At 30.2% G+C, this 72,089-nt stretch overlaps 1 protein-coding gene and 1 pseudogene across 11 annotated transcripts; both read right to left on the reverse strand.

Annotated features, from left to right (window-relative positions):
* Positions 1-25,313: 25,313 nt before the first annotated feature.
* Positions 25,314-31,643, reverse strand: LOC129313418 (nuclear intron maturase 1, mitochondrial). Of its 11 annotated transcripts, XM_054956492.1 has the most exons (5): positions 31,351-31,643; positions 30,842-30,873; positions 29,783-29,878; positions 29,522-29,615; positions 25,314-28,424 (listed from the first exon to the last, which is right to left on the reverse strand). In XM_054956492.1, exon 5 carries the CDS (start codon positions 28,309-28,311, stop codon positions 26,200-26,202), a length of 2,112 nt encoding a protein of 703 aa, XP_054812467.1. In that variant the 5' UTR covers positions 28,312-28,424; positions 29,522-29,615; positions 29,783-29,878; positions 30,842-30,873; positions 31,351-31,643; the 3' UTR covers positions 25,314-26,199. The 11 variants fall into 11 exon arrangements, with proteins under 11 accessions (XP_054812467.1, XP_054812463.1, XP_054812464.1 ...); XM_054956488.1 differs by lacking the exon at positions 30,842-30,873; XM_054956489.1 differs by having other exon boundaries at positions 29,522-29,878; positions 30,045-30,873.
* A 22,861-nt stretch (positions 31,644-54,504) lies between these two features.
* On the reverse strand, positions 54,505-55,991 carry LOC129312778 (organic cation/carnitine transporter 2-like; annotated as a pseudogene).
* Positions 55,992-72,089: the final 16,098 nt, after the last annotated feature.

Raw genomic sequence — 72,089 nt, forward strand, 5'->3', positions numbered from 1 at the left:
TTTTTGATAGTTAAATTAGAGTTTTGTGACTGGTTTGGAGATGAATGGTATAGCTGTGAACCCATAGGCTCAATTTGGCCTTAATTCATTGAGATTTTAAGGTGGAAATAATGTTTGAGCAAAATAAGAGCTGTTTAGATGATGTAAAGTAGTAATTGAGTAGTGATGGATTTAGAACAGATAAATGAAAAAGAATAAACAGTTAAATGTAGCAATAAGTAGTAATTATGTGCTTTTGGTCAAATTGGACCAATTGACTAAATAGTGCCAATTGTGCTTGGATTGGCATATCAAATGTGTAAGTTAAGAAAGGAAGCTTGTAAAGAGCCAACCTTTTTAGTGATAAAAGAGTTGAGGTAACTGAATAACTTCCTTTGCTTGACTATTTGTTGTAACTGTGTGTGAGTATGCTATGTAATGCATGAAATTATTTTGAATCGAGCATGTTTTGTAGCATTGAATGGTTATTGCATAAAAAAAGCCTTTGGTGTAACGAGTAATGAAATTTGTGTAATTTGGTATAAATATATATATATATATATATATGTACATATAGGAGTAAAGTGGTGAATGAAAACCTAAGAATGGTTCAGAAAGCATGATCATAGGGGTGAGAGTTCACCCAAGTATAGAAGTGGTGATAAGAACATATGGCATATTTTCCTTAGTGCTCAACGGGGTGCAGTATTGGAGAACTATACCTCCTTAGTACTTTTTGAGGTACGATATTGGAGATGATCTTCTTAGTACCTATTGAGGTGTAGTATTGGATATTTAAACTCGTTAGTAACTGTGTGATATGGTGTTGGAGTCCATGACACCCCATTATGTGTATTGGGAGAAACCATAGTCCAAAAGTGAGATAAAACACCTTTGGTCGAGTGATTCTACCATTAAAGGTGAGCTTAAGTTAATGAAATTGTATATTAGTTTAAGGCGAGCCTATGGCTTTAGATTGGGGTGATTTGGAAGTTTGAACGAGAGAAATCATGCTTGTGTTAGAAAAGTGGAGAAAAGTGGTGAAACAAGTGTAAAAGTAATGAAATGATTGATATAAGGGATATTTGGAATGAAACATTTGATTATGTTATGATTTAGGATATATTATATTTTACTTTCATATAATTGCATGTGATAGTCATATATGAGTAAGTTATTCTATTACTGAAATTTTTATCTTACCCTTGTGGTTACATTTTTACTAGATAAAGAAGTGATTAGGGCAAGAAAAGAGAGTCTGGATCGGTATAGTGGTGCTATAGTCGTGTGAAAGCTCTGAGTTTGTGTAATGAACTAATGGAGGGTGAATTTTGTGTATATGAGTTGCCACAGGGTTGCATGCATAATTTAAATAGTTATAAGTTGTTGAATGAAGAAATTGTAATGAATGCTGTGAGTTTTGGTGAATCTTAGCCCACATGTGAAAATAATGATAAAATGAGTAATTTTAGGCTAAGATTAAGATGTGAATATGTGGTGAAGTTAGGCCAAATTGTAACAAATTGTGAAAAGTTGAGAGATGTGAAAATTAGCCGTTGAGAGATCAAATTTTGGTATAGGTGTATATATGTGATGTACTATGGTTAACCAGGTGTAATAGGTCCTTTTAGATTTAGTTCAAGGCCTTGTGTGATCTAATAAAAGAAAAGGATCAACTTGAGCACTTGGGTGTGTGAAATTTTTGTAAAAAGTGACTTTTTGCACCTAGGTGTCTAAATTTTGATCAGACCGTTAGATCATATCCAAACTTATCTCATTAGCTAGCTTATAAGATAAGTTTCATGTGGATGCTTGAATCACTTCGGATGATAATAGAAAATTCACCCTAAAAGTTCATCATTTTTACGCTTAGATCATATCCAAAATGGCGCACGCTAGAAGTTCATCATTTTTACTATCAAATGACAATAGAAAATTCAAACTAGCGTACCATGGCGCATGGTGTCTCACGCCGCAATACATGACACAAAGACTCAGGCGTGTGGCTCTATGCCATATGCTGCGGTGTACATATTGTACATCGTAACACATAGCCCATATTTCAACCTGATTTTGTAATTTGAGATGCATGCAATTGGTGCTATGAATGCATGTGATTTGCTTTTGCTATGTATTACTCAAATGTGTTGTGATTTCAATAATTTTGCAATACAAGTCTTAGGCCCAAGCTTTTCAAATGAAATTTTTGTTTACTAAATGTTGTGATTAATGTGATGATTTAGTTAATCTTCTCCTGTATCGAGTGGATATAGGGAAGGATTACAATATGCCTCATATATGACTATTGTATACACAATCATCCTATATAAGGAGGTAGAGGAATGGGCAAGAATAACATTAGAACACATATAGGATGGTTATATAAGGAACCATCTTATATGTTAATTATATAAGACAGTTTCTTGCACAACAGACCTATGTGTGTTTTAGGAATTTAAAAATTAGATTTGTTTTAAAATATAAAACTATACAAGATGATTGTATAAGTGAACTATCTTATATGTGTTTAACTTATAGGACGGTTCTATTTGAGAATGGTCCTATATACTCTTTAAAAATTAGAATCGCCAATCCCTTTTAACTTGTAAATAGACCAGAGCCTTCTCCCCTCACATTCCCCTTGTAACATCTCCCTCCTCTATCTCCTACTATTGTCTTCAACAAAACACCAAAATCTAAACCAGGTGGCATCACTTATGGTAGCAGTAACTAGCAATCAAAACTCAAACCCATTTCATCTTCGACTTTACTCTTCAACTTTGATAGCACCTTTGACACTTTAGCTTCAATTCATCATAAGCTCTTTCTTTCTCTTTCTCATATTTAAATATGTTGAGGCTTCTTATGTTTTGCTTATGAATTACTTGATTTGAATTTTATTTTTCTTTACCTTAAATGGTTTATGATGAATGAATGAGACATCAGTAGTTTAATAAATGGAGATATTGATATTATAAAATGTTGGGATGAGATTTGAGGAGAAAAGAGGTTAGATTTATAGTTTGAACATGGATGCACATAAGATGTTTGATAAGATGTCTGAAAGGGGAAATTTTAGGTTTACGGCTATGTACCAACTTTAACTATATATTCTTAAACTCTACCAACTTAGATGAAGTTTATTTATAACCTTAACTATATATGCTCAAAGTTACATGAAATTTCAAATAATTATAACTTAAAAGATATATTTTTGGGGTTACAAGCATTCACTTTATTCCCTTATTATTGTGGTGTTTCCAATTTTAGATCAAGATTTGATTAGAATTGGGAATAGGTTTTGCCACATCTTACCTTTTATACTCTAATTATGTCATTAAATAGTATGATGTTACTAAAAGAGCATGTGCAAAGCATATGCAGTGAAACTTTTTAAAAAAATCTCCTTGTTTAACTCATTAAAACCATAGCCTTTTGTTTCTAGATTAATTAAAACTCTTCTTTATGTCTTTTGAAGTATGAAATAATTAGACAATAAAGACAAGGAGAATCAATCACTATCTGGCTCAGGATAATTAGAAAAAAATTATTATTTTACTCTTCATCATGCACTTTAAGCCTTAGTTATATTTCTTTCCTTAACTTTCTTTACTCATTATTATTTTGATTTCTTACTTTCTTTGTCTCTCCACATATTTTCATCCATTTAAAACATTATGGTGTATTTATATACATAGATACAGTCATCGATAAACATCATAAACATCTTTATGCCATAACCTATGTAGAAATCCTAGTGTCCAAAGAATAAGTGGACTAACTGTCTCCCTATTAAATACAAACTTCTATATGCATGCTTACAAGTCACCTAACTTATACATCAACATTTCCTTCATTAGTCCAACTGGTATTTGGAAGGTTAGTCAAAGGGGGTGAGATTTGGGGGAATCTCATCAGCAAACGATATAATTCAAGTACTTAGCAATATACATTCATAACATTCATAAGCTATATAGATAAAACATCTTAAACTATAGCATAGAAAGTCACATTGGCTAAGGAATCCAGCATAATCATCATCATCATAAACATATTATGAATTTAGCATTCATAATCATACATGGCAGGTATATCATCTTATAACATACTCATGAAATAAATACAAGAGTTTTGTAATAGTTCGCTACTTGTCTTAGCTACTTTCTCTTATGCTTCTAACCTCATGGCACATTCACAAATATGAAATCCTACCATAGGAATTTAATACTAGGCTTAACATTAACATAAAACATCTTTGATAATTAAAGAATATACCCTAGTCTACCCAGCTTAATTTAACTAAGGGACTAAATTAGGTAACCTACACTAGCATATGGACACTTGGCTATACCATGAGATTATACACAACATTATTACTTTAACTCTAACTAGTAATTGACTTGGCATTATATGGCTTTAAGGGAGACTTGTAGCATCCTAAGTTTTAATCTAAGGTTTAATTTCTAATTAAGGGTGTAATTAGTAAATAATTGGATTAATTTGATAATTCATGTTTCTAGATTACTAATAGATGTTTTAGATCATTGGGAAGCTCTAGGGTCAGGCTAGGAATGAGTTCAAAGCGGATCAAGGTCAAGTTGGAAGAGAACTTATGATTGCATATTATATGCCATGCGTCACGGCATGTGCATGCTACGTTGAAGCACACGACACATTAAATTAGATATTAAGTGCATGAATCACCATTTAGGGCAAAGAGTAAACTTGAGATTTGAGGAGCATAGGAGGAAAGAAAAGAAGGGTTGCGCAAGGGTTTGGCAAGTTGAAATACTAGAATACATTTCAAACTATCATGCATTCCAATTAGTCTTTCCTCTCTCCTCTCTACTTCTACACCATTAATTTCAAGGGTTTTAGAGGCAGGAAGTTATGTTAGATTGAGAAAAAGATAGGAATTCATGCTTTATGGGTAGATTGTGGTTCTTATAGCTTAATCCAAGTTTCTTAAGAGTAGGTGGTTTTTAGGGAAAAGAGTTAAAGGATAATGAGTTAGGGTCAAGCCCTAGGTTGGATTAGAGTTTGAGGACTTGACATGTTGTGATATGTTAAAATATGTCATGATATATTGTGATTGGGCTTTGTAAGGACTTGAGGTGATGGGGGGACCTATATATGATCTTGACTAGCTCTTCTAGTATGATGAAGGTTGATAAGTGTGCAAAATTGTAATGATTCATGTTGTGAAAAATACTTGTGCTAATGAAAAATTAACATATAGTACTTATTATCATAGATTGAGGTGTGCGGAACTTTGTTATGATTCAAGAGGTAATTATAGTGATTACAAACCATGGGTATAAAAGGGTTAAGGTAATCAGATAATCTATGTTATTTATTAGCTTGTTAAGCTATTTCAAGTAATGGCATATTCATATTACATTATATTATATCTATTATATGTTTTTAGAATTGATTAAGATAGTTAAGAAAATCATGTCTATTATATTATATCCATGTGTAACCTTTTTGAGCTTGATGGGCATAATATCATGCCATTCAGGATACTTTAAGTTTGTGGCAACAAAATTGGAGCCTTTAGAATCCCACCAATAATAGTGCCAAGAGATTTCAGTAAAGGCCAATGAAAATTGCCATCACGAAATTGCTTTGGTTTAAGAGATTGAGTTTAGGCTCTTGTGACCATAGGATGGGGTTGAGCATGAGGTACAGGAGGAGAGAGATAGAGAGATAGAGAGAGAGAGAGGATGTAGTGAGAGATATGAAGATGATGAGGAGGAAAGAGGTGAGGTACTGTTAGATGGAAAGGTAGAAGATGATAAAGTAATTGAGGAGGCGAGTTGAGTAGCGAGTAGGGTAGGAAGAGTATTAGTGGGCTGAGAAGGTATTGGCTTAGGCTTGGTCATATTGAAAGTGGTAAAGAAACAAAGGAGTAGTGCTGTGAAATATGCTTAGAGAAAATAATTTGATAGCAGGAAAGGAATTTTTAAGGAAAAAAATCACATCCTATGAAACAAAAGTCCTACTTGTTTTGGGTTCAAAGCATAAACAACCATGATAGTCATCAGCATAACCAAGAAAAATGCCAAAAAAAAAAAGATCAAGGCTCTAGCTTATTTTGAACATAAGGCCTAAGATTGGGCTAGTGTGCACATCTAAATATTTTAAGAAAGATTAATCAGGATTATAGTTAAATAAAAGCTAAAAAGGATATTTATAATGAGGAGAAGTAGAAGGAAGACAATTAATTAAATAGACAGCATAGGCAAAAGCATAAGTCCATATTTTAGGAGTTAAAGAAGCATGATGAAGTAAAGCTAAACCAGATTCAACAATACACCTATGTTTGTGTTTAACAGAATCATTTTAAGCATATGGGCAAGTGATTTGGTGAATAATGCCAAAAGATTGAAGAATATGATGGAGAACTTCAAATTCACTACATCCATTTGTTTGAAGAAATTTTATTTTTGTGTTAAAGAGATTCTGGACTTGTTTTTGGAATTTAATGAAAGCTTGGGAAATATCATATTTGAGATGCAAGCAATAAAACCAAGTGAATTTAGTGAAATCATCAACAAAAGAAACATAATATCTATAACCAAAAATAGACAAAACTAGAGCTAAGCCCTATACATCATTAAAAGACTAAGAATAAAGGAGCAAGGGAATGATGATGATTTGGGGGAGGGACATATGGCTTTTAGATTGATTACAAGCTGGACAGGAAGTGGAAGACAAAAGAGAAAACTTAGTAAGATCATATTTGGATAGCACATGGCAAACGGTTCGATAAGTTAGATGTCCCAATCAAGCATGCCATTAACCAATTGTAGCTTTAACTCCAAAATAAGTAGTTGGACTGGAAATATGAGAAGGATAAAGTTGATATCTAACAAGTCCTTGAAGAATAATTTTCTTTGTGTGTAGATCTTTCATGACAAAATGAATACAGTAAAGTTAAAAGAAAATAGAGTTATCAAAGCAAAAATGCTAGATTGAAAGTAAATTTTTAGAAATGAAAAGAATATGAAATAAATAAGAAAGAAGATAATTGCCATTAAGAGTGTAAAAAGTGCCTGAGCCATAATTAGCAATGGAGAGGAAAATGGTAATGACCTAAAAATTTAATTAAAATTGATGATAAAATATTTTAAATATTTACCTAAAAAATATTAAAATTAAAATTTATAATAAGATAGTATATATATATATATATAGGAAAATATTAATAGAATGTAGGGAAAATAACAATCAAGTCCGAAAAGGAGTAATTAAATCCAATTGGGTCCCAAGTAATTCTAAAAGGCCAATAAAGTCCCATGCTTTTATTCACAAATCAAAGTTATAGTAGAAATTGAAACGTTCTCACTCCACTAAATAAAATTATCCAATAAAATACCTAGTAATCAGAGACTTAGCTCAACCAGTTAATTATCAAGGTTTAATTTAAAAATAAGGAATCCCAAGTTTTCTAAATAGAAACAAGTGAAAATCAATTAAAATCTTTTATATCAGAGTAAAAATAAGTTTCGTACCTCAGAGGAGTGAAAGAAATCAAGAATGGTTAAAGAACAAAACATGTGCTGTGATTCAGAGCCATGCACTGTGGCTCGTTCATGCTGCACTATGACGTGTTGCTCTCTATGCCACGTGTCGTGGCTCAAGTGCCATGCACTGTGGCATGTTGCATGAAATTTCATTGGTTCTACTATCATTTGACAATAGCATTGGGAAAACTTCTGACTCACCTCGATTCTTCGTTCAACATCCGAATGACGTGATCTAGGTGTCTATAGAAAGCTCTTTACATGAATTAGCTAATGGCATGGGTTTTACTTCTAAAACAAGTCATACTAGGAAGTTGGATATCCAAATACATTTTAACCACTTTTCAACACTTTTACACAAAATGGGTGTTCAAAACCCTCAATAAATGCCAAAAACTTTTCCTATTACCTGGACCATGTCCAATGGCCTGGGACTACCAATACAACACGTCACAAGCACCGAAACATCATTATAACTAAAATTCATTCCTCAACCCCAATTTACTAAAAATAAAAAGGGAGGTAAATTAGCATTGCATTTCGCTCAAATCATTCAAAACATGCTTAAATCTTCATTTCTACACTTGCACTAGTATTTTAGCCCTATAAACATATTTATATATATATATCACCATGCACAAAGGTTAAGGGCTCAAAATACAATTCTAACATTTTGAACAACCAAAATAGTGCAAGTGAAGTGATATGCAACATAGAATTGGCAAGCCATATACTATTACAAAATTAAAGCTAAACTAGAGGCATACAGTAGGAATATGCTAATTCCCTACCTCTTTAGTCTTCTCCCTCTCAACATCAAAGCTAGAGCCTAAAAAGTATTAAATAAGAGAGGTGAGTCTAGCTGCCCTATGTAGTTATATATCAATTATAAAACAAATACATGCATAAGGAGATCAAATATGAAAATCAAACTCACATGTATCATAATTTACCATTTATCACTATATAGCTTCTTTAACTCACGTAACTAGGTGCATTGTCACCATATTCTCAGATATGTGACATGACCCATACTCTTGTGACCTGCCACTACTTAGCATGTGTGACATATCATATATTTACTTAGACAATGATCAACTAAGCTTATATCCTCCTTATTTTCTCAGACTGAAACTGTGGGCTATAACACTGATTAGGGCTCTATTCGTGTGACTAGACTACCCAAACTCACTAATCGTGAGGTATGACCCATCCAAAGATCACAAGACTCACTCTCAGACCACGGCTTTCCTCATTCTTGAGTCCCTAAGGTGTCTCATACCCTAGGCTATTCTCCTCATTGAACTGGTGGAGATAGCTAAGTTCTAGTCCGACAATAAAATATGAGATAGTCCCTTGACAAACAGTGGGATAAGGTTATAACCCCCATGTACCGAAGGGTAGCCTAATTACCATATGGATTTTATCTACTCCTAAATCCCTAGGCGAACTCGCACCACTGATCATGCCATAATCATTACTCACTTGAGTTTACTTTTTTATTTTCATTTACTTACTATTACAATAACCATGTTGGGCTCGTGACCTTGCACTACCCAAGTGTGTATCCTTATCATTTTCTCAAATTCATTTCATGACTAACACAAATATCTCTACTCATCGTTGCATTCATTTTTCAAAACATAAGCATTTTCATAGTGAAATCCTTTTTGACTTTGCATTTTGCATTTTAAGCCAAAATAACATTGTACTCAATCAAATTTTCATACACTCATTGAAAATTAATGTATAGTTTTACATAAAAATCAATCTTATGCATGTAATATTCACCATTCGCATTCAATAATCATTTAACATATAACTATCTAAAGTGGAGTTTTTCCTCAGTTACCTCAAACCTCTTAGAGGTCAAAAGTTTACCTCTCAATCAACTAGCTTCCAAGCTTCAAATTCCAATCAAATAGGTGACGAAGAGCTAAAACTACAATCAATCAAGTTAAATTCCATCAACATAACAAACCCAAACATTTGAACCCTTAATCTCTACTTCTAAATTGGCCAACATTCACTTCACAAGAGGTAAAGCCTAACCATTGGGTTTAATAATTACCTTTAGCCCTTAATAGCATTAATGAGCCATTAAATCCCTATTAATGGCATCACAAATTTCTAACCACCTAATTAAATGAGATTTTTGGGTATTAATAGTGCTCAACAATCTAAGATAAACTCAACATACCTAGGTGTAAATACTCTAATGTACCCCCATTAATTCTATTTGAGTCAATAAATTCTGACCCATAACCTATATGGACCGAAATCCCACTTCCACTATCAAACCCTAACCATAAACTCATAAATGTGGAAGAAATAGGAAGATTAATGAGTATGATACTTACCTTGGGTGTTTGTAGCCTTCAAAACACTCTCAAAGTAATCCCTAAGTAAACCTTAGCAGAGCTTTGGCGCACCTCTTCTTATCTCATTTCACATCTGATAAAGTGTAAAAAATGGCTATGCACTGTGGTGGACGATCTACATTTGGTGGATGCACAATGCACTGCATTATGGCATAGAGAGGTTCAGAGATGGCTATGCACTGTGGCGGACGATCTACGCGCTGCAGTGTATGGCACAACAACTTCAACTCCTTTTCTTCTCCTTTCGATGCCCAGGTGGCCCGCCTCAATACTAGACCTACAACTAGGGTTGAAATAGCATCAAACATAATTATTAGACCTCTCTGGTCACACACCACTTTGACTTACTTAATTATCCTAATTAAGTTTAATTAATTTATTGCAAAATGATACGTGTAAGGAAAAGGATGGAATGTTGTTTTGCAATTGAACATGAAAGGGTTTTTTTATTTCACATTTCTAAAAATTTGGCATGAAAATTTGACATTTTGCAACTGAAAATGTAAGAATTTATCATCGAGTGTCCATATTTTAAGATGCAACGTTTTCACTATCTCACTGATGCAAAAATCACTGATGTCAAAAGTAACTTATTTTTGAGTGATATATTATGACATTTTATTTTTTTTATTGTCAGTTGATGTTATTAGGTGCGATGAAAAGTAGTTGTTTAAACAAATTTTTTTATTATTTTCATTTTGATGGAGATATTATAAAAGATATGTATAGGATAATGCATTATGATTGGGGGAAGTTGTAATGAAAGAATGATCAGAGAAAAAATGTCTCTTAAAGGACTCGTTAAATTGACTTTGTCATGCTTGAATTGTAATTTAAATGGAATTAAGTTAAAGTACAAAGTAAAGTTTGATTGTAATGCATTTTAAGACATTAAAGATGATGAAGGAACAAATCAATTAATGAAGTTGAATGATAATTTTGCTCATGTGTACATTATTAGGAAGATACAGTAAAGTACAAAGGTAACAAAAGATTCAATTGATGGGTAAGTTTTTTTAATAGTTGAATGATTAATATTATGCTAATATGAATATGAATGGTAGTAATAAACATGATTTGAATGGAAATGTATAGCAAGATGTTCAGTTGGGAATTCACATGCTACACATGATTTTAAAGTTCTACTATATGTAATACAAAGCATCCCAATACCAACGCTTGAGCTAAATGAAACAAAATGGAAGGATTTGCTAGTAGGACCCGAGCAAACTTTTAGAGTGTTGATGATTGTAGACAAGCAATCTACAAGTATAGTATTGCACATAGGTTTGAATATAAATTTATGAAGAACAATATAAATAAAATAATTGCAAAATGCAAGGCAAAAGGATGTCAATGGAAGATAATAGCTTATTCATTAAGGAAGGGAATGTCCTTGCTTCGTGTAACAACTTTCAAGAACAAGCACTTACATTTTGTCTAAGAAGACCTTGAAGTTTCTTATAGTACAAGGTACACACTGACTTCGTCTATAATTGATGACATAGTAAGGTTTAATGTGGAAAAAAAAACCTAATGAAATCAAAGCTGACATATATAGAGACTATGGCATAAGTCTAACTTATCATCAAGCCTTTAAGAGAAGGCATTAGTGGAAATAAATGGGCTTCCTGACCAATCATATATGCTTGTTCCTTGGTTGTGTAATAGACTAATGGAGACTGATGCTGACACTTTAGCAAAATGGGTGGCCTTTGAGAATAATAGATTTGAATGATTATTTATTACATATAGTTGTTTTATTAAAGGATTCTTGCTTGGGGCTAGGCCTATTTTATATGTGGATGGATGTTTCCTTAGTAGTTCTTATCGAGGCACCTTACTAGCAGCTTTAACATACGATGCCAATAATAAGTTGTTTCCATTAGCTTTTGTAACAGTTAGTAGTGAAACTCACAATGATTAGACCTAGTTTCTGCAAAATATTAAAGATATCATTGGTTCACTATAGGTAACTATTGTTTCTTATAGAAATAATGGTATTATTGGTGTTGTTAGAGCCATATTTGTTGGCAATAGACATGCATTTTGCTATCGACATGTAAAGGAGAATTTTAGCTCTGAGTTTAACAAAATTTATAAGGGAATGGGAAGGAACAACAAGGAAGAGGCACTAAAGTTATTGGATCACATTGCCTATACAAGGCATGAGTATGAATTTCATATAGCTATAGGAAATTTAATGATGTTCTCTCCACAATTAGCAAGATGGGTTGAAAATCCAGGTGATGTTGATCAATGGGCGTTATTATTGTTCTCATTTCAAAGATGGGATAAGATAACAACTAACTTGGTCAAATCATTCAATGCATGGATTCTTGAAGAGAGGAGGCATAATATATGTATTCTTATAAATAAGCATAAAGACATATTGAGCAAGAAATTTTTTACAAGTAAGACAGCCATGAGTAAGTAGAAAAGCATAGTTGGTCCAAATATTAAAGCAAAGTTGATGGAAAATATTTTGAGGGTAGAAGTTATGATAGTTCAGCTGCATGGCTCACATATTGCATTAGTTCAGACACCATGTGGAGATGTATATGTGAATCTGATACTAAGGGAATTTACATAAATGTTTGAAATTCCTTGCCCACATGCTTATGCAGCCATTAAAGAAGTACATGGTAATGTGTATAACTATGTCGAGAAATGTTATTTTCATAGCTCATAGGAGAAAATATATAGAGGAACTATGCATCATGTTGAAACCCATGACATGCCAAAACCAAAGCATTGATAGTATCTGAGCTCATGAACTAAACCTTTTTACTGCATCCTAGAACATCTCGACCAACTAGCAAACCTCGTCGTATGAGGATCAAGTCTCAATATTAGTAGAAGAAGGTTTATCATTGTTCTCATTGTCATGAAGCAGGTCATACACAGAAGAGATGTAGAAATCCAAATCTAAGTTGATGTTATTGTAAATGGTTACCACATGAACTTGGATTTGGGTGACATATATGTATGGGTAGTTTTAGGGGTTTTTTTGGCATATAGCAACCCCTCTTTTGTAAATCGAAGTTGATGTTTCTATAACATGAGATTAGATCAACTTGGATTTGGTTGACATATATAAGTTTATGTACATATATATTGGTAGTATTAGGGGACTTTTTTTTGGTACATAGCAACCCCTCTTTTGTAAATCCAAGTTCATGCTTTTGTACATTTCATATCTTCTGTGATCACTAAAAGTGTGTCTTCTTAAAATTTCAAACAGAGCTTGCAAATTATTCGTCAGGCAGTTGCAAAAGTTGGTATGTCAATTGCAAATTACTAGAGTCATGTCCAAAAATAATTTAGTAGCTTTGCAAGTTCAAGAATTCAAAAGTTATTTCACCTAAAATTTCAAGGAGTTGCAAATTATTCGTAAGAAAGTTACAAAATTTGGTATGTCAGTTGCAAATTATTAGAGCCTTATCCTCAAATAATTTGGTAGTTTTGCAAGTTCAAAAATTCAAAAGTTATTCCACCCAAAATTTCAAGGAGTTGCAAAATTATTTGTAAGGCAGTTGCAAATTACTAGAGTCATGTCCTAAAATAATTTGGTAGCTTTGCAACTTTAAGAATTCAAAAGTTATTCCACGTAAAATTTCGAGAAGGAGTTGCAAAGGAAGTTGAAAAATTTGGAATGCTAGTTGCAAATTACTGGAGCTATGTCCTAAGGTAATTTGATAGTTTTGCAAGTTCAAGAATGTAAAAGTTCTTCTACCTAAAATTTTAAGAAGCAGTTGCAAATTATTTGTAAGAAAGTTGCAACATTTGGTATGTCAGTTGCAAATTACTAGAGCGTTGTCCTAAAATAATTTGGTAACTTTGCAAGTTTAAGAATTCAAAAGTTATTTCACCCAAAATTTTGAGAAGGAGCTACAAATTATTCGTAAGGAAGTTGCAAAATTTGGTATATCAATTGCAAATTACTAAAGTCATATCCTAAAATAATTTGGTCGCTTTGCAAGTTCAAGAATTTAATAGTTCTTCCACCCAAAATTTTGAGAATGAGTTGCAAATTATTTATAAGTTGCAAAATCTGATATCTCAGTTGCAAATTACTGAAGCGTTGTCCTAGAATAATAACTTTTTTAAGAATTTAATAGTTCTTCCACTCAAAATTTCTAAAAGGAGTTGCAAATTATTTGTAAGAAAGTTGCAAAATTTGGTATCTGAGTTATAAATTACTGGAGCGTTGTCCTATAACAATAATTTTCTTAAGAATTTAATAATTCTCCCATCTAAAATTTCGACAAGCAGTGGCAAATTTGTCTCGAGATAGTTGCAAAATTGGGCCTAAGTTGCTTGGCAACTTGATTGATTGGGTACTATGTATAACTTGAATATTACAAATATGTTTCAATATTAGAAGTTGGGAATAAAATTGTGAAAAAAAGTTAGAAAGTTTCAAAGTTGTAAACTTGATTGATTGGGTACAATGTATAACTTCAAACATAAAATTCATTTGAGTATGTCCTCACTTGTACAAACTACATAGTCCACTTTCAGCTAAGACACTTAGGGAAAAAATTGAAAAAGAAGTAATTTCTGCATAATTGGAATGGTGAATGTTGATGAGGATTAGACTCTTCAACGAGGCAAATGCGTCACACTCATCAAAAATTAATGACCAAAATAGATTACATATTAATGACCTAAGCAAATGATTGCTTAGGGTAGAGAAGAGACATCAGATATGACTAGAATAGAGACGACGGATAGCTTTATAGGACAGCTCAGGGAAGAGATGACGGATAACTTTATAGGACAGCTCGGGGAAGAGATGACGGAGAGCTTGACTAGCTTGCAATAAGGTAGGGAAGAGATGATGAACAGGGCAGGGAAGAGACGATAGACAAGTAATCGCAAGGCAGGGTAGAGTAGAGAATGAGTAACCTTAAAATTTCACCAGCCAAATAAAGGTATTTCAATCATTTCTCATTACATTAAAATGCCACTTAAGGACTTGGGTACTTAACTATTATTTCAAAATGTCTTAAAACTTACTTGGAATAAACTTGATCCTTTGAAACTTAATTGTCATTTTTCCTAGAATGTATTGGTGACTTTGTGGAATTGCTCTGGGTCCTCATTTTTCAGGTCCTGTGTTCAAGACCTCTTGGTGCTTAGGGGGAGATTTTTGTTTTTGCCCCATATACATAAAATTTCCATTTCTGCCCTCATTGTAAAATAATAATAATAATAATAATAATAATAATAATAATAATAATAAAATCAAAAGCTAAACCAGGGCTCTGCCTCTTTCGTTATTTTTCCATTTTTGAGAATTCTATAGAAACCTTCATCCTCCGCATTCCTCCTTCGTTCCCAATTCATCATCGACGTTAGTAATTGTAGGAGTTTCGCCTATCGTCGTTGAGTCTTCTCTTCCTTCCCCAATTTCTTCTTCTTCGTTAAGTTGTTATCGGAGTCACATAAAGAGAGTCAAAAACCTCCCCCTTTCCATTTCTTTGGGCAGAGTGATTCATTCAATCCTTCCATTCTTTGTTCATCTGCCTCTGGTCTTTAATGCAGAATCCTCTTATTTTTTCTGTCTGTCATGCCTCCTCCTCTATTCAAGCTCCCATGTTGTTGCTATTAGATCTTCTTTGAGCAGTATTGTTGCTTTGCTCTATCACCTGTCACTTTGCGTTGTTGCTATTCCAGTGGTTGTGGGGTGCATTTATTTCTTCTTCTCCTCCTCCTCTTTCCTTGCACAATCTTCTCCTTCTGCATGCTTCCATTATTGTGGGCAAAGGTGAGGATTTTTGATTTTTTTCCTCTCGTTTTGTTGGTTTGATTCAGTGGTGTGTGTATGTGTGATGTTGAAGTTGCAATTTTTATTATATTGTTGCTATTGCTATTGTGTAGGGGGAGAACTGATTCAAGCTTAAATTTAAATGTCAAGAGAAATATGATAATTGATAGATTTGATTTTTGTGAGTTTAAGATTGAGATATGTTGAAGGAATGCTATTCAGAAGCTATTAATTTAAATACTGATAATGGAGAATTATGGAAAAAGGTAAGGATGAGATTGGGAGTGAAGAGTTGGACTTAAAACTTGAAGATTAATACTCATATGATGTTTGATAAAATGCTCATTAAGAGAATTTTGCTTCATTATGTATTTAATGAAATGCTATTAATTATAGTGAGAAGCATGATTTATTGAAATACTATTTAGTTGAATTTTAACTTGAACATTGCAAAGAATTTGATTTTAAAGTTATTGTATGGTCAGTTGAATTTTGAAAGTTTTATGTTAAATAATTTATAACTATGGTAATGTTTTATTGTTTGGTTTTGAGAATGCAATTAAGGTGTTTGATAAAATGGATAAATGAAATATGATGAATTTAATTGTAAGTGATGATTATGAACTATATTATTGTTTTATGGCTTTAGGATATACCTAAGGTATTCAATAAAGTGGGTAATAGAAGAATTGTGAATTGATGGAGTATTGGTTGGTGGTGCAACACACTTAGGGGAAACTTTGTGAGATAAATGATGATGTTGGGAACTTTAAGTTGCTTGGATTAAATAATGGTTGTGTTAATATTGGGAGGAGGTTTATTGAACTTATTGAAAGTTTATTTAAACCCTATTATTTTTATAGATTGTTTAGAAGAAGATAAACTCGATTGAAGTTATAAGAAGTGAATTTCGAACATTGAGAACCCATAAGGTAAGTGAATAACGTCCCAATCAATTTATATATTAGTAAATTTTCTTTTCTCAAAATATTGTTTTGACAATTTACAGATATTTATATGTATTTCTCTTGTATTAGCTATTTTTGTTGATTAAATTATTTTATTTCTTAAAGTCATTACTTATACTTAAAAGATTGATGAAAATGCCTTTATAAATTTTAGTAATCCTTTATTTGATAAAGCCAACTATGAATAATTAGTGAAAGAGTTTATGAGATGTTAGTTATGCAGTTTTCACATTTAGAAGATTGATTATTTTAAATTGATTTATGCGAGTTTGATACTGAGAAGAGAAATTTATGTTTTGAAAAGTGATTATTTTCTCACATGTCTAAAAGTTGATTTAAAAAGAGACTTTATACAGAATACTTGTTGCTAACGATAGTTCTATTAACCCTTGGCACGCCATGGTCTATGATTAACTAGTTTGATTTTCGTAAGCTCTGTTCTCACATCTGTTATTCGTAGGTCTCATACCTGTGTCTATTCATGGCTTCAACCACGCATGATTAGTTACTCTCGTGGACTATATGTCCACATCTGTTTTTTGATTTCAACCACATCTGGTTAGTTACCCTTGTGGACTATGTGTTTAAGTCTATTTCGTGGCTTCAACTGTGTCTTAATTAACCTATGGACTGTGTGTCCATATCTGTTATATGCTCTATAAAGTCCTCATAAACAAATTAATTTTATTAGGTTTGTAAAAAATAAACTACATTTTTTAATTAGTAAATGTTTCTATTCCTATTTAATTATTTAAATTACTTGATTTCTTAAAGTTAGGTGATAAATTGTTTATTTATTTAAAATTTAACGGCTTAGCATTTGTGAAGTTGTTAAGATATTTAAATTCTCTAATTTGATGGCTCTTTTTAATTCATTTATAATTATTTAAAAATATTCATATATCTCCTTTTGACTTTATTATTGAGACGTTATTCACTGAAAATATTTTGGTCTCATAGATAACATAGTTGACGATATACCTTCTGCTTACCTCAGAGGGCTCATTGTTAAATTGATTAGAAAATAATTTGAGGACACCTTCCTTTTGATGTAAATGTTTAATTATGCATTATATTTCAAAATTATAATTAGATGCTCCATGTGAACTATAGATAGAATCCTGATTTGTGATCTATGTGTTTGTCAGTTGTAGAAGAGCAAAACTCTGTATTCTAAATTTAGACTGTCTGTTGTAAAGATTTTAGGAAGTCCTATTTATAGAGGAAGTTATGTCAAAATTTTTACATAAAGTTTAAGAATCTTTTCTTTATATGAAAATGTTATAATGGCTTTCCATTCTATTTCAAATGAATAAAAATATTAGATTAAAGTTTCCTTGATCAAGACTTAAGGGATGTATGTTTGTGCATATAATCATGTCTAATTTTTAGGGCATGACAAAAACCATCACAAACATGCAGTTGCTTGTTGCCTTTATAGGTGATGGACCACACATAGAGCATGGCCCATATAAGGAGCAAGAAGGCTTGGAGTCCATCAAGGTTCATGAAGAGGACATGCTTATGGTCCACAAGGAACTAGGAGGCGTACCAAGGCTAAAAAGAATCCATGGGGGAAAAATATAGCTTGCAAGAAAAGATACTCCTTTCTCCTTTGAAAGAAGGTGGTCTTGAAATTTGTTCAACTCATCAAATGAATTTGGCTTTTTTGGCAAAATAAATTTGGAGGATTTTGACCTCTGAAGAGCACTTCTTACTTGATAATACCTTGAAGGTCAAGTACATTGACTCTTCAAATAGGATCAAGCTCAAGAAACCTTACAACATATATTGGTTTCGGAAAGGCATTATGGATTCTAGAGATGTAATTTTCAAAAAATTATCATGGCAAGTTGGTTTAGGTTTAGGTGTTCCTATTGATCATGATCTTTGGTAGAAACCTTCAAATTTTGCTTTAGCTCAAACTCTCGATATCAGTAAGATTTATGATTTCATGGTCCATTCCATTTCAATATGATCACCTATTAAGTGGAATAGGAAGTTGTTATATCAACTTTACAATCCACATGTTGCTAGGCAGATTTTAAAAATTCCATTGCCTATTTATATCCATCCTCAAATAGATTGATTTGAAGATTCCATTGCCAATTTATATCCATCTCCAAATAGATTGATTTGGACAAGTAACATTGATGGCTCTTACACTATTAATAAGGGTTCCTTTTTTAACATCCAGGATAAGGGATTAGGTTCTAATGATTCTTTTTAGACTTTTATGTGGAAGATCAATCTACCATATAAACAACTTTTTATAAGGAAGTTGGTTCATTCTGTGCTACCTCTTGAGGATGTTCTTTGTCATCATCATCTTGATATGCATTCTTACTATGTTTTTGGTTTCTCAAAATCATAATCGTTGACTTTTCAGTGGATGTTCTTATGTCAAAACTCTCTAGTTTGGTGCTTTGTCAATTCAATCCTTGCATATTAAGGAGATAGGTATTTCTTAGGGGATCACTTCCCACTTTTCACAATTATATTTTGTGGCTTAGGTCTTTTGCTGAGAAGTATTATCACTCTTTTTAGTTTGATTTGGAGGTAAAAAAACATTATATTTCATTTCATAAAGGTAAGATTCAGTTGCCAGGTGAGGTTATTAAGGAATTTCATGGTCACTGTCATTATCTTTTGGAAGTGTGTCAATGATCAAAGACTCGTAAGGGTATTAATGATCATAGCATCATTGGAATTATGTCACCAACATTGAATATGCCATCAATTTCTTCTACTTCACCTTAATGGCTTATTTGCTTGAAGAGATTCAAATCTAGACCGAGTAAGTTCTGTCTTTGTCTCTTAACACTAAACTTGGTTCACTTAAACACCTTTCTTTGGAAAAGATCTCTAACCTCTAATCCAAATTGTTTCAAATTGCTTTGTCTTCAAGCTGCTTTAAAAGGGGTCAAGGTTTTTTCGTTTGTTGACACCCTTCAAGCATTAGGAACTTTTGTTCTTTGTTGCAAGAAAAAATTTTCCGTTGCCTTCATTCTAAACATTACTCTCAGCAGGCTATGTTTGGGATATTCAAAAAATTAGCTAGTCATTTCTCTTCTGTAACCTATAATACTTCTCAATATATAGTTCTTTCTTTAATCCCCCCTCCTTTACCCTTTTTGAACCTTATGTGCTATAACTTTTCTTTTTAATTAATTGACCTTTTAAAAAATCCTATTAAGTAAAAAACTAAAAAGACACTTTATAAAATTAATAAACTAAAACGAAACTTTATGTAAAGATAAATGATTAAAAGTATACTTTTGCAATATTTTTATATCTAATAAATTTTAATTAATTTTCTTAATTCAAGTAAAATGGTAAATATATATATATATATACACACACACACTTAAAAAAAGAGGGATGGAAAGGTAGCAACAAAATAAGGGGAAATTATGTATAGGTCTTGTAAAGCCAATTTATTTATAAATAAGTCCCACAAAATTTAAAAACCATAGCCAAGTACTTTGGGACCTAAGTATAATTTAAAATTAGGGTGCAAAGATAATAACGCTCTCATTAAAATTATATTATATCAATCAAATAATGTACAACTACTTAATCAGTAATTTACAATTATTATTTAAAATTGATCATGCATTATAAGTTTAATACTAATTGTATACAATTACCTCGTCAGTAATTTACAGTTATCACTTTAACATTTCACAACTATAACTTCATATATTTAATAGTTAAACTAATCATATGTTACAACTACCTCATCAATAATTTATGACTATCACATCAATATTTTAGAACTTTAACTTCAATATTTTTAAGGAACAATTGGTGAAAAGGACTTTGTGGAAAGGAAAATTAGTCCCAAGGACCAAATGCAATATTTTATTCATTAAAAAATATGTACAAATGACCAAAATACCCCTCTTTTTAAACCAATGAAATTGAAAAAAAAAATCTACCTATTCAACACATGCACCCCAAATTAAAATCCTTGCACCCTTAGTTAGAAGCCTTGCACTCCTAGCCAGGAGCCTTGCACCTTAGCTAGAAGCCTCATACCTAAGCTAGAATCCTCATACCCAAACTAAAACCCTTGCATCCCAAGTCAGAAGCCTTGCACCTAAGCCAAAAACCTTGCACCCCTAGCCAGAAGCCTTACACCCTACCATAAGCCTTGCACCCAAGCTAGAAGCCTTACACCCCAAGTCAGAAGTCTCGTACCCAAGCCAGAACTCTCGCATCTTAAGCCAGAATCATTGCACCTCAAGCTCTACCTTGGACCCAAGTTAGAAGCTTTGTACCCCAACCCAAAAGCCTTGCACCCCCTTCTAAAAGCCTTACATCTAAGTCAAAAGTTTTGCACCCTTAGCCAAAAGCCTTGCACCTTACCTAAAAGCCTTACACCCCAAACTAGAAGCCTTGCACCCCACCCAAAAGCCTTACACCCCATCCAGAAACCTTGCACCCCAAGTCAAAAGCCTCGCATCCTAGTTAAAACCTCACATCCAAGCTAGAGCCCTCATACCTTAAGCCAAAATCAGTGCACCCCAAACAAGAAGCCTTCCACCTAAGCTAGAAGTCTTGCATCCTAAGCCATAAGCCTCATACCCCAGCCCAAAAGTCTTGCACCCCAACCTAAAAGCCTTACAGCCCTTGCCAGAAGCTTTGCATCTAACTCAGAAGCCTTACAACCTTAGCTAGAAGCCTTGTACCTTTAGCTAGAAGCCTTACACCTAACTTAGAAGCCTTGCACCCAAGCCAGATGTCTTGCACCCCCACGTAAAAGCCTTACACCTCAAGCTAAAAGCCTTACTCCTAAGCTAGAAGCTAGAAGGTTTGTGGTGAAAGGCTTCTGGTTAGGGTGCAAGGTTTTTAGCTTGTGTGAAAGGCTTCTGCATTGGGTGCACAACTTATGGCTGGGATGCATAGCTTTTGGGTAGAGTGTATGGCTTCTAGATAGGGTGCAAGGCTTATGGGTTGTGTGCAAGGCTTATGATTTGGGTGCAAGGCTTTTGGCTTAGGGTGCAAGGCTTCTAGATTGGGGTGCAAGGCTTCTGATTAGGGTGTAAGGCTTCTGAGTTAGGTGCAAGGCTTCTGGGTTGGGTAAAAGGCTTCCGGCTTGGGGTACAAGGCTTCTAGATGGGATGCAAGGCTTCTAAGTTGGGTGCAAGAGTTCTGGCTTGAGTGTAAGGATTCTAGCTTCGGGTGCATGTGTTGAACAGGCAGCCTTTATTTTTTTTTCAATTTCATTAGTTTAAGGAGAGGGGTATTTTGGTCATTTATACATATGACACATTATGGGTTTGTAATTCTAGTTGAAATTCATCTCCATTTGTAATGAGAATTCTTGTCTTGGAATTACTCTTTTGACGAACCCATGCCACTCTTCTAATCAATGAATGAATGCATAGTTGAGTACTTGTCTCATTAATTGTCTTGGATTTTCATTACATAGTTGTGTATATTGAATATTTGGCTAGATTAGGTAGGGTTTGCATAGTTTTATAACCTTACTAAATCACCTAATTGTCACAGCTCATTCAAGGGAAAATAACAAGACACTTTGGCAAATCTAGAGTCAATTAGGGAATTGAAATAAGACCATTAGTTAATGGATTAGGGAAATGAATTAGTTGGGCTCTCTAGGTTAGTTAACTTAGATAATCTTTCGGCCATTAAGGGGAATCAATAAAAGCTCAATAGTAATTGAAGAGAATGATTCTTTCACACATCCAAACTCTAGGGTTCTACATTCATACATAAAGAAACTTATCATATTACTCGCTTTAGTTAGTACTTGTAGTTTAGCTTTTGCCACTTAGTTGAATCAATCCACTTGGTAACTTGTAACACTTTAAATAATCTCATAATCAATCCACTAGGTTGTGCCCTTTTCTACATTTAAGGTAAACTTAGTATTTCATTTTGTAAGCAAAGTGACATTGCTTGTCACGTGTACGTAATTTCTCCTAAAATAAATGTTACAATTCATCCTTCTTATTACACAATAAAAACGCAATACAAGATAACTTTTTATTTTGTAACTCGGCAGAGTAGTTCTTCTACATACTATAATTTAATTAAAGGACTTGAAAGTAAATATCTAAAACATGCTGTGTCTTGGGTTTGTTCGGTAAGAAATACTTCCCAGGTTACCATAGCAACAATATGTTATACCTTTAAGATGAGTGGTCTAACCTTCTTGAAGTCTGAGATTTCTCATGGCAAAAGTGGAGGAATCGCGTTGTGAACATAACTTGCTTTACCCATTTCCCAAGTGTATGAAGCATGCATTTAAATTGGTCTTTTGCTGACAGTGTACTAAAAACTAGACCGATTATTGAACCAATCAAGACATTAATTCCAACGTTAGTAGTCAAAATTGTAGTTGAACCTTGATCAAATTGAACATAAATAAAGCATTTTAGTAAACCAGTCAAGATATTGGTTTAATGATTTATTAGTTCAACTAGGTAGGTTGACCCAGATTTTTATACTATGTATGTTGATAAGGAAAGTGAAAACAAAAAATTAAAAAAAAACCATCCAAATGAATCAACTAGTGGAAAAGCTTTTGCATTTGTTCATCTTTTCTAAGTAAGTGAGGAAATGCTCCCACTTATACGCTCATTGTGTTTAGCTTCTAAGTTTGGGGAAACTGCTAAAATTGCAATTATCCTTGTTTGCTTTTGTTGTGTGTGGATTTATGTGAAGTATAATATGAAAATCTAGTTAAGCCAATCAGCTATTAAACTGGTATCTTAATCGATTTGATAAAGTGCTTTGTTTATGACCAGTTTGATAATGATTCGATTGCGTTTTGACTATTCATTGTTGAACTGATGCCTTGACTGCTTCAATGATTGGTTCGGCTTTCAATATCTTCTGTGAAGCTATTGATGTTAGAGAGAAAGTCACAAACTCTTGATAAAGGGTTTTGAAGACATTGTTTGATTGCTACGAAGTTGAACCAAGTTCAACCACATTTCACACAATAAATTCTGTAATGAATGATTTGCTTAAGCATCTTGATTTGAAGAAGCTACAGGTAGATTGGACATTACATTATAAATTTTCTTGTTTGAAATTTGACTTTGAAATCATAGGAAGTATCAACAGTATATCATGAATAACAATTTTCCCTTGGAAAAATAACAATTTTCCTTAGTGAGGGAGATAGGTTTTTGAATATATGAATATATGAATCCCCATAAAGCCTACAAAATTGGCATGCTTCATGTTGAATTGCTGATTTATATTGGGTTTGGGCTTTCTTCCTATGGAAAAATCTTTAAAATTGAAGCCCATTATGAGTCTCACTAAGGTGGAGAGGAGCTAGCTTATATTTGGTTATGAGATAAACGTGATATTCAGGATTGAAATGTAGTCATTTGAGAGATAAGAAAAGATAGCTATTTTCTTATATTCACAAAGCAATCTTGGTCAATATATATTTGCAAATTCATTAACTGTTGAATTACGCTAAAATTTGGCCAACTAATTCAAAACATTCAATGTGCTATTTTCAACAATGGGATCATTGACTCATTTCCTAGTGTGAGAATTATTCTATTAGCACTACAACCTCTAGTTTTATTCTTTTTCATCTTCATCCTCTTTTGTAAGCTTGTTATTTTGGTGCTTTGATTGATTGTTTGCACTTATTTGGTCTAAATGACCAATGATTTTTACTCTTGCATTGATAACTTTTCTACGTTAATAATTTATAGTATTTATTATTGATTTGTACTATTTATTCTACTGTCATAAATTTGTTTATTTGCTCTTGAGATTATTGCAAGTGATGAGCATTTAGTTCCACTGTCCATAAATTATTGGGTTATATATTTCTTATCAATTTATGCTAGAAGCTCTCATGAATATAAGGTCACATGTTCAATATCATTCGTAATCTCAAACTGTTAAATGTCTCTCCCTTTCATTCTCTAAAAGAAAAAGAAAAGAAAAAAGAGGAATCCCTCGAAGACGAGGAGATCGGCATGCTTCATGTTGAATTGCTGATTTATGAGGCATAAATCTCCCCATCCTTATTTATCTACACGATTGTTTGAACTTCCGAACAGATTTTATTTTAAAGCAAGTTCGAATTGAAAAGAATATTGAAAGAGAGTGCAGAGAAGTGAACTTTAAAATCTTGACATTTTATTCATAATAAGCTAGCTTTCCCCTCTCTTCCATTATCTTCTCTTAGTGAATTTAGTTGCAGATGAAAATCAACATCAACAATGATGAGCATCTTTATGTATAACTAATAACGAAACGAATAGAAAACTGCTTATCTACAACATGCAGGAGAAATATAAAAAAGCCCTCAAAGGCGATTGCTAGAAGCATGAAGAAATTTCAGATGCTTATCGTCCCTTGTACAACGTACATACATCTTTTCTTTAGTTCTTCTCATTTTCATTTCTTCTTACCTTTTGATCTCGGAAACCACAGCTTGAAACACTTGAAATTCTCTGTAAATAGATACATGAAAGCCAGACACTGAAAAATAAAATATCTAAAACTGAAAATCCTATTAATAATAAATGCTGATTCAAGTGATTTTTTTTAATTTTGTTTTAGGGAAACTAGGTACCGACACTGCTCCAGAATAGCATTACCTAATAACCTTCGATCTCCAACCAGGACAGTAACTTCCAATAAAATAAACACGGGAAAGGCAATATCAACATGATTGAACAGAAGCAAATATTTATCATGCGCTAGCAGAAGAAACACTGTTTAGCATTATTAAGTTCAAATCCTCACTTCAGATTTGTTACAGAGAAGCAAATGGGAAGTTCAGGACAGATTTGTGCAGACTTTATCCTCTCCATTAATTGGTTGCAAAGTCACCCCATATGCAACGGTGTTGTCCATGTTCTATAAAACAAGCAGCTATAAGCTTATGGGTCAACCCACAATTATTATTAGTTTCATTATATATGCTTCTCAGGCTATTATCATAACCTCTTGCCAAAAATGCTTTTGAAGAATCGTGAATCTTCTCCTGTAGTTAGTCAAGCAGCACAAATATCCAAAAAGAATTCCAGCAATTCATCAACTTGAACAACCAATTACCAGTAGTATATCAAGATGACTTTTTATTCCAAAGATATTATAACCTTAGACTCTCAATGTCCCAAAAATTCCTCTCAAATACTTCATGGCCATTCTTTTCAGTTACAGAAATCTGTAGGTGAAACAAATTCGTCAAATCTTGCAAGACACCAATCTGTAAGTGGTGGATGTCTGAAAACATTAACAGTCACAATGTCAACAAATCCCACACCAGTGTCCAAGCAACACTAGCGCCTAGGCATGTATTAGCCTGATGCATTCAGTGAAATACCACAACGATGACACTTCAGCCTGTTCTATAATGTCAATCCAATTACAACAACCTCATCTCATTTGCAACCATGCAGTGGATGCATCCCATCAGATATGTAGATAGTGCCCGCAAGGGCAATACTTTCTTACAAGAAATGGAGAAAAGCAGTAAATGGCCTTTAATCACTGACAAACTTGTGGTGCAAACTTTAAATAGGGAGATTTCACTAACTTAATCACTGACAAACTTACCCAGGTGCCTCTTCTAAATCTTCTTTTCTTTCTTTATCTCCATCTAATTGAAAATGACGAATCCCAAGAGTCTTATAATCCCATATCATTTGAGATATTTCATCTTGAGGAAGACTCAAACCTTCTTGTTTAATGGACCTGAGCAAGTCAAAAAAGGCCTTCGGATTATCAAGTTTTATATATTCATGTAACACCTGCTCATGCTCTGGGATCCAGTTCCTTGGGAATGGAGTGTAATCACAAGAAGGAATTAGTGACATCTGTGAAAACTGAACACCTTCAATTGCATCCACCAGCCCCATCCTCAAAAGGTCAGAATATTCAGGAGCAGAATTGTTACTACTCCCTCTCAAAGGTTGACTAAGATTCCGTGAAGCTATTCCATACACCTTGGCGCGAGACTTTAGCCTATACCTAGCAGCATACAACTTAGCCAATGAGCTACGAATTACATACGCACAAAACCCAACAACTTTCTTACGGTTGTCAGCATATCTATACCAATCGGCTATGGTCTCAAGAAATTTATTCATCTGGGAGTTCGTATGAGCTTGACTTGAATACAACATAGGAGTACATGGCAATGGTTCAGGGTCTTTATCTCCCTTTACCAACTCAAGCCTCCGAAACTGGCGAATGCATTGTTGCAAACTAGCAGTCACTGAAAGCAAAGTCCCCACGCCCTTTTCACTCACTATATTGCCTCCAGAAGATGTGTAACGTAAGGTAGGATGTATCACCCTTCGACATATTATATGGTCCAAGAATTGTATTCCCCTCGTTATATGTTCGATCTCCACCTTTGAATTATCCAACCGTATCCCAAACACATCCTCAGAAAATTTAATAACTTCCTTCCTAATTTCTATGGCATCCTCCCTAGGACCTCGGATCCCAATTAGAAAATAACCTCCATATCTTATGTAATCCATCTTCCGAGTTTTTTCTTTGCCACTAGATGGAACAAACTCCGGCCAAGCAGGATTATGACAGCTATCATCAATTGAATATTTCCATATTGAATCAGACTTGCACGGTCTGAAAAACTCAATTATTAATCCTTCCATCATATGATCCAATTCATTAAGGCAAATATTAGCAATTAAAGGACTTAAAATTCCACAATGACCAAAAGAGGGTACCTTAGCAGCCTCTTCCGGAGCAAAATTGTAGAATGTCCTTAACCAATATGGGTCTGGCTTTGGCTCATTCTCATTGAGAATCTTCTTCTTGGTACCTTTCCTTTTCTTATCCTTCTTCGACTCTTCAGTTTCATCATGTGACTCACATCTCACTGGCTCTCTAAGTGCAGATTTGATCAAACCCAATACTTTTCTATCCTTAATGGCCTTTTCAAGACAACCCATTATTACATTTCTATCCACATTTTCCAAAATCTCACTCAAATTACCCTTCAAAAACCATAAATAACCTGCAAAATTACTCCGAATTGTGCGAATAACTGTGTGCGCACTTCGGCCAGGTCGAAAAGCATGTGACTTTGGAGAAAACCGAGATTCAAAAATAGGCTCTAAAATAAAAAACAACACCTCTTGGACGACCCTGTCCTGAAAACAAGGTTCACTGGACTCTAGAATTGCTTGAAGCTTGCGCTTAGACAAGGGCCTCATTAGAGGCTTGTCATTAGGGCTGCGAATGAATTGTTGGGTCTTCCTGTTCCATGCAAACTGTCCATGAACAACGGCATTCCGAAGAGAAAGCAGGTCCCTTAGAACATGAGAATGAATAGCATTTCGGGGAGGAAAGGTACCTGTCACATGGGCACAACATCGCTGGTAGGCCAAAACCCAAAGGTCGAATTTGGAGAGGAAGCCACTGAGGTTAGGGAAGGTAGTGTCTGGCAGGGAGGAGAAGGTTTTGACCCACAATGAGCTGCATATATCAATGGGATCTTCTTTGAGCAAAGAGTAAGGGTCCTGGTCTTTGTGTTCATGGCAGTTTGGGAGTTGGATTTGGTTCAAAGTTTTCAGAGATGGCTGTTGCAGTGAACCGGTGGAAAGAGAAGAAACAAAGGGAATTGAAGAAAGAGTTTTGAGAAAAGAATAACAAGGGCACTGAAGGTGTTTGATGGCTTTCCTTGGTAACATTTCTTAGGTTTGGCATTTTGGGACTTGGCGGGTCATATTATGCCATGCCATGCGGTTGTGCCCTACTTATCTGTACAAACCCTGCTCTTCATCACATGCTATGTCACCCTACTCTGCAGACCAAAAATTGAAAATCCATGAATAATAACAATAAGTATTTTTTAGATATGATAGTCTTATGGAGAAATTATTCAGTAGAGTTTTTGATAACCTAGTCATAGATTTCTTGAACTTCCATAATAATAGAGAAATTCAAACTAATAATATAGAAATAAGCTTAAACCATTTCCATAACCATGAATAGTGTGGCTTTCAGTTCCTCGACCTCATACAATACATGATGTATAAGATTTAGTTGGAAAAGAATGATTTGGACATGATTTTGAATAATAACCATCGATCAAACTCTAACAAGTATTTAGCAAAACAGGAATAATGAGAGTGCAATGACATTGACATGAAATTCAATGTTTAATCAGCCAAGGAAGGATAATTCTAGCTTTCTAAGCGTTCATAAAATGTAAATCATACTTGAGAATGTTCTAGTTATTTACAAGTGATGGTAAAACTGTTGTTAGAATAATCACAATTAGATTTCAACTATTGTAAATCCAACTAGCAATATAGACTGTGTGAGACTGCCCAGCAGAGTCCTGAGCAACTCACAAGAATTTGACACGTGTGAATGTCGTGGTCGTGCATCTTCTTGTGACATTTATATTATATCCAAATCCCATGGATCTGTGTCTCCTATTTTATAGGAAAGTCAAAAGGCTATAGCCATCATTTCAACTCAATAACTTGTAAGGTTTAATCTTTAAAATCAAATTTGCCATGCAGAATATATTCTTTTTCCCCCCTTTTTATTCCAATAAAATATTGATTTTCTTCCGGATTTTTATTTAGTACTTAAATATTTTTGACATCCATTAATAAAATAATCATGATTTCATATGTAATTTAAATAAATTTTATGCCATTAAAAGTATAATATTTAATTTCCACTTATTTAGGGGTGGGAGTAGGCTAGTACCATGTCAGGTGGCCTATGGCCCAGCCTGATTGGGGCCTAGCCTGGATATAAAACCTCTTTAAAGGCCTATTTACCTAAACAGGAAGTTTTTAAAGCCTGGCATGTAAGCCCGCATAATAATATAGCAAACAAAGAAGAGATGAAGAATGAAAATACAAAGGGAAAAGGGGGTCTTACTGCAGGTAATGAACCACAGCAATAATGAAATACAATTAAGGGCAGAGCTGAGCTTCGCAGCTGACAGGGAAAGAAGAGTGCCCACACCTGGAAGCTGTTGCAGTTTTGTCACCAGAAGCCATAAGCATGATGAGCACAATGGAAGGAGAACAGGGATAGAGAAACCACAAGCACAACAGAAGCCAGAAGGACTGAGAGCAACAATTCTTCAAATTTCACAGAACTGAAGGACCGTAATGGTGACCAAGGATGATGACTTACAGATCTGGAATAAAAGTTTGAAGGAGAAGAAGCTTTGATCAAAGGAGGTCTATGAAATGGCGTTTGAAGAAGAGCACGTGGCCACGACGTCACTCACTGCATGAGACATTCAGACTTAAAGCCAGGCTAGACCAGGACAAAAAGAAATTATAGGACAAAATAGTAATAAAATGAAATAAATTAAATATAATAAAATATATAAATATACTTAAACAGGCTAGGCCTGATACTTTAGGCCAAGCTTTAAAAAATCAAGCCTCACCTGTTTCGAAAAATAGGCCTCCAAAGAGGCTTTAGACTTAGGGATGAGAATAAACCACGCAAGTCCAAACTTTGACCAAACAAGCTTGAGCCTGTAACAGAGGCCTCAAGCCAGAGCTTGCACATAGGTTTTTTTTTTTTTTTCAAGGCTCAAGGCTGAGCCAATGATAGGCCTAGCCTAGCTTAAAGCCTTTTTAAAAGGCCTACTTCATATGTAGGCCTTTAAAAAAGCTAATGAATTTAGGCCAAAACGGCTTTAAGTAAGCTTCGAGCCTACTTTGAGTAAGCTTCAAAGCCTACATATTTTAGATTCTGAATAGACTTTGATGCTATTTAAAGCCTACATGTAATTAAAATTAAAATGAAATTAAAACCTGTGATAAATCCAAATAAAAATTATTCTAAAGAATTTCATCTAAAAACTGAGCCTTCAAAGTCCAGACAATCAGCACACTAATAATAGAATATAGAACAATACAACACAACATAATGACATCACCAATGAATGCAACAACGCAACACAATACAACTAACAAAATAAAAATCAACAGCAAGACATTGCTAGCACTAAAGGACAGCAACACCAATCAAGACTTCAATATAATCTCCTCCTGGTCAAATGGTCTTACACAATTAAAGAATGAATTGAAAATTCTAGTTACCTTGACTGACCTCTCTCAAGCCATACAAATCTATAGTTTAGTCCATATTCTTTATAATTAATCAAGTTCCACAAGGAAAGAAACTAGAACTAGGTTCAGATTGATAAAATCCACTTGTAGACAGTAATAAATTCACCTCCTCTGCTGCTGCACATCCAAAATCCAGGCCTGTGAAAGTTTAATTGGAAAACTTTTTCTCATCACTAGAAATATATACACCAAGAATATCCTAAAACAACCAGAATAATCATAAACACAGAACTTCTAAATTATAATCTACAAGACCAGGCAATCAACTGAGTGAACTCGGCAACTAATTCTCCAAAATGAAAATTATAAAACATGTTCGCCTAAAAAGAACCAAACTAATAGCACCCAAAAAGACAAGCCTCTCATATGATACTGGTAACATGTTTAAATAACAGCAAAAATTCACGATTTTAGAAGCGCCGCTGAGCACTATAAGTAAAATTTAATAACCATGGCTGGAAAGTTTTGTTTTTTATTCAAGACTAGTTCTAGTTCTCGTCAATTATCTAAATCCATGACAGAGAGATCCCTGAGGAACTCCTCAAGCACACCTGCAAAATACTATCACTAGCAGGTTTATAATTGAGTAGAAATGGGGACTGAGAAGGACCAAACTGAGCACAAGCGATCGACGGTGAGCACTCGAGGAAAGCCTGAACGAGAGCTAAGCAACAAGCCAACAACCAAGAGCAGAGCCCGACTTCGCAAGCTGAGTTTGGGCACCGCGGAGAAGATGAAGGAGAAGGTCTGCGCTCGACTGATTGGCGACGGAGGAGAGCACGACTTCACGAGCACAGCACCAAGGGTCGACTGATCGAAGATTGAAGAAGAAGACCTGAGATGGGGATGGGGCTGCCACGGTGAGGGCCAGCGAGGCGAAGCGTGACTGGCTTGAACGGAATCAGCCAACCTGGGTAGGATCTGGGAACGAAAACAGTAGGAAAAAAAAAAACAGTAAAAAAATAAATAAATAAATAAATAAATAAATATATATATATATATATTGCTTTCATTTTAAACTATAAAATACTTTAAAAAAATTTATTTGAAAATAAAAAATATTTTAAATAAATTAAATTTTTTTAAATATATTAATTTTAATATTATTTTTTTTCTCTTTATCATTAATTTTTATTTTTTTAATATATTAAATGATGAATGATTTTAAAAATTTATATTTTAATTTTAAAAAAATAAAATTATTAAATATATTTAATAAAATTTATTAATATATAAATTTTTTAAAAAAATATTTTATAATTTAAAATAAAAAGAGTAATATATCATTACATCAAAACTGACCTACAACTTTGCCAAATCAAGGCTTAGCTAATTTAGACATATATATAAACACACACACACACACGAATGCGCACATATATGAGCCCCTGCAAGAGGCTTTCAAGCCTGTACATGCAAGGCATAAGCTGTCAGGGCTAATATAAAAATCAAATAGGATCTAGAATAATAAATTAATAATAATTAAATTTTTAATAAAATTTTTTATAAAATAAATTATGAATATTAGTTGAAACAATTATAAATAAAATTTTATGTCTGATATTTTTAATTAATTTTTTTAAAAAAATTATTAAAGACTTAACTATCATTAAAGTTTTTAATCTAACTATCATTTTTCCTAATATATTATCACCACTATTTGTTTATTTACAAGCATATTTCTTTCATATTTTGTTACTTTTTTATTTTGCCAAAGTAGGGAAAAAAACTAAAAAATATTATGTATAATTATTTTAATAAAATAGATAATTCTTCAACAATCTATTTCACCACTTTGTGTATGCTTTTCATAATAATGATTCAAGCATATTTTTTTTATCATTTTTTGTTTTCAAAACTAGTTTTAACAAACCCACAATTACTAATCAAGAAGAATTTAATTTATAACTCATAAAATAAAGATCAAATCCCACTCCTAATATGCCATCTCATTGGTGGGCAATTTTTAAGTGTTCTTTAAATTTAGAAGTAGTCATCATGACCTAACTTAAAATTTTTATTGTCCAAAAAACTAGTTTTGAAAATTACTCTACGAAATTATTTAAAAAAATAGATATCGGAATCAAAAAGCCTGGTGTCTATTTTCAAAACAGTTTTTTGTTATTTCCAACACTGTTCTTGTTTGTTTGTTTTTAAAAACAAAAAAGTATAAGAGCCTGTTTGTTTACTATTCTTAAAAATTATTTTTTTATTTTAATGATTTTTTAATTTTTGTTTTGAAAACAGCTTTAAATTTTTTTGTTTTTAAATACAAGAAAATGAAACCAAAACAATTTTTGGCTATTTCTGTTTCTTTTCTTTTCTTTTTTTTTTAACAGAGAAAAAGCAGGAAACAAGAAATGAGAATTATCCTTGTTAATGGCAAACGTTGTATTCTTGCCCCGATAAAAAAGAATCACGCATCTTATAAATTTATAAAACTATTTTTGGATTACTATTACCAAACAAGTTCTTTTTGTTCTCAAAAACAGTTTTTAAAATTGTTTTACAAAACAACTTTTGAAAACAAAAAATAAAACAACAACTAAACAAGCCTTTAATATCTCAAAGCTATTTTCATTTTATTTTTTATTTTCAAAATACATTATATTTAATTATTAAAAATTACATTTACTTTGACTAATAATTATCATAAGCCACAACCATTAACTATCCATAACCATCACTATCAATCAATTTATTAATTATAAAATTGTTTTTAAATTAATACAAACAAACAGATTTTTTTTTACTTTGTTTTGAAAATTAATTTTAAAAAATACATTGTAAAAAAGTTTTTAAAAACAAAAATTACAAATAGAAACCAAACAGGTCCAATAATCATGGGCTTGTCTTGCTTCCACCATCAGTTTCATCCGTTTGAATACAAGATAATTTGTTTCAAATCTCGGCTAGAAAAGAAAAAAAAAAGAAAAAAAAATGTTACTGCCGATTATCCTTGAAATTAAAGAGTGCAGACTTTCTTTAAAAAAAAAAAAAAGCAGTGTAGAATCTTAGCCCTAGCTGAACAAATGCTTACAGAGATACACATATAAAAGTTAATGGATATTATGAGCAAACCTGGGTATAACTCAACCCAAAGAACCTAGTCCACTTAAAAACTGTAGCTAGGAGTTTGAAAAATGTTGCCTATATGTTTAGGCAATATTTTTAAACTGTTGCCTCTACTGGCACAGCCAACTATTGCTTATAAGCTCAAATAAGCTGAAATTGTTGCCTATAACTGCTTACAATTCACAAATGTTGCTTAAAATGTTGCCTATATATTTAGGCAACATTTTTGAACTGTTGCCTATACTAACATAATCAAAAGTCTATGGCAACAGTTTACTCAATCTATGGCCACATTTCTTAAAATTCGTTGCCTATAATGTGAAAATAAGCTATGGTTATGATCAAAGTATAAATTACAATTTTAAAATGTTGCTTAAAATTGTTACAATTCACAACTGTAATTAAAGCTCAAATAAGCAATAGTTTTAAATTGTAAGTGTGATCATATATAGAGTACAATTGAGAACTTTTGCTTAAAGAAATATCAATCACAACAATTTCTAAATGTAGTCTGACTTTGTCAAATGTAAGAAGATCAATTTCCATGATAAATAAATTATATATCTAACAATTACATAATTCAAGAAGCATTATGAAATGATATTGTAATATATTCAATAATTGTAGTTACAGAGACTTTTGAGCATGAATCCATAGGTACACAAAAGCCAAGAAAGACAACTTGATTCGTTCAAATAGATATAACAAGGTTAGTATGATCACAATAAAAAAAATACGATGAAAACAAGTCTCTATATATCAAAATAAATGGAACTCTTCTTTGATATCTCTTCAACCATCTTGAAGGAGCTCCTCATTTGAATCTCTTTCATTAGAATCACCTTCCTGCATAGAAAATAAAATAAAATTTTATATCAAATAAAAATCATGCCTCATGATATAGAAAAAATTAAGCTTAGATAACAAATACCCAAATAAATTTTGTATCAATTACAGCACAATCCAATCAATATGTTCAACCTTTGACCAAAGGAAATAGCTCATATTTACCAAAAAGGATTTAATAGTTTCAATTTCAAGTAGGAAGAACAAGGGTGTTCAAATAGCTCATATCAATTACAGAATTATAGTGTTACATAGTTTCTATAATTATTATGAATAAGGAGGGATGATTACGATTACAAATACAATCACAATTAATTTGGAATAGTGGAGCATAGCATTGTAGGCACATGAAAAATATCAAAGAAAGATGAGATAAGAAGTGAGTCTAAAGATGAGTAATTGAATACCTATAAACCTTGAAGAAAGGAAATTGTAGAGATACAAAAAAACATTTAACAATGAGAGTTCAAGCTCTGTTAAGTCAATACAATATGAAGATTAAAGTGATACGCTCAAGATAATTTAAAAAAATATCAAAAATTCTCCAAAGCCACATCAATATTTACAGGAGAATTCAAATTTTGAATAGTAATCACAGTATTATGAAGACAAGACAAATGGATATTGTCGCACCCAAAAAAAAATGCGACGCGGATGGCGCGCAAGCGGAGGTCCTGGCCTTCGTGGCGGGAATCAAACGGAACGAGGAGTCGCCACCAATATTTTGAGATAAATCTCAAAAAATTGTTTAATGAAGGATAAGGGTAGTCTGCGAAATCAGAGAATAGGTTTGGGAGTCGGTTGAGTGTGGGGAAGGTGTTAGGCACTTCGCAATACCCGTTCATCAGAACAGTTACCTGAAGTTTGTTGTGCTCTATTAATATGGTTTATAATTATTTTAATTATCCCTTTTATATTCATGTGTTTGATAAAAATGATAAGAATTATGTGAGAAATGTTTATTTATTTACAAGGGAGGACGAGCTCGACTTAGAATTTGACTCTGAGACCTACGTACTCTGTGATGGGGATTAAAGTTCATGTAGTTCGGGCTTAAAAGTTTGTTAGCAAAAATATTTTTTTTGAAGAGAAATTAATTAGAAATAATTCATCATTTTGCAAATAAAATAATTTCTAAAATTTTAATATGTGTGTTTTAAATTACAAAAGGTAATATAATTTTAACTATTTTCTCCATTTTTGAATTTTTGGAATAAAGAAAGGAAATGGTTTAAAATTATTTTTCTTTATGTTTTATGATTGAAAATTTTAATCGCAGTATCTACAGAACCTTATTGATTTATAAGGTAATACAATTACTCTAAATATCTGCGGAGATTCTAAAATTTCACACCATAAAAGAGTTTGGTAATTTAATTTATTTATTTTTATGTGTTAATAATAGTTTGCTTAAGTATGTATATTATGATTTATAGGCTCTTAATTATCATACCTGCAAAGTCTTATTAACTTATACGATAATATGATTTATCCTAAATATTTGTGGAGATTCTAAAATCTCACACGATAAAGAAATTAAATTTATTTAAATACATCCTTAATTTGATTAATTTAATATATAATATATATATATATATATTAAAAATTTAATCGTTATATCTGTAGAGTCTTATTGACTCATACGACAATACGATTATCTTAAAAGTCTACAGAGATTCAAAAATCTCACGTGACTAAAAGATATAATTGGTAAATATGATTACAATTTAAATACGTTAATTTAATTAATTAATTTTTCTAAATTATGTATTATATCATTATTTATAAAAATTATTTATTTATTATAAAAATTGATAATCAATACATTTGTGAGAACTTATTATCCCCACGATGGTGTGATTAATTTAAGTCTCTATAAAAATTCTTGAAATCTCGCATGAGACTTAAATAAATTATTAATTTGGAGAAGGAGAGTTAATTTTAATATATAAGTTTTGCTCTCATATCTGTGAAATCTTATTGATTTACACGACATGAGATTATCCTGAATATCTGCATAGATTCAAAGTCTCACACGATAAAAGGATTAAATAATATTACTTTGAATATATTTTAATATGTAATTATATAACACATATCTTTTAATATAGAAATCCTAATCGTTATACCTGCGAAACCTTATTGACTCACACGGTAATACGATTATCTTAAAGGTCTACGGATTTTCAAAAATCTCACATGACCAAAAGATATAATGGGTAAATATAATTATAATTTAAATTCATTAATTTAATTAATTAAAATTATAAAAAAATTTATTTTATTTACTAAATTCATTTATTTATTTACCATAAAAATTGTGAACCACGATATTTGCGAGGATTTATTATCCTACACGATAATGTGATTAATTTAAATTCTACGAAGATTCTTGAAATCTCACATAAGACTTAAATATTTAGTATAAAGAGACTTAATTTTAATGGTGAGCCATTAGAACCCATCTTTAGTATACAAGTCGGACCTTTATACCTGTGAAATCTTATTGATTTACACGATATGAGATCATTTTAAATGCCTGCGAAAATTCTTAAAATTTCACACGACAAATAAGTAACAAACAAATATATACTCTCTTATTTTTATTGGATCTCAATTACAAAATGCAAAATTCATCCAAAAAAAAATTGGAACTCCTTTCCAATAGTAACATAATTAGCATGCAAATAAATAAGAAAATAAAAATGACTAGTAGCTTTGGCATTTAGAAGAACTAACTTATAAACATACTGATTTCTGATATTTGAAGCAAAATATACTCAAAAGTTTGCGAAGTAAATTAACAACTAACAAGTTTTATAACTAAAGAGATCTAAGATAGAAATCTTATCGTTAATTCAGACCACAACCTTCGAAGATCAGGGTAAGAATCAATGCTTTTGCTATGAGTCTAAGGGTTGACTATGCTTATCATATCCACACCATAGTCTCCTAAGTTGTCATGCTCTCAGTTTTTGCTTCTCCCTTTCCAAATCTCTTTTGCTCTGTTTGTTTCATTTTTTTTCTCGTCCAGCTTTCTTCTTCTTTTTCTACTCGTCCTTGCTCACTCCATGCTCTGCTCTCTCATTCTCCTCGGTCTCTCTCTTCTCTGAGTTTTCTCGTCTAGTTGAAGGTCCTATGACCAGCCTCCTTTGCTTTTTTCTCCTCGTGCTCTCTTATTCTTGGTCTTTCTACTCTGTTTTCTATCTCTCTTTTTTCCTCTCTTGTCCATTTTTCTCTTCTCCTTTTGTCTCAGGACTCTCTTTTTTTCTGTGCATGCGGTGTTTCCTTCATGCTCTGTTCTTCCCAGTTTCCTCCTCATCTTTCACTCTCCATCTCCTTCTCCTTCTCCATCCTCTCTCAGACTCTCTCCTTTGTCTTATTTTTTATTTTTTAGTTTCTCATCTACTCTCGGTTTCTCTCTTCTTCTTGTTTTTTATTTTTCAATTTCTCCTCTATTCTCGGTTTCTTTCTTCTTCTTGTTTTTTGTTTTTCAATTTTCCTTTCTGCATTTCATCCGTGCTTTATTTTTCTAGCATGTTTTCCGTGCATGTGTGTGCTTGCCTCAACGTGTACGCCTGGTCTTCTATTATCGTCTGTTGCTCTCTTTCTGCGTGTGTTTCGCGTGTAATCTGTGTGCGTGTCCAGTCTTTTCTTTTGCCTACTCTTTGCTCTCTAGTTTTGTGTGTGGCTTCTTTTTTTTTCTGTGTGTTTTCCTCTTTTCATTCTCTCTGTTTTTCATTTACCCTCTTTTGCTTTTTGCTTTTGCATTTGGTCCGAGTATATTCTCTCTATATCTAATTTCTTTTTCTGCTCTACTGTCTGCTTTCCTTCGTATCTTCTCTTCATGCATGCGTTCTATGCATGGCTCCATTTGCTTTCTGCTTTCTAAGGGTGCGTGCGTTCTGTGTCTTCTTTTCTCTTCTGCCTTCTTTGTACTTACATGTCTTGCATTCCTTTAACCATTTTTTTAATTAATTAGATTAAGGGAGAGAAAAAAAAATCTAATTTTTTTAAAATATATATATATATATATATATTCAAATGGTAAACAAAAAGATTTAAAGAGAGAAATTTAAAAATAGTTGAGTCTCAAAAAATTGATTTCCAATATCTTTGAATGGTTGGGATAATTTGAGAGAGATTTTTTTAAAAATTTAAGCAAGATTTTTTTAAAAAATATAATCCTAAAAAGGATTAAATTTCATTTTTGTATTTTTTTTATATTTTTTGATTATTTATTATTAAATTAAAAAAATGCGCAGACAAAATACTGTGTTCAAAGATATGTAAACACAATGGACTCATCGTACAATTATGCTTACCTTTCTAAGATTTGGAACATGTGTCAATGTAGAAGAATGTGTATGTGGTTGTCCTCTCACTTTTTGTCCACTATTGGTATCTCTAAGAGATAATTTCAACAAATGTTCCAATGATTCCATATTTACTTGAGGATCGTAATGTTGCACAAAGGCCTTAAAAGCATTTTGTAATTGATAAACTTATCTTGCATGCCTTTCATTTCATCTTTAAATGAAGTCATCTCTTCTGCATGTGCTTTCTTGATAGCAGTAATCTCTTCATTTCACTTTAAGAGTATTTGTGTGACCCTTCTCCCACAAGGCACTGCACCAAGATGGTCCTTTCCAAACACAACTTGAAAAGGTTTGACATTACTTTCATCATTGTTCTCAACCATGCCTTAAAGTTATGACAGATACAAAATTAAATTAGAAGTTATATAGCAATATGAACAATATCACTTGAATACATTAGTTGAAGAACAATTTTTAACTTACAATTACGCAATCAGTTTCCTCATCTAATTGCTTTCCTTTATTGCCTCTTCTAGTTTCAACAAATATTATTACTTGGCTAGGCTCTCTATTGTCATTGACACGCTAAAAATAATTTAATTATAAGCAATGGCATGATATAACTTTATGCTTTCAAGCATAAATTTGGAGGGTAATCATAAATTGTCAATACCACAAGCCATGTGCTATGTGAAAGGCTCATCGTTCTGAATGGATTAAACCCATCACTAGCCAAGCCAAGTCTGATATTACGAGTTTCAAGAGCAAAGTCTAGATGCTTTGCATCAAAGTCTTTCCATGCTTGGCCATTAGCAGGATGCCTTAGTTTACATCCCTCGAACACTCTTTTGCATGCCACCTCAATGAATCTATAGTTCTTGAACACATAAAGAGCCTTTTCAATCTTCAAATTAAAGGAAAGTGCCTTAATACTTTGGCAAGAACTTTGTGAACTTTAGTAGATTCTTCAAGGTCACTCTCCACCACAGGATTTTCAATCCACCTTGATACTTTACAAATATGACATATGTCATCTTTCTTATGCTCTTTCCAAAAAAAAAAACATACAATTGTTGGGACATGCATCAATCTTTTTATAATCTAAGCCCAAGTCCCTTATCATAGATTTTTATTTTATTAAAAGAGACAGGTGTTGGAAATTGTGCCTTAGGGCCAATCATTGTACAATAAACATTATTATTTAATGAATTTCTCTTTTATTATCATAGTAATTGCATGTTCACTATGATAACTGTATCCTTAGATAAACTATAGTGATTGTTCTAAATGTCCCTAGTTGGTCATCTATGAGGGATCATAGATGAAACAAGATTAGTATGCCTTTGATTAATTATAGAGATATAAATCAAAGTCATAGAACTTGAAAGAACATAAGGTACTGGACTGACCCGCTATGAGAAAGATGCATGGTACAAGTAATAAGCTTATCTCATATGTAACCATATCACTAAGCCCATTAACTTGAGACCATCATAGATTCCAACATGATGACCATTGAATTTTAACCTAGTCAAAAGTTACCTTTAACTGGGTGATCATAAAGGTTATGATTGAGTTTGAGTTTAGTGATATTCATGCAGAGGAATATGAGTGGTCAAGATGAAATTTATCCCTCACATTAAGTGAGATATTATTGGGCCTCTTAATGAGTAAAATTGAGAAAATGTATAGCCATATATAATGGAAAGAATTTTTCTTTCCATTGCTATAGTCAATCCACTCAGAGATCAAGAATGTAAAGGTTAAGTAAAGGAGAATGATAATTTCATGTCTCAAACTTGACCGAAATATTACGTGACGAAAGAAATATGATACGATTATATAATAGATTGCATCGGATCATAGATCCCCATATGAATTAGGTAGTTGCAATGTCTTGTTAGAGGCAACTTGTGACTTGTGGGCTAATAGCGTAATTAACCTATTATCAACTTCATATGGACCTACAAGACCATACACAAAAATAGCCTAACTCAAGCTTTAATGTCCAAATTCATTGAATATAGAATATGCCTAAATTCAATGAATGTAATATAGAATGAATTATATATATATATATATATATATATAATATTTATTTAATAATATTTATATATATGAAATATAAAATTCAAAATATAATTTTATATATGTATATATATATTTACAAAATATATATATTCATGTGTGTGAATTTGATATATATATATATATATATGTATATGTATATGTATATGTATTATGATATATGAAATTAAATATATATATATATATATATATATAATATAATATAATGTACATATATATTTTTGAAATATATATGTGTGTGTGTATATTCGTGTATATATATAATATAATATGTATATATGATATATATTATATTATATTATGTTAATTTTAAATTTAACTTTATATAATAGATTAAATTAATAACTAACATAATATGAGAGAATATCATATTAGTTCTATAATTTAAATTTATAAGATAAATTTAAATTAGATATGATATTATAGATTTTATTTATGAGATAAATTTAATCTAAATTATGGATGGCTATTCAAAAGAAAGGCAAAAATCCTAATCTATATATAATAGATATAAGAGGACGTATATAGAAAAAATAGAAAAAGTCTCTTGATGGCAAAAACTTTTGAGAGCCACGAAAAATCTCTAGTAAATAAAAGGACATTTAAATTGACGGACGGACGGACATTAGATACAAAGAGCAATAGCACGCTGTTCACGTTGGGAAGTTGTTCATGTAGATACTGGTAGAGGGAGCAAATCTATGTTGTCAGCTCCTGAGATCCAATTACTTGCAGACAACACATGAGGAACTTAGAATTAAAAGGTAATTCTTCCATCCACCTTGACTTAAATGAGTTTATTTGGTCCACATAAGGATAGGAATATAAATTTTTTATCTTCCACTACACTTCCCTATCTAATAATGATATCAGAGTTAGGTCTAATTGTCATTTAAGTTAGGTTTTAATTGATTACGTTCTTGATTTTTCATGCGATGGATTCTTGCAATGAACATTTCCATAATAATTTTGAAATTTATACGTGATTTTTTAAAAATTAATATATATTTTTCATGTAATGTTTTTGACACACACACACACACACACACACATATATATATAAATTCATTTTATATATTCTACTTTTATATGATATAATTAAGTTTACTATGATGCATATTTTCATTCATATGATGTGCGTTTAGTGATATTCATACAGAGGAATATGAGTAACCGAGATGAAATTTGTCCTCACATTAAATGAGAGATATTACTGGGCCCCTTAATGAGTCAGACTGAGAAAAGGTTTTATCCATTGCTATAGTCAGTCCAGTCAAAGATTAAGAAAGTAATAATTAGGTAAAAGAAAATAACAATTCCATGTCTCGAATTTGACTGAAATATTGCGTGACAAAGGATGTAATATGGTTATATGATAAGCTACATCAGATCATCAATCCTCATATGAATTAGGTAGTTGTAATGTCTTGTTAGATGTCACTTGTGAATTGTGGGCTAATGACGTAATTAGCTTACTGCTAACTTCATATGGGTTTACAATGTCACATACAAGAACAATTCAACTCAAGCTATAATATCCAAGTTCATTAAATCTGAAATATCTCTAAATTCAATAAATGTAATGCAGGATGAATAAATTTTACACACACACACATATTTGAATATTTATTTTATAAATATTATATATATATATATATATCTAAAATATAAAATATAAAATATAATTATATATATATATATATATTTTTGAACTATATATATTCATGTGTGTGTATCTTATATATATATATGTTTATGTATATGATATATGAAGTTAAATATATATAATATATATATATATATATTTTCAAAATATATGTGTGTGTGAATATATAAATATAAATATAAATATATATATATATAAAAATAAAAGATATATTAGAATTTGATAAAAAAAAAATTTCAATCAATTTCTAGGATTAGTAAATCAAGCCAAAAATTATATTTCAAACTTATCAAAATTAACAACAAAAGTAAGTAAATTAGCTAAAGAAAAGACAATATGGACATAGGATAAAGAAAAAAAAATAGTAAATCAAATAAAAATTTCATGTCAAAATCTACCCAAATTAACCATCTCAGTAAATAATGAAATATGAATAATTTATACAGATACTAGTAAAAATTATTGGGGAGTAGCTTTATATCATATCAATAATAAAGAAGAAGAAGTAATAACTAAATATGCAAGTGAAAACTTTAATCAATCACAAACTAGATATCATAAGAACTGATAATAGGTGTACAAAAGTTTAAATTATTTATTGTTAATATTAGATTTATCACAAACTAGAATTTTTAGCAATAGTAAAAGGTGTACAAAAGTTTAAATTATTTATTGTTAACATTAGATTTATTATAAGAACTGATAATACTTAACTAAAACATTGGCTGAATAAAAGAATTAAGACAACTCAATTATGTAATAAGATATTGATTAAATGGTAATAAGACATGTCTTATTATGATTATGAAATTGAATATATCAAAGGTAAAAATAATTTTGTTACAAATTATTTGTCCAAATGGAGCCAAATAGAAAGGAGACATATATGATGACAAATAGTAGTGGTGGTGGTTCACCAACGACACCAATAATGACCTTACTAGACCAAGTAACCATGAAGGTGAATATTCTAAAAATGAATATGAGCCTAATTGCTGGACAACTACATACAAGTATTCAATCATTATCTAAAACAGTAGCTTATCTCAGAAATGAGGTGAATATTTTGACAAGTAAAGTAGAGGCCGTAGAGAAATCTAAGGAACCATTATCTCAATCCCCTTAAAGACAAGTAAAACAAGTAATTAATGTCTCTACACAGACATCTGATTTTCAATTGCAGTCTTATAGTCTAACTAGATCTGGTCTAATAATTCCATTCACTGAAATAGTAAAAGAAGCTCAAAAGGCCAAAGCCCAAATAGTTACTAAAACACTTAAGAATAGTTCTTGTTCTTCTACTTCTACTTCTTCTAGGAGAAGAAGTCCAAGTCCAGTAACCTCACCATCCTTCAAAACTTTAGGCCAATATAATTATTTTAAACCCCTTATCAATAAGACCAACCATTTTTTCCTTCCAACAACCAACAATATCAAATATGTTTCCCATTATTCTTTCAATAAAGTCATTATATATCCAGGAACTAACCTAGAACTTGCAAAAGGCCTTTTTAGTTATAGCCTTATCTACACAATATATCCATATAATGACATGTTAAAAATATCCAGACTTTTAGATTCCATCAAAGATGCTGCCAAACATTATTTTGGAATAGTAACTTAATACAAAGTCTTTATCCCATGTTACTCAACAATAGCTAAAATAACTCCAGATAGATTATATTCTTCAATTAATTTGATTAAATTTAGGACAACAAGAAGACCTTTTGGGTATGACTAAGAAGAAAAAGAAGACATTATGATAAAGATCTCATATACAAGATCTCCACTATAAGAGCACAGAAAGTGAATATTATTTTTCAAGAACTCAATAGAACAATAATTGTAGATGAAGCTCAGTGAACATATTTCACTAGACCCACTACATGTATATTCTCAATAGAAAGAAATAGTAGGAACTCTAGAAACTTTAATAATTGGTGTAAGAGATTAAGAAATAATCAAACAAAAAATGATGAAGGGACTAAAAAGAAAATATGTCAAATATTATTTGAACATACAATTCACAAATGCAAGTATTGTAAAGAAAACAAGACATGCATGAAAATATAAAACAAACAAGAATAGAAACAGAAAAGTTAAGAAAAGGACAAGAAATAATGAATAATAATATATGATTTATACATGCACAAATAGAAAAATTAGAATTTGAAATATTTGATAGAGAAAATGGAACAAATTATGCAAAAAGAAAAGAAAAAGAAATAAAACAAAAACTAGAAATAGAAATAGAAAGAGAATTAAAAGGAGAAAATCAAATAAAAGAAGAAGAATTTGAAGAAGTTAATATAGCTACAGAAATAATTTTAGGAAATTATAATTATAAACCTAGAAAGAAAATACAACAAAAATCACAATAAAATGTAAATATAAATATGGCTAAAGCAATAGATGAATTAGAAGATGATGAAATAAGTTAATCAGAAGAATTAGAAATGGAATTAGAAAAATTATTGGTAAATGAAGAAAATGAAGAAAGAGAAGAATTAGAAAAAAATAAAACAGCAATATAAACTTTTGATAAATAATAATTATGATGAAGCTTTTATAAATATGTAAAATATAAATTCACAATTAGTAATTCATGAACAACCATATGGAATGTCTCAAGACTTTAGATCACCAAATTTATATGACCCATCATATAATAATAAAATATAGAGTCAAGTAGAATATCAAAAGAACCAAGAGATAAAAAATAATGAACCAGATGAAAAAGTAGACTATGAAACTGATTTTATAAAATCAAATAAAATAGAATGTAATAATATACCTTTTATAGCTACTTTTAATACACTACAAAATAATAAATTTATACCAACACCTTTAGCACAATATGAAGATAAATAAATATCAAATTTAGGAATATGGCTAGATTTAGACTATAACTTAGATAATAGTAAAATAATAGAAGAATGGGAAAAAGCAACATTAATAGCATTAATAGAGAAAAAATGTGAATATACAAACTGCAACTATGTTAATAGAAGCAATATTTTTAAGAAATGTACAAAATTGGTGGGGAAGTAAACATCAAGAATTTAGAGAAAAATTTAAGAAGCTAGATAAGATTATAGAAAAGTATAAAAAAATTATTATTAAATGAATTTGGAGGAATAGCAAGAGATATATATGAAATAAGTAAACAAAAAGATGCTATAAAAATAATGCATGAAATAGAATTATGTTCATTAAAACCAGAATATTTAAATGTTTTTATATGTGAATATAAAAAATATTTCTATAAAGCAAGATTAGAAGACTTAAAAGAAGAAAGATTTTATTTAGATCTATTTTATAAAAAATTACAAAAATTATTGTCAAATACAATATTAGAAGATTATTATAATACTTACCAAGTAACTTCATTTGGAACTGATATAATAGATGATTTAGATCAAGGACCAATAAATGTACTAAATAAAGCAGACACAATGGGAAGAAGAGAATTACTTTTAAGTATTATAACAATCTTTTCCTAAAATTATTTTACATTAGTCATTATTATCATCTATTACCCAAAATTTTACACTTATGACATCTCTATTATTTATTTTTATTGATAAAATTATTCTATTTCCTTCATTAGTTACTTTTAAGTTATTATTTGTTAAACTTAATTGTATTCCACTTTTTTTCTTTTTCTAGGTCTACTAAAGTCATTACATTTATCCAATTTGACTCTTATTTTACTTCTATTAATGTAATTATTATTTTCTCTAGATTTTTCATGTCTTACTGATTCTAAATTTGAGATTATAGGTCTTTCACTTCTTGATCTTAATAATAATCTCTCTTCTTCTAATATTCATCTACTTGTTCTGGGTCTTTATTCTAAACTTAAGCTTCTTCTTATAGGTTGATTAATATTTATGTTTAAAGTTGGTGTACTTATCCTTAATGATCTTTGTCCAATTATATCATTAGTTAATAGCCTTCTTGAATTATTTTCATTTTTATAATATTCTATAGTATTATCTAGTTCTATCTTAATTGTTCAAGTATTGTTATTTTAGTTGGATCTAATTCAATTCTTGTAATACTAGCATAAAATGTTTATCAATAGTTAATTTTTTTTATTTCTTTTATAAATTTTATGTTCATTAATAAATACTAATCCTATCATAGCAATTATACAAATGGTTCTTGATCCTGATAATAATTGTATTCCTCATAATTCATGATATATTAATAGAGTTTTATTCATATTCTCATTAGCTTTGGATATATAGAAATTAGTATTTACTATAAATTCTAATTTTTGATATATTAGATTTCTTATTAATATTCCTAGAATACTGTCTTCAACACTATTTATTATTCTTTCATTAGTTATTAACAATTCTATTGATGTATTTCTTCCTTTTTGAAAATAAGCTTTTATTAATAAATGTACTCCAGCAATATATATTTCAGTTACTTCATCTTTGAATGGTAATTTATTAATTTCTACATCTATTAATGCTTTACTTATCAAATGTATTCTTAATACTCTTTTTGTCAGAGTTGATTTTATAGGGTGTTTCTTTTCTGATACTACACAACCATATTTTTCTTTTTTTTAGATTTAATAAGTTTTTCTACTTTATTCACAAAACCTTCATTTTTTAATTCTTTAGGTTTTAAATTTAATTTAGTATCTCTTATTTTTTTTCATATTGTTTTTAATTAAAAGTCATTCTTTTTTGAATTATTCCTTGTTCAGCTTCTACAACTTTTTCATATTCATCATATTCATTCTGATTATTACTTTCAAGTTCATCTTCTAATCTATTCATCATATACATATAACTCATTTATTCTTCAAATTCACTATTTTTAGTTTCACTTACTATTTTTAATTTATAGATTTTTGTATTTGATCTGTTTAATTTATTTTTTATTTCAGATAATTCTTCATCATATCGTATTGGTTCTAAATTTTCTTCATAAGCTTTTTTCAATATTTTTATTATTTTCTTATCTTTTTTACTTGAGCAATTAGGTGATATATGTCCTAATTCTCCACAATTATAACATTTACATTTTTTAAGTTTTTTATTATAATTAATTCTTCTTTTTCCTTTTCTTTTAAAGAATTTTCTTGGTTTATTTTTTCTATATTTTTTATAATATTTATGTTTTAGATATTTCTAAATTTATCTTTAATTTTATTCTCTTTTTTTTTATATTTTTCTGGTTTACATCCCCATTTATGTCCTTTTATTAATTCTCCACATCTTAAAATTATTTTATTTGTTTTATAATATTTCATATTTCTCCAAGCATTTTTACATTTATCAACTATATATTTTCTTAAAAATAATTCTCTTCTTCCCATTGTATCTACTTTATTTAGTACATTTATTAGTGCTTGATCTAAATCATCTATTATATCAGTTCCAAATGAAGTTACTTAGTAAGTATTATAATAATCTTTTAATATTGTATTTGATAATAATTTTGGTAATTTTTTATAAAATAGATCTAAATAAAATCTTTTTTCTTTTAAGTCTCCTAATCTTGCTTCATAGTAATATTTTTTATATTCACATATAAAAATATTAAAATATTATGGTTCTAATGAATATAATTCTATTTCATGTATTATTTTTATAGCATCTTTTTGTTTACTTATTTCATATATATCTATTGCTCTTCCTCCAAATTCATTTAATAATAATTTTTTATACTTTTCTATAATCATAGCATAATATTATCTTCTATAACTATAATTCTTATCTAGCTTCTTAAATTTTTCTCTAAATTCTTGAGGTTTACTTCCCTACCAATTTTGTATATTTCTTAAAAATGTTGCTTCTATTAACATAGTTGCAGTTTGTATATCCACATTTTTTTTCTATTAATGCTATTAATGTTGCTTTTCCTCATTCTTCTATTATTTTACTATTATCTAAATTACAGTTTAAATCTAACCATATTTTGAATTTGATATTTGTTTATTTTCATATTATGCTAAATGTGTTGGTATAAATTCATTATTTTTGGTGTATTAAAAGTAGCTATAAAAGGTATATTATTACATTCTGTTTTATTTGGTTTTATAAAATTAGTTATATAGTCTACTTCTCTTTCATTTGGTTCTATCATTCTTTCATCTCTTGATTTTTCTAATATTCTACTTGACGCTACATTTTTATTATTATATGATGGGTTATCTAAATTTGGTGGCCTAAAGTCTTGAGGCATTCCATATGATTTTTCATGAATTACTAATTGTGAATTTGTATTTTACATATTTATAAAAGCTTTATCATAATTATTATTTATCAAATGTTTATATTGCTGTTTTATTTTTTCTAATTCTTCTCTTTCTTCATTTTCTTCATTTTTCAATAATTTTTCTAATTTCATTTCTAATTCTTCTGATTGACTTATTTCATCATCTTCTAATTCATCTATTGCTTTAGCCATATTTATATTTATATTTTGTTGTGATTTTTGTTGTATTTTATTTTAGATTTATAATTATAATTTTCTAACATTATTTATGCAGCTCTATTAGCTTTTTCAAATTCTTCTTCATTTATTTTATTTTTTCCTTTTAATTCTCTTTCTACTTCTATTTCTAGTTTTTATTTTATTTCTTTTTCCTTTCTTTTTGCTTAATTTGTTCCATTTTCTCTATCAAATATTTTTAATTTTAATTATTCTATTTGTGCATGTATAAACCATATATTATTATTCATTATTTCTTGTCCTTTTCTTAATTTTTTTTGTTTCTATTCTTGTTTGTTTATTCGATATACATACATACATACATATATATATATATATATATATATTTATATATGTGTGTGTATATCATATGTGTATGTACATATATATGAAATTGAATGTGTGTATATATATATGTATTGTGTGTGTATATATATATATATTATATATATATATATATATATATATATATTTTTTCAAAATATATATGTGTCAATATAAATAAATATATATATATATAATAAAAATATATGATATATATAATATATTATATGCTATATATCATATCTAATATTCATTTATCTTATAAATTCAAACTATAGAATAGATATGATATTTTTTTTATATCATGTTTGTTATTAAATTTAAAGCTAACACAATATAATGTAATGTAATGTAATATATATATATATATAATCTATTTATAATAGATACAAGGGGACGTATATGGAAATAAATAGAGAAAGTCTCTGATGGTAAAAATCTCTAAGAGTCACAAAAAATTTCTAGTGAACAAAAGGACATATAAATTGACGGATGGACATTAGATACAGATAGTGCTAGCATGTTGTTTGTGTTGAAAAGCTATTCGTGTGGATACTAGTAGAGAGAGTAGATTTACGTTGCTAGCTCTTGTGATCTAATTACATGTAGACAACACGTGAGGAACTCAAAATTTAAAAGTAATTCTTCTATCCACATTGACTTAAATAAGTTCATGTGGTCCATATAAGGATAGGGATTTAAATTTTTTATCTTCCACTGCGCTTTCAAATCTGGCTTAGCCTCTTTAAATAATGATAGAAGAGCAGTGAATGATGCATTGCTCTATCTATAAAGACATTTAATCAAATACAGCCGAACAGTGAATGATAAGGTGGAGAATGTTTCACAACTAGGGTACAATTCTTTTTTTGGCATTCTCAACTAATTTATAAAATTTCTTTGCATCTTTATTTTGGCCTTCATGTCCTTCATCTGCTTGAGCAACATCTTTAGATGTCTCAAATAATAAGCCACTGATATTATCATTTGAGATATTATCATCAATATCACCATCAAGATTCATAAGACTTATTTTTTCACCATGATAAATCCAATCATTGTAGCATTCTACAAATCTCTTACTTATCAAATGATCAAAGACTACATCTCTCTTTTCCCAACTATAATTACAACATGTAGCAAAAGGACACAAAATCTCATCTCCTTCAAACTTTCCTTCGGTAAATGCAACATCCAAAAAGTATTTAACACCATCAATATATTCTTCATCATACTGAGATAAGCCAACCCAATCCTTTTTTATCATGTTTGGTTAACTGAATAAACCAAAATTACAAAAAGGGAATAAATTAAAGAAATGAAAAAAAATTAAAAGCCTAGGCATTAAAAACAACATACCAATATTTGTTCAATGGTAATAGAAAATATAACTAGATATATTTTGAATATATAACTAGATATATATTTTTAAAAATAATTTAAAGAACATCAAACTTAACAAAATAATGATAATCAATAAAGAACATGATATTTGTTGAAAAAAAATAAGATATGTTCAAAATGCATATGAAATAATGAGTTAGAATTCTTATAGAAAGGATGAGCCATCCCATTCTCATTTGCAAATTCAATGGTTGAGGGATAAGCTTTTAAAAAAATCCAAGAAGAACTTTAGGGAAAAAAGTCCCCAATCAATGACCTACATGCAAGTGTAAGATTATTTATATATGCATCAAATCATAGGGATGAATGGCACTTTGCATGTGTTCAAGTATTGTACATTTTGGAAAAAAATAAATATTAAAAGAAAAAATTTGTACAATTAGATGAATACTATCAATGCCTTTTTTTAATCTGGCAACAACTAAGCACATCTCTAATGATTTGATGCTCCCTATTTTTCTCTCGCCTATATTACCACACTTTTGCTTCATTTGATAATCCCAGATCAGTTTAAAAGAGTTTGCCAATGAAGCTTTGATGTGGCAAAATAATTCTTAATAAGAGTATGAGTACATATTGTTAAGACTGATAAAATATAAAATATAAAATCCTAGAGAAGTCTCAAGTAAAGTATTTAATTAGTAATAAATCCGATTTCAGCCAAAATGTTACTAGATGATAAAAATGCCACAAGCTTCTCCACGCAATGCTTTATTGTTGCAAATTGATGAGAATCTCTCTAAACGAGGCATCCTCCATATTCCTCATCTCTTTTATCTATTTCTTTCTCTCTCTGTTTTTTTTTTTTGGTTTGTTGTAGACAAGTAATAGCACTGTAGCAATCACTCCAACTTCATCCAAAGCCTAATGCAAACAAACAGTACCCAAAAGAACATATATATGCCAAGGCCATATCTTGTCACTATAACCTTTTATGTCAGTTTCAAGTTGGGATTAAGCTTGACAGAGGCCCTTTCTTCAGTTTGAAACATATGGGAAATGGAAGCTGACTCGAATTCAATTCAAACTTACACTGAACTATTTGACTAAACCAGTTCCATAAGGATATAACAAAGAATCACTAAACAGGAAAGAGGAGAAGACCAAAAAAAAAAAAATAATAAATGAGGCGACCAAAAAAAATATATGTCAAGCTTTGAATGGATGCGTTGTTCCTTGTTCAGCTCATATTTCTCAGCCTTCTTCCTCGTCAAAAGTCATATTGCATTCTTTATTTAAAATTTGGTTTTTCAAAATACTAACCTCTGAACATAAGTAGAGCCATGGATTTATAGCAAAGAAACCCAATCACAAGCAGAAACCCATGAGCAAGAATGAACTCACGAAGCTTGAGATGATAGTAAACAAACCCATAAATCCCAAATCCTTGAACCTTTTAATTTAAGATGAGAAAAGTTGGAACAAGTCGGCTCCCAAATGAGATACAAATAGAAACAAAAATGAACAGGAAGAATTGCAACAGTGCAGTGGTGGAAGAGCCCATGATAGGGGTAGTAAAATAAAAAATAAAGCTCGTGACGAAATTTGAGTTTCAGCTTCTGGTATTCTTCTAGTTTAATTTTAAAATTAAAAAGTTAACTTAAAAGGAATTATCATAAAATAGCGCTAAAGCAAAATAAAAAATAAAGTTGGTGCCAAGTTGGGGGTGAGAAACTTATAGTGCAACATCATAAATATACTTGAGCTATGTGAAATAACTAACAAATATTATAAAAATAATATATTATATAAGATACAGTTATAATATATTACTTATTTTAAAAAATAAAATGCAACAAGTTAAAACTATTGCCAAATTCTAATAGGCAACAATTTTTAAAGGTTACTTACTATTTGTTGCCTAAAATAGAATTTAATGGCTATCTTTAGAAACTGTCTCCTATTCATATATTAAGCAACAATTTTGAAACTGTCCCTAAATAAAGTGTTGCCTAAAGGCAAAAATGTTGTAGTGATGGGGTGCCAATGAAGTTGCGATATACATATACATGCACAAATGACATGTATAAAAATATAGTTTCTTATTTTGTCAGTATATTAAATACATGCCCCCTCTTATTTATAATATAAGACATTTTTAGAAACCCTACTTGATTCAAAATATATTAAATTGTGTCACTATAATATTTTTTAATTGTGTCTTTACTTTATATATTTTTCCTTTTGAAAAATATAATCTATCGAAATATCAATTATCATTATTGAGATACCTACATAAGGCATTTAATGGAGGTACAATTGAAAAATGTGCTCATATTTTAAAAATGTTAACTCTTCAATTGACATTTTTTTAGCAACGAATTTAAAGTAGTTATCAATACCTTATAGACATATATTGTAAATTGGAAGAAGTATAAATAACGTTTATTTAGAAAAAAAATATTAAATAAGTTTATTTTTTATAATTTAAATTGCTGATAGTATTGATCAATGTTTGTTTAAATATATTAAAATTTAAATTAATGTTTTATAAAATTTAAATAATTATTCTAATCTTTTATTTAAATGATTAATTTACACAGAAATATAAAAATACATTATAAATAAATTTATATATTATTTATATTTTAGAAGAAAATATGTTAATTATATGATTTTACTTTAAATATTTTTATATTTGTAAATTTTTTACAATTATATATATTATCTTCTAATTTTTTTTAGATGATAAGATTATTTTTAAAAAATATAAATCAACAAACAATTTTTTTTGTATAAACTTGGCCCACTACTAAAATAGGTTTTAGTCCCTTTAAAGCATACTTTAAAGCTTTAAGACTTAAATAAATAGGATTTAAGCCTGCAATAGCAATAAAATGTTATTAAAATATATAACAACATTTGAGTCAATAAATAAAGTCCTCTAGTTGAAAACATGAGAAAGAAACCATTAAAGGGAACGTTGCGAGGGGATGCTATTTTTTTTCCGTAAAAAATATAAATACTAAAATATTATCAATTAATTAATAGGTAAATTAAGAGGTTACCACGTAGGATTAAAACAACGTCATTTAGTGTTTTTTTTTATTAGAGAGAACATAGGTGATGGAATGTTCTGGGTGCAATTAAGAATTTCTCGATGTGCTTTACCCATCCACGGTTTTTCTAAATTATGTGCAAATCAGATAAGTTATGTGCAAGATTACCAAGTTTGTCAGCACCATACATATATGTTGTCCCCATAGGGTAGATTACCAAGTTTGTCAGCACTATACATATATGTTGTCCCCATAGGGTTAAAAAAAAATGAGATCAACCTTCCCATCACGCGCCATGAGGAATGACTTTATAGCAACCAATTTCTAGAACGTATAAAATAGGTTTTGTTAAAAAAAAAAATAGAACATATAAAATAGAACCAAAATTTTCAATCGTGAGGGATTTCGCAAATTATACATTCATGCACAAGAATTGACCATGAAAATGCTTCAAAAAGCAGTACAGCTAATAGAGGGGGGATTCCCACATAAGTCATTTTTTCCCTTTTTTGTTTCATAATAAACATATTCTACATTACACAATCATTCCTTCCTTCCTCTCTTGTTGATCCATTGTATCACAGAGAGTAATTCCTTTAGTTTCTAACGAGAAAAACAAAGAAGAAGCACTGCATAAATGATGATCCCAAATATGCCATAAGAGAAAAGGTCATTTTTCTTCCCTGTTGGTATCAAATATGGGTTGCATATGGCTCCAAATACAATGGCTTGCCTGGCCATCAATGTTTGTAGTGTTTCTCACACTTGTGGGAAACAACTCTACTACATATATCACAAAGACATCGAAAGATGTAGCTGCACCAAAGAATGAAACCAAAGTGATGACTAGTTTCAGTATGTGTAGTTTAATTCCTATCACACTACAAATCAAACAACAAATCCCACTTGCTATGGTAAAGACAAGGAGTGAAAGTTTTCTTCTATAGTTATCCAACAAGTACGTGGCTATAAAACCTATCATGTCCAGTAAACCATACAAGACAATACTCAAGTATATGTTGAATCCCGCATTTCCCACTTTGAAAGGCATGCCAAAATACACCATTCCCATCCCAAAACCAAGCACTAAAATTGCTAATAGTCGTTTGATAGCCCATTTTTTTTTCAAAAATTTCTTTGATTGATGAGTACAGGTTGAATGTTGAAGCACTTTGTTTGGCAAGTTCTATTAGCTGACCTGAAGTCAAAGTTGCACCACCTTGTGCCGAAGTAGTAGAGATTCCTCCAAGTAAAGCTATGGCTTCCTTTTCTCGACCATGCATGAGAAGCCACCTGGGAGACTCAATGACAAAAAGATAAGCAAGGATGGAGTAGCAAATTCCAGGAATGGATGCCACTTCCATGAGGAATCTTTATTAACATAGGCAATAGTAGATAAAGATAGAAACCCTAACGTGAACCAAATGTACTCAAGAACTCCAACTCAAAACCACAACTCTTTACAAACTCTCTGTCAACAAAACCAAAGAACAAGTGCCAATCGATGAGCAGCAAAATCCAATCATAAACTCAAAAACAGAGTAAACCCAAATGTTGGTGGAGAAGATAATGATGGACAAAGCAATTGACATTGATAAACAGGAGAGAAAGAGCATGTTCTTCCTGTCAAGAGATGAATCTGCAAAGGTGGCAATAAGAAACCCAGAAATAAAGCATCCTCTGAAGAAGGAAGACTAAGGCAAGCTTGTAATGAATGAACCAACACATTGAAGGCCCTATTAAGATATGATTGTCATTAAAGAAGGTCCATCCCAGGCCCGACCAGATCTAGGGAGCTTGCAAATATCAGAAACTTGTGAGCTACATGTGGCATGATTGGTTGTTGTGCAATGCCATGCGGGGTGGTCATCAGTGTAGATACTGATGAATGATTGTTGTGCATCGAAGAACATTGCTACGGACACAAGGAGGGATTGTACAAGTTGTGCCCACCTAAAGTTTCCCAGACCTTGCTCTATCATATCATCTAATGATGTTTGCGAAGCTCTATTCACTTCTGAATCAAGATTATGAGTTGAAATCTCTATCGGCCTTGTCATTTCTATAAAGTTATGTTGACTCTCCCCTATGATATCATCCAAAGATGATGATAATGAAATTTCCTTCCCTTCTGAATCAAACTGAGATAAAATTTGAATTGGCCCTTTCATTCTTGCTTGGTTTTGTTGAGTACAATTATACACCAAATTAATTTTAATTGAATCAGTAGAAATAATGAAGATAATAGTTGAAATGACCACTTGAAGAAGCCATCATCGGTGTCAATAATGAATGAAGACACATAATAACTAGCGATAAGAGCAAGGTCCAGGCAAAGAACAAAACCCCTCGCATTCAAATCTAGGAAAATTACAAATATTAAGGTCAACAAGTAAGACAAAAAAAAACATGCATGGCATTTCATTAGGCATTATATTACAAGGACATGTGATACATGTATGGTAACCCGAGGAAGATTCTTGAATCTCATAAAGTGAACAATTCTAGCAAGTACCAAACTGCAGATCCCATGAACCAATTTTGCACTCCAACATTAAGTGGTTTATAATCATAGCGTAAACCTTGAGATGCAAGTAGATGATTGAACTGGGTATTAGACATCTCTTATTGAATTTGAAAGTTGTGGTGTTTTGTAGATGTGATTTCATCCCAAGAAGAGAGCAAGAGGCATTTGAGAATTGTCTTATAAGAAATGTTCATATATAATTGTCAACAAGGGCAGAAAGCAGGAACCATGGCCTCCAAATTTTTTTTCTTTTTTGTATTATATATAAATATGATATATTTCTAGCCCCTAAAAATTTATGAAAACTTTATTTTTTATATATATATATATATATTAATCTCAACCCCCTTATTATTAAATCCTAGCTCCATCCTTGTTTGTCAAACTTAGCAAGGCGGAGCTAGAAAATTTCATTAAGGGGGGCTGAGGTAACAAATCATATATGATAATTGAAAAAAATTAAATATATATATATATATATATCTCACTAACATAACATAAATATTTTAATGTATATATTTATATTTAATTTTACACTCATATATGTTGATAGGGAGGCGCAGTGGAAGATTAAAATTTTAAAATCCTTATCCTGATATGGATCGAAGAACTCGTTTAAGTCAAGGTGGATAGAAAAGTTACCTTTTAATTTTTTTGAAGTTGGCGCATGTTCTTTTCAAGAGTTTGGATCTCAGAAACTGACAATGTTAGATCTGCTCCCTCTACCGGTATCCACATGAATAACTCTCTAACTAAACAACATGCTAGCACTCGCACCGTCCGTTTTTCTTTGAACGTTAATTTTCCTTTCTATAGGGTGTTTCGTGGCTTTTAGAGTGTTTTTGTTGTCAGAACTTTTTTAACTCTCTCATCCTTCATAAAGGACATCCCTATCTATATATAGTATATAGATAAGAGTTTTCGTTTGTCACTTAAGAACCCACAAAAATTTAATTAAATTTATCTCATAAATTTAATCTATAATATCATATCTAATTCAAATTTATCTTGTAAATTCAAATTATAAAATTGATATGATATTCTCTTATATTGTGTTGGTTATTAAATTTAATTTATCATATAAAATTAAATTTAAAACTAACGTAACATGATATAATATCATATAATATGATATAATATAATATAATATATATCACATATACATATTATATGATATATATATACACGAATATATATATACATATATATTTCAAATATATATATATATATATATTATATTATCTATATTTAATCTTATATATCATATACATATAAAATTATATTTTGAATTTTATATTTCATATAAATATATATATATAAATATTTATCAAATAAATATTCAAATATATATAAATAAAATTCATTCACCCTATATTACATTCATTGAATCTAGACATATTCCAGATTCAATGAACTTGAACATTATAGCTCGAGTTGGGCTGTTCTTGTGTGTGACCCTGTAGGCCCATATGAAATTGGTAGTAGGCTAATTACGCTATTAGCCCATAAGTCACAAATGGCCTCTAGTAAGATATTGCAACTACCCAATTCACAAAGGGATTGATGATCCAATATAACCTATCATGCAACCATATTACATCTCTTTTATCATGCGATATTTCGGTCAAGTATGAGACATGGAATTGTTATTCTCCTTTACCTGACCGTTACTTTCTCGATCTCTAAGTAGACTAATAGTAGTAATGAAAAAACCCTTTTTCATTATAGTATAACCACACATTTTTTTAATTTTACTCATTGAGGGGCCCAGTAATATCTCTCATTTAATATGAGAGACAAATTTCATCTTGACCATTCATATTCCTCTGCATGAATATCATTAAACTCAATCATAGTCTTTATAATCACCCAGTCAAAGGTGACTTTTGAGTAGGTCAAAGTTTAGTGGTTATCATGTAGGAATCTATGATGATTTCAGGTCAAAGGGCTTAGTGATATAGTTACATATGATATAAGCTTATGAATAGTACCATGCAGCTTTCATAGCGGATCAGTCCAGCACCTTATACTCTTTCAAGTGCCTATAACTTTAATTTGTATATCTATAATTAATCAAAGTCATACTAGTCTTGTTTCATCTATGATCCCTCAAAGATGACCGACCAGGGACATTTACGACAATCACTATAATTTATCTAAGGATACAGTTATCATATTGAAGATGCAATTGTCATGATAACAAAAGAGAAATTCATTAAATAACAATGTGCATAGTACAATAATTGGCCCTAAGGCACAATTTCCAACAATATATATATAATAAAAATAATTATATACCTTCATTTTTTAAGCTTATCTCATCAATTTTTCATAGCATAAGAATAATTAATTATCATGTCTACAATAAAATTTTTAGTAATTTCCTTTATCAATATAAACTATCATTAAATTAGCAAAGATTTTATCTTTTCCATAAGCATTAAATAATTTAAATGTATCCTTGGGATCTAAAGTTTTGTTCAGTGTAAAAAACTAAACTATATTACTTGCTTACTAAATTTACTATTTAATTCTTTTAATAATTGATAATTGTAGTAAATAAATATATTAACACAATAATGATGCTCAATTGTCACAAATTCTTTATGTCGATGAGATAGAAGTATATCATAGTAAAAATTATTCATATAATAAATTGGGACAATTACATTGAAGTCCCACATAAGTGAATTAATTAATGTAAGATCCATTGACAATTGAACTACACTACATTGACAACATAACCAATTGTTAATGCAATTTAGTTTAGTTATTAATGAATTTTCAAGTGATTAATTTCCTTGTGTAGAATCTAGTTGTAGTTCTCCCTAATAAATTTCAATAGTTTGGTTATTATAAAAAAGTAATTTTTTCTTCAGAATAACATATCTTAACCATAATGTTTTAACTTTTATACAAGTGATTTTATGATAGATATCAAGCATATAGCATTTAATGTATCTTGAGACTTTTGCAGCATTGCTTGACAAGGTTTGTTAATAATAATTCTTATAATTTCTTTCGTTAAATATAAAATGAAAGCAAAATTTAATGATATCAATGTTTTAAGAGCAAATATAACATTATCTTATTAAAAATAAGTTATCTTCAAGCTACTAATTAAACTATACATACATAAAAAGAATACTATATAATTAAAATGAGAATTCCATATAGTATCTAAAGCTTTTATAATGTGTCAACTTAGGGGGTTGAAAATATATAACTTCTACATTTTATTAAGAAAAATTAAAAAGTTAAGGGGCTGTGGCTCCTGCTAATCCCCCATCTCCACTTCTACTTAGCATGAGTTTGAACCCAAAAAAAGTGAGAGTTCTGATAACATAATCTTGAATCGATTAATATTTGAAACAAGCTTTCAACTCATATCATCTTAGGCTGAGAAAAAAAAAAGTAAATTAATTCAGTAAAATATGAAGAGGCTATGAGGAATAGGGGGAGAGGGAGAGTAATTAAGAAGCATTATATACATTTAACAAGAACAACGATAAAAAAAAAAAAAAAAAGCGCGCGGAGAGGGGCGGAGAGAGAGAGAGAGAGAGAGAGAGAGAGCCAGCAATTACCAAGCTAAAGAGTTGAAGGGAAAAGGAATGAAGGTAGTAAATCCACCTTCACAACTTTAATTGAAGGAAAATACATATTTGAGCTCTTTTAGATGGGTTTCACAAATCTTGTGTCTCTTGGATGACAGGGAATCATACAAAGATGAAGGAATGAAAAGGAAAATATTGGAAGCCTTAAAATACTGATACATGAGTCTGCTGCTTCAGAAGATGGGCAAGAATTGGAAGAGCGTGTGCGGTGTGCGTGAGGCGGAACAAAGAGAGTTTTTTTTTTTTGCCCCTTTTCCTTCCCAAGGACCCGCATAATCTGATCGACAACTTGTGAGCACCTCGTTAGATGGTATATCTCCTACCAATAGTTTCTGGCTTGTTTTGTTTTAATCTATTTTTATGTTCTTAAAACAATTTTGTACAATAGTTTTTCAGAACAAGTTTTGGAAAAAAACAAAAAAAAAATCTGTTTGAATTATTATTTTGATTAACATGTCTTAATGCCTATTTGGATAACCTATATAATCAATTTTAGATGTAAGAACCATAGTTTTATAAAAATATATCTAAATACTCATTTTATATGTTAAAATCAATTATGGACTCAAAACCATGTTTTTCAATATCCAAGCACCCATTATATATGCCAAAATCAATTATAAACCTAAAACCATAATTTTTTTAAAACTATTCAAATATATTTATATATGTTAAAATCAATTATGAACCCAAAAATATAATTTGTAAAATAATTTATATAATTTTTGGATAATTTTTTTTGAAAAGTTTAATTGAAAAGCAGGTAATATAATGCTGAGATAAACATCATTTTTGAGTTCATAATTGATTTTGGCATGTACAGAAATGTTTGTCTATTTTTAAGAAAACTAAGGTTTTGGGGTTAATAGTTAATTTTGATGTACAACGGGTGTTTTGGTATTTTTTAGAAAAATATAGTTTTGGATTCATAATTAATATTAACATGTAACAAGAATGTTTAGATATATTTTCACAAAACCATAATTTTTACCTAATTTCTGATTTTGATTAAAATCAATATTATTAATCAATTTTATAAATTAATTATATACCACATAATATAAATATGCCCTAAATTGGTGAAATAAAGGTTGAAAAAATAATTTATTTTATTAACATAATTGTTAATAATGAAAGCATGATTTTTTTAGCCTTTTCTCTAGTTTGGCAGATCAAGCAGTAACCAAATCAAACATGCCCTTAATCACTGTTGCATACTCAAGACTCAAATTAAAGATATTTGATTAAGCTGGATCAACCTTTAGCCGTACCAGTTGATCTAGACACCTGAGGATGGGTTTTAATTTTTAGAAAACAAAGCAAAAAAAAAATTATGCAGGCCAAAAACCTCATCAAGAAGGAATTTGTTTCCTTATTCTGGTGCTCATCTTTGGAATGAGATTTGGACCATCTGGATGGTCTAAATTTAAAATATTATTATTATATATTATATTTATTAAAATAAAATTTATAAACTAATTTTAGTAAATTTTTTAATCTAGTCTAGATTTTGTTTAAAGGGTCCAATTTAATATTAAAATTTTTATAATTGATAAATGTTGATTATCTAGATTTATTCTACACAATTCAAGAGGAACCAGTGGTTTTCAATTATTGTCGTATGTTATAATTGTGTAGTGATTATTGGTAATATCAATGTGGATATTATATGATCATTGTGATAGGGCCATTGGATGCTACTCGTACTTAATCTATACAAAGGCAAGAGGATCGGGGAACCAAGTACCATGAAATATATTATGGTGATGTTCAATAAGTAATTCAAATAATTTTTTTGTATATATATGTGTAAATTATTATTTCCATTTGATCTTTCATTTATAAAGTTTTATATTATGTATGGCTGTCTAAATGTACCAGAGAGCAAAAAGTCTACCTTGCACCCATGATCCTAGCGGTAATTATAAGAAGGCATTTACATGGATGACAATAAAGGGATACATTCACCCTTAATTTATTTCATCAAATTTTTTATTGCATTATAATTAAATTAATGTTTTCTTTGTTTGATCAAAAGAGCCTACAACAATGTGACAAAGCTAAAGATTATGGCTATATCATCTGAGATAAATGAAAGACATAGTTGAACATGTGCTAGATAATAGGACTATGCCTAAGCAAGTATATCTTCTTGTTTGGGCCTAAAATAAAATGTCAAGCTCAAAAGCACAAGGAGTAAAAGGAAACTAAAACATCAGGACCAATACCAAATGAGAACATGGCTTAGCTCGTTCTTAGAAGAAGTCATGCCTTGCATATACTCAACATGACCCTTAAGACTTGAAATGATTGGATCTTGAAGACCGTTGAGTGGACATGGTAGATTGTTATTTGATGTGTCACTAATTTTGTGGGGCCATGCTTAGTGATCACAGATATTTCACATGCAGGCTCTAGATTCTTTAGGCACAATAGTCTCAAATGTATGATATTGATTATAAAAGAGGCTCAACCAACAAAATATGAAGAAATTATGAAATACATATAATCTACATCAAACGGTCTCAGGCTTATTTTTCCAATTAAATTTACTTGTATTCATTAATTAGACTTAGTTTTTTAGTTTCACAAGTTGTAATCACTACAACTCCATACGTTATATTTCATCAATAACAAACACCCTTTACATCAGTTTTTATCTATGAGACTTCATGTCATTGGTACACCTAGTTTTTGTTGTTTAGGCACAACATCCAATTTGTGAAGAACACTTATATTTCTGCTTTATTAATTTTAATAATTTACATTATATTACACACATCACACTAGTGGAAAAAAAAATTAAAGACTTTCTAAAGTGGGTCTTCTAAACCAATTGTTGTGGATGCAGTTTGAAACATAGGAGCAGTGGCAATTTTGTAATTAAATTTTTTAGGTAAAAGACTTTTGGGAGAATGACAGAGGTTTCAAAAAAAATCAATTAATTTAAATTAGGTTTCAAGTGTCAAATTTCAAGAATTTGTAACTCAATCTCTCAATTTTGGAACTCTATTGTGATGAATCTGCAACTTGTATTTCAAATTTTAACAAGAAAAATAAATTTTTTTATTCTTTAATTATGTTAAAACTTAAAAACTAAGTTACAAATTCATCACAATACAATTACAAAATTGAGAGATTTGAGTTGCAAATATCTAGAGTTTATCACTTAATACCTAACTTAAATTAATTAGTCATTTTGGGAGTTCTTTGTCATTCTCCCAAGACTTTTTTAAACTTATTAGAATAAGCGGTCTAAAAATAATTTTTTTAAATCAGTTAAAGATAGCAAACGGTCTTGAAATCATGATCAATTGCACTCCCAACTTTTCACCCCTGATCTCTTCTACCTTTGAGTCTTACTCTTCTCATCCTCTTCTCTATTCAGCGTCTTCTCTCTTTAATGCCGTCATTGTTCCAAACTCACTGTTCACTCGATCGAAGGCATTGCCTCTCGTCATTGTTGCCTGCTTGAAATCGCTCCTTTTCATCACTGTTTCAAACTCGCTGTAGCTCTCTGCCTTTGATTCAAGCTCATCATCACTCTCCCTCAACTGCTTGCCATTGCTGCTTCTTTACTACGACTTCATCATACATATCATTGAACATTCGTTACTTGATTTGTAAACTTAAGAGAGTTTTGTTGGTTGCCAGAATCAGATTTTCCTATTCAATTTTATTGTGAAACAATAACTAATTAGGAGGAGTGTTTGTCATCCGATGTCTTTATCTTATGAAAATTTAATTAAAAGCGAAATTTTTTGAGGAGAGAGCACAACACCTCAATGAGATGATATTATGTTTTTAATTTGCTATATTTTTGTGTATTTAAATATATTTTGGCTTATTATGAATAGTAGACTGAACCTTGTGGATTTTCAAGTCAATAGCAGTTTGTGTCTTCAGGAATATATGAGTATTGTGTTTTTAAATTTATGTTGTTTAAATATATTGATTTTTTTTGGACTGGAGGTAATTTAAACATGTTATTATTTAAACATAGGGGCATTTTTTTTACAATCCAAACAAATACCCCTATTTTTTTTTTAAAATGTCACTTTTTAAATCGATTATAACATAGAACCAATTTAGAAAGTATACTTTCTAAAGCAGCTATATCTGTTGTAAGTTACAACTAATTTGAAAGTCACTTTTTAAATTAGTTGTATTGTGTTTCTAAGCTGCCTGTATCTAAACTTGTTCTAGAACCAATTTAAGAAGTTTTTTAGGCTTGATTTATGTTATTTATGTTTGGCTTATAATACTGCAAGGATGTATATGTTGGCAAGCATAATATAGCTCAGATTGAAGACGTCCTCGATCAAAGAGTTCGCCTAGTATATATTCAAGGGTAAATAACAAGAAAGATGATGTTTGATCACTGTTCAGCTTGCTCATCATTAGGATTTTTTTTAGGTTCTTCAAATGCTTACGCAAAAACAATAGTTGCTTTAGCCAATTTTGGTTTTTGGTTAACTTTGGCCAACTTGCAAAAACTTGAAAAATTTTTTCTTGTAATTAGTTTATTGTATAGGCATTTTTTTTACAGTTTTAAAGTATTTGCAAATAAATTTTAGGAGTGATTACAGGGAAATAAAGTTGGACTTTGAAATATCAATCTATGATTCATGAATTATGTTTTCTTTTGAAATTTTGTTGCTAGATTATTATAACTAGAAATGTTTATTTTGTAATTGTAAGGGGCTGCAAGAAATGCAACCCTTTAATTTTAAAAAAGGATTGAACTATATATAACAGTTATTTTAAAATAACTATTATATAGTTTGGTAAGCAAGCCCGTAAAAAATGATCATAATTGAGCCTAACTATATAATGATTTTTGTAAAATAACCGTTATATATTTGACAATTATTTATTTTTAAAAACAATTATATAGTTGATTGAATTGCTCATGAAGTCCAAAATTAGAATAATCTATATAAAGATTATTTTTAAAATATAAATTTTAATTATATAGTGGTTAAAAACTGTTATTGGTTGGCAAATGTAATAGCTATATATACAGTTTAACTTTTAGTAGTGAGTATTTTCGATTACTTTGGCAAAGTAGATGGGCCCATACAAAATATAGAATATGAGTTGAGGACGAGTTGCATTCTTCATACTACTAAATTATATATGGATACACACACACATTGTATATTTGATCAATGTAATTAATTTTTGACAATTTTTAAATTGTAATATCGTTTTATATATACCTTTTTAAAATCTCACATAGAGAAGGTCAATAGAAAAAATTAAAGCCAAATGGTATTTTTTATCCAATTAATTAATTTATCCAAACTCATTATATAGTTAATTTTTAACAACTCTTTTTCAATATTACATAACAGTTAATTTTAAAATAAAAAATTGAGGCAAAACATATATAAGAAGATAAAATTAATCCTAACGATTGCACTAAAAGCATACAAACTAAACTAATTACTACGCATGCTTACAACCGCATAATGACCCATAAAAATTCCAAATGATTTTTCCCCTTTAGAAGTTGTGAACGCCAGATCACTACTGACATATCAATCCCACACCTAACTATAGCCTTCAAGTGATATTATATATGTTATGTTAATAATTAATTAATTCCCACACACAATCTCTACTACAAAACTTGAGGGGATTCATTAAGAAGCCAAAAACATAAACTTGACTTTATTGATCCCCTTGATCTTCAAGCAGCAGGTGCATAGTCGTAATCTCCATCATCATCATCTCCACCTCCTTCAGCAGCAGAAGCGCGCTGCTCAAATACTTGATTGTCTTCATCTGCATGTTTCTTCCAGCACCATGAAGCTTCAATGATAGACTCCATATCGCAGAAGAAATTGAAGTCTTATTGGGAAGTGAAAGAAATGAAATAGTACTGAAGAAGAAGCTTTAGGTATATGGCTATGGTTGGTTTGATATTGGAGCAGAGAGGTATAGGGCTCATAAATAGGGCAACAGAAGAAGATAAAGCTCGTTCTAACACAAGGAAAGCACGTGGATCAGTGTGGAATAATTGTTGCTTTGAATTGTGAATTGTGAGCTTGGCCTATTGCAGAATATATTTGTGTAGTAGCCACATAGAAAATCTCTTTGACACTTAAGCAGACACGTTGGCGGGGTGTGTGTATAACAGACGCAGCATCCAAAAAGCAAAGAAAGTAAAGTGGGTATAACTAGAGAATAGAATCTTACTAATATGGAATAATGCAATGGGACTGTTTTAATTATTAGGCCTTTCAAAGGGCATGATAATTAAGAATCGTTTTTGGTTAGTGGTGGTCACTTGATCGGCAAGGCATATTATCCTTCAACATACAATAGCACCAGCTAGCTAGGAGAAACGTGATTTTTGTTTTCTTTCTTTCTTTTTTTGTTAATTAATGGAGAAAAATTATTAAATAGTGAAGAAAATTGTAAGGGAGAATGACAGAATGTTGTCAAGTGGATCAATTAATTCAACTTAGATCCCAAGTGTTAAATTCTAAGAATTTACAAGTTCGGTTCTCAATTTTATAATTTTTTGTTGGAATGAATTTGCAATTTGTATTCCAAATTTTAATAGGAAATACAAATTTATTTATTCTTTAACTATGTTAAAATTTAGAAAACAAATTATAAAACTTACAAATTCCCAAGATTTGATACTTAGCACTTAAGTTAAATTAATTGATCCTGTTGAGATTTCTTTATCATTCTCCCAAATTGTAATGTTATACCAGTTCACGTTGGTTGTTAATTTAGAATTGTTAGCATCTAGAATGATTTGTAACATAAATAATCGACAAAGATATTCTCATCTGTTTACCTTTGTGTCCTTTATATGAATAAAGTGAAGGGGAAAGATAGATAAAATTTAAATCCGAATATAGAAGAAAGAAATGTTTTGGCGTTGTGATCAGTTAAATACTTTTCAAATTTGACATATATTTAGAGACAAATTTCTATTTTTTTACTTTTTGATTTTCGGACAAGCAATTATTTTGACACATATTTAAGGGATATATATATATATATATATATATTAAGATGAAAATTAATCTAAAAGGAAGTAGAAAATGCTTAATCCTTATTTTGGAAGCTTCACTATATTTATACTCGTAATTGTTAGAATACTCGAACATGTTTAACACATCATCTAACTCTCTCTTTGCCTTTGCTTCTCCCTCTCCCTCGTGCTCTATGTTTAACCTTCTCCATTTTATAAATTTTTGGAAAATATAAGAGTCAAATTGAAAAATTTATTTTTGACATGAAATTATAAATTTGTTGAATTTTTATAATATAATATTTTATATAAAGTTAGAATTGAATTTAAAATTTTGAATATATAAAATTTTAATATACAGTAATCATAAATGTACTATAATTTATTAAATAATATATCATATAATATATATATCAAATAATATTTAATTCATTATACATAAAATAATGTATATATATACACATAACATATTTTATAATATTTAAAATTTAAAATTTATTCCATCTTAAATTAAATTTGATAAAAAATGTTTTTTATTAAAATAATTTTTAATATAAATAGTCATATAAATATTTTATCATGTTAATAATTGAAAGTAATACAAAGTATGTTTACTTTTGAATAATATAGCAATTTATGCGTTTGTGAGGTTAAATAACATATACTCTCTCTGTTTAAAAATGTAAGACACTTTTAACTAAATTTTACCCTAATAAAGTAGTTATTTACTTTTAAACTAATCCTATTTTTTTATTTTTTTTATTAAACACCCTACAATAAATATAAAGTTATTCATTAATAAGGACACTTAAAAAAAATAATGATTATAACTCGAAAGATTAAAAATATTTTTTATTTTTAAATATTTAATTTTTTAAAAAATATCTAGAGCTTGGAGTTGCTGATGTGAGCTTGGGGAAGGCATATAAGGTGATGTGATGACATGGTGCAGGTGCCTTATAGATGTTGACATGTTGATGACATGACACTATAACCTATAGTGCACATGGTGAGAATGACTTCTTGGTGACATAGCAATAATGTTGGTAGTAAGGCTCAACAACTTATATTGCATTCTTAAGAGATGGATTTAAAGACTTACATATTTAGTCTCTACCACTTTAATTTTTTAAAATATTTTATAGTGATAAATTTTTATGAAAATTAAAAATGAAATTTTTATTTAGAAACAGAATATAGCTGTCTCTAATTAAAGACGAAATGAAAAATTTGTCTCTAATTATTTAGTGATACTTCTTTTTAAAACGTCATAATATTTGTCTCTAAATTCATCTATACATGTTTAGAAAAAAAAAACACATGCAGCTAATTAATGTGGTTTCATAATACGATGGCATGTGTGCTTGTGTCTTTGAGAATGTTTTAGGTAAACTAGGTAGACGATGTCATTTGTGATCTATTCAATTAGAATGCCCCAAATCATCTACTACATTTGTTCAACAATGTATGACATTTTTTAAAGGATTGAATGTTAAAAAATATACGATATTTTTAATCTTTCAAAATATAATCATTGCACTTTTTTCTCTAAAAGTGTCTCTATTGAATAAATTACTTTATATTTATTTTAAAGTGAAACACTTTATTAAATAGACATAAATATGAATAGATAAGATTAGTTTGAAAATAAGTAACTACTTTATTTTGGTTAAGATTTGATTAAAAATACCTTACATTTTTTTAATAGTGGGAGAAATAAAATTTTATGTGCCATTATTTTAATTAATTTTATTCTTGTCACAGAATACATATTTTTTTTTTTTTTTATCTCTCTACTATTATTAATGTCAGAATCAATTTATATTTAATTTAATGTCATGTTTTTATTAGACAAACCATAAATGGTATGGCATATCTGGTCTATTTAAGAATTTTTCTTGTGTATCCTGATTTTATATATGAGAATTTTAATTTTTTTAAATCTTTTCCATATAACATTCATGAATGGAATGATAAAGCAATGTTGTAGACAGATCAGTACACTTTTAGAGGACAAAACCATGTTGAAACATATTCAAATTCTCAGAAACTACATCCTTACAACCATGGAAAACGACCCATCAATTTCCAAATTTTTTGAATTTCATTAGGATGGATATTTTTAAAACCTAATTAAACCTCTACTCACATCCACTCGAACCCTAACCACTCAACTCCCACATAATAATGGCTGTACTGGAAAACTTATGAGGATTCATTAATACAAGCCAGAAACTATATATGCTTTAGTGATTCCTTGACCGATTATCAAGCTGTAGGTGCATAGTCAATCTCCATCATCATCACCATCTCCACCACATTCAATAATAATATTGCAGGCTGCACCAGAATGAGCATAATTTTGATCATATACTTGATCATCATCTCCACGTTTCTTCTTGCACCGCGAGGAATCAATGACACTGCAAAAGGACTCCATTCTAGAAGCAGAAAGCCTCGATCAGGGACTAAGGAAAACAATGAAATATTGAAGCAGAAGAAGAAGAAGAAGAAGAAGAAGAAGAAGAAGAGGATAGCTTTAGGTATATGGCTGATTGGTTATGGGTGGTTTGATATTGGAGCAAGAAGCTAGGTTGGATTATAAATAGAGTAACACACAAGAACACAACGCAAGGTTCGTTTCAAGCTAAGCACACGGAAGGTTCGTGGAGAGTGTGGAATTAATGGAGTATAGTATATGTGCACAAGCACATAGAAAAGTTATTTGACACTGAAGCAAACACGTTGGAAAGGGAAGCGTGTGAGGGCGCTGCTTTATGCGTGTAGACACATAGCAGCCAAAAGCAATGACAGAGGAAGAGAGAATCCTGCCAACAGTGAAAAGTTATCATCATTAATGGGTCTTTTAATTTTTGCTTTGCAAAATGCACAATTTTAGTGTATTTTTATTTAAAAATTATAAAAATGCATATTATTTCATCAATGCAATAAATCAAAATATCTCTAATTTTATATAAAATACTTGACATTATAAAAGGCAGTAGAGGCTCCAAGCCCCTTTCAAAGGGTTACGGCACATGTTTGTAGGATACCATGCTCTCTGCAGTTTTGTTGTAGGGTTAAGGACATAATTCATCCTAAACTTTTTTTTTTTTTTTTTTAAGTGCTGGACACCATGTAGACAAGGGTACGGTAATGCAATATCCTCCTAATTTTTTTTAAAGAAAAAATATTTCACCTGTGTTAAATATTTGTTTATTTGATCATTAATTGACTTAAAAAGTTATAGAGGACTTAGAAAATTAAAGAAAAAAGACCTAAAAATTATAGAAAAGGACCATATAAAAAAATTAATAATGATTAAATCTATTAAATGACAAATGAATTCCAATATGAAATCATCATTTTAATAAAGGGAAATATTTTTTGGCTCAAACTAATGAAGGAAAATATTGTAATGTCCGCATTGATATTACTAGGACAAACCTCACATAAGAACTCTATCATGATAGTTTGGATCATGAGTAGAGCAAGGTAGGACCACATTGGCGGTGAAACTCTCCCAATGTGCTTGCAATGTGAGAAAAAGGCTAAGCTACAATGACACATATAACATAATTATAATCATGCAAGTATATCCAAAACAATAATGTCCAAAGTTAGTAATGTCAATATAATATATATATATATATATATTCAAATTATACATTAACAAAGTAAAAAGGACTTTACAAGGAAGTATCTCGCCTATTCCTTGCCCAATCTACTTTTCCCTTTGCCCCTAGAAAAGCCTTCTCCTACAAAATTGTAAACACAAGGGTAAGAACAATGTCTCAATAACTAAATAATTTAATCTATCTACAAGCAAGCGAGATAGTTAACTAGCATGCAAAGTAGGTTATAAATTAGTTATATAATCATGATACATACATAGTATTATTCACAGTTAACACTAGTACAAAATAGACTTTTAATAACATATTTTTTTACCACAATTTTTCAAAAAACTGTGGTAATATTAGACTTAATGAAAAATATGTAAATAAATAAAAACAAGTAGCATTTATGATGACTGTTGTAACTTAAAACTATTGACATAAATGATTCTGGGACAATTAAAAAATTAATAAAATTTATTAATTGAAATAAATTAGTAGTTAAAATTTTTAAATTTAAGTGATTTTATACAAAATTATTTAAAAAAAATTTATTGCGACAGGCCTTTCAAGTAACTGTGGCCATTAATGTCATCTATGGTGATAGGTACCACAAAGGTCTATCGCTATAAATTGTATTAGGATAAATTAAATAAAATTAATTTTATCCTGAGCAAAGGACACAAATTTATGGTGACAGATATTTGAGACACCTGCTGCCACAAAAATTTCTGTTTTAATTCAAATTAATGTAATTTAAAAATTAATAAAGTTTATTCATTAAATTGAATTGTTAATTATTTTTTGATTGTGTCTTAACTTAGACATATTAATTATGTCTATACACATCAAATAATCTTTGATTATGAATTTCATTTAATAATTAAATGTAACTTATTAATTAATTTGCTTTATTTTAATATGAATATTTTAATATTTATTAACGATTGATCAATTGATTAATTACTTAATAAATTAAAGTTTATAAAATGTTAGTAACTATTGAAATTTTATAAATTAATTAGTTAAAACAATTGTGTATGATAATTGATATATTATATAAAATTTAATTAATAAATTAAGTTATCTAATCAAATTAAATTATTAATTAATTAATGAAATTAATTTATTTTAAATAATAAGCTAAAGATGTGCTATTTACGGCCACAGGTCATAGCAAGACCTATTGCAGCAAATGGTTGTCTGAGCAAGCACAAATTTACTCCAAAAATTAATTAAGTTTATTTATTAAAATGAATTGTTATTTTTTTTTGTTAATTGTGTCTCATATATGACATATTAAATGCGTCAGGACACATTAAATGAAATTTAATTAAGAAATTAAAATAATTTTTAAATTTAAATGAGTAGCTTATTTTTTTTATTTTAATATATTTTATTTATAATTATTTGTCATTA

This window comes from Prosopis cineraria, unplaced genomic scaffold (assembly GCF_029017545.1).
Source record: "Prosopis cineraria cultivar Desert tree isolate PC_DT_omini unplaced genomic scaffold, ASM2901754v1 PC6, whole genome shotgun sequence".
Lineage (NCBI taxonomy): Eukaryota > Viridiplantae > Streptophyta > Magnoliopsida > Fabales > Fabaceae > Prosopis > Prosopis cineraria.

Bases quoted from the DNA above. Each gene is read 5' to 3' on its own strand.
- LOC129313418 (XM_054956498.1), bottom strand. From the start codon at position 28,311: ATGTTACCAAGGAAAGCCATCAAACACCTTCAGTGCCCTTGTTATTCT.